This window comes from Saccostrea cucullata, unplaced genomic scaffold (assembly GCF_032062105.1).
Source record: "Saccostrea cucullata isolate Sc308-1 unplaced genomic scaffold, CSIRO_AGI_Scuc_v1 ctg4701, whole genome shotgun sequence".
Lineage (NCBI taxonomy): Eukaryota > Metazoa > Mollusca > Bivalvia > Ostreida > Ostreidae > Saccostrea > Saccostrea cuccullata.
Window position 1 is genome coordinate 40,927 of NW_026938096.1, and position 72,089 is coordinate 113,015.

Here is a 72,089-nt window from a genome sequence, read left to right on the forward strand (position 1 = left end):
ATTAAATAATTAAAAAAGAAATTAAATTAAGCTATATCACTCGTCGGCTTTTTATAAAAGTTCAGACAGAACCTTTTACTTCAAAACTATCTATTAAAATTCAATTTTTATAACGTGCTAGTATTTAAATGAAACGATGTTCAACATTCATGAATGAAATAAACTGCTCAAAAATTCATAAAGATGCAACATATATGAGAGACTTTTTATTGTGGTGGAAGGATATTAAGTAGAATAATTCTGTAAATCTACACATTTATTAAATTTGATATCTTGGAACTTTATCCATAATCCTTACATACTTTTACTAAGAGAACATTTTCCGTTATGATGTGCTAGGAATTTTGAAAGGTCTCAATTTACATTTTGATATCAAATTTAACACCTTCTCTCAACAAACTTTGCCGAGAAATGAAGATATTTTTGCCATAAAATCGCATATTTTGACCAATATTTCAAAAATTAAATCATTCACCCTAACTTTTTCTTTCATTATTTTAAACTATTCGATACTTGTGACTGATCAGCACTTAAGTCGTAAAAAGTTCGATAAAGAAAATATTTTATTGCCTATTTAGATTTTTAATACCCAAGATATGCTCCTTTTTTGGTGCAAAAAGGTCAAACAATAATTTTAGCGCTTAAGTTGCAAAATTTGTTTCATGATAAATATTATTCAACCATTTTACTTAAAATAAGATTATATTTATTGCATGATTACATTAGATAGAGTATGATAAATGTTAAAGTGATTAACCAAAGAGTTAGAAATTTAAGTGCAAAAAAGGTCAACTAATTGTACCGTATCTCAGTAAGATACACACCGACCCCCTCTTTTCTCTGCGATTTTGAGTCATACTACATGAGTACTTATCCAAAGTAATCAGGATATACTTCTCAAAAAATCCTTGATATAACCACGAGTGACATACCATAAGGGATACTGTAAATAAAACATATTTTATAAAGAACTAACAAAACAACATGTAGGCAACTTAAAGAATGCAGGGATGATACAATATACATGCACAGATCAGAATAAAGATCAGCCTAAGAAAAGACTCTACATCTTTATGATAAACTTAAGGAATCACTGTCCAGTTTGTTGGGAATGTCAGGGTATCAATGATAGCTGGAAACTTTGGTAAACTTACATTAATTATATCTACCACGTTTCAAACTGTCGTTAATGTTGCTCGCATGCCCAATAAATAAGAAAGTGATTCCTAATATTTACATTTAAGTGTGAAATAAACTTATAAATATAGAATCTTAATATTTGAATTACGCAAGCCCTCAATGTCAAATTCCCACCCACTTACTTCAGACACAAAGTCAGTCACACGAGATTCACATGATATTAGGCCTCCTTAGCTCTTACCTTTTGCTTGGCAAAATTTACATTCAGGTTATATTATTAAAAAAATCACCTATCTAACTTTCAAAGAGTTTTCAAAGGGAAAACAAGTAGAAATGTAAATATTAAGTATCGTTGAAGTCGCTGGCATATTTAACAAAGTAAACAGTAATTCCTTAAATTTACGAACACATTTACAACACTTTAATTTGTATTGTTATGTGTTTAATTTGTTACATGTAAACGTTCAACCAAGCCTTTTTCTTTACTCCTCACTGAGATATTAACAGTATTGAAGGGGAAACTACAAGAGTACTGTGCAACAATATATTCAAGAAGTGGTGTAAATCCGATATGGATACTAGTTCTTAAAAATTCCAAAGACCGTTTGGACAACTTGAAATCACAAGATTTTACGAAAATCAACAGCTTAAAAACTTACGACTTTTCAACTTTCTACACAACCATTCCCCACGATAAATTAAAGTCTAGGCTTTTCGATGTCATTGACAGCTGCTTTTTCAATAAGAATGAAACTCAAAAATTTACTTATCTTGTCATTGGTCATTTGCAAAAATATTTTGTTAAAAATAATCTGATTATACACACAAGTACTCTGAAGTTGACATCAAAAAGATGCTTTCTGATTGACAATATCTATGCATACCTAATTTTTTATTCATTGAAGTAGAATTTGTGCAAAATCTTACCCCGTTATTAGCAGACCTAATTTTTTATTCATATGAAACAGAATTTGTGCAAAATCTTATGCGTGAAGAGAAGAGAAGAGAATGCTGTGGCAATCAAGTCGATATTTAGATATATCGACGACGTATTGTCAATTAACAATGGTTATTTCCATTCTCATGTCGATATGATATGGTTTTCTGGTGAGTATTGTCAATTAACAATGGTTATTTCCATTCTCATGTCGATATGATAAGTTCTGGTGAGCTTGAGATAAAAGATTTAACTTTTCTATCCACAATTTCCCTTTCTTATGCATCAATATACTTTCATCACCTGCATACGGAGTTTACATATCTGACAGTAGATTAGATACGCAAGAGCATACTCTACGTATGAATAATTTCTAAAACAAGGTAAATTATTGACAAACAGGTTGATGAAACAAGAAATCAGCAGTCTCGTGTAAAATCATAATTTGTAAGTTCTATGGTCGATACAATGACCTTGTCAGCAAATACAATTTATCATTGAGTCAAATGATACTGACGTTTTTTATACTAATTATTGGATCATTATTTTTACACTAAATGGACGACGGATTTTCCGTTATTTCCCGATCATATCAAAGAGCACACGGCGGATGTGACTGGTCGGCTCCTCCATGGAACCTGATCCAACCTCTGATGTTTTAGATGTCCATGTTTGCTGTGCTCCTGTTTTATATTGTTTTATGGACTCTTGATCTGGAATACTGTTCGTTATCTCCATTTGTTTCATTTAAATATTACCCCAAAAATTGATAAATAACATATTTTGAATTGGAGTTGTCTTTCTTACATTGTAAGAAAATACTTCAGCCCTATTTAAAGTGATCTGTTCTTATTCAAAATTCTTAATTAAAATGAATTTTATAAGTGCAATTAAATTACATTTTACCCCCTAAAAGTAAGAAATCGTGGTTTCTGTTCATAAAAACTTCTAGGTCTTTGAACATTTTATTACGCACAATTTAAAAATACTGTAAAAGAGTTATTAATTCTCGATTAATACCTAATAACTAACTTTTGTTCTTAATTCTCATTACATCTAACTTAAACCCTCTCCCTAACATTTTTCAATAGGTGGTAGGCACTCGACTTGAAATTATTTGAGGCTTTTGAGACTTTTTGTAAAATTGTAAGTTAAGCGGTCCGGAACCTCTGCTATAAATTTCACTTTAAAAAATTTAAAATTTATAATATTATTTTCATAAACAACAATAACATTAAAGCCACATGGAAAATAGTTTGAAGTATGAAGCGCTGCTTGTTTTTTTTTTCAGAAATGATTTTTATGTCAGATCATGATATGAAGAAATTGAACACAGAGAACAGAAAGAGTAACGAATTATTGCCACAGCATTAAATTTGAAATCTGAGGTGCATATGACAATAATACTGTATCCTACCTATTAAAGTCATGTTAGAAAACATCATGAAGCGATGCTTCCTAAGTCAGAAAATCACAATGTTGTATGTGGTTGTAAGAAAAAAATATATCTGTGAGGAGGAGTAATCTTTCTTCTAAATATTTCTTCATGTAAAAAGAAATGTCATACTAATAAAAATGCTACTTGAAACATTAAACCATTTTTAGAAAGGTCCTTAAAAAGATACAACTTATTCAATCTATAAGGCTTTCGAAGTTGAATTTAAATGTTTTACTGTTAAATATAATAAAACAATTTCAAAGAAATTGGCAAAAGAAATAGAAAGTAATGTTCTCATCATATGTTAGATTTCACCGAATCGACCACTCAGGGCTCACACTTAGGAAACTCTGATTAAGAAAATTGTAAGTAGTATTCATCTTTTTGTACTTTGAAAGTTATATGTCTTATCAGAGGGTTGGTACCCCTTAATTGAATTTCAGAGTTTGTCAAATTCTGATTAAAGAAGAAAAAAGAAAATTGTTATGTCAACAAACTTAAACTGATTGATCAATGAACGTTGATCATTTTCAAACAACTGATTGCCTTCTGAATTCTGAATTTCAAATCAATATACAATGTAATACGAAACATTATATTAATTCACGATGACTGCACAATTATTTTTTATGAAAGAGAATTTTATCAATACTTACATTAAGAACTTCCTTCTGTAGCGGAACATTTCGGATTTACACGTGGACTTCTGTGAGAATCTAGGTGAGAGATGCGCGTAATGATGTGTAAATCCGACATCACTAATCACTGACCGGGGCAGGTAATCACCTCCAATTGACACAATCCTACATAAAGCTGTCGCACGTGTAGTCATGTAGGTAATGTAGAGCACGTGAATTACAAGGTATGTCAATGGAAACTTTAAAACAACCCTATATTATGTATATAGCACATGACTAGTAAAGAAAGTTCCACGGTATAAATTTTAATGTTTAAGAAATCCAACAAACTACAAGAAAACTGCTATTCAAGTTTCAATTTTGATTTTGTATTTGTAATAAAATATATAAGAAATTGTATATTTAAAAAATCTTAAATTGATACTTATAGTTTCAATGCATCGAAGAGGTAATTTTTTATCTAATGAAATAAAGAACATTCTCTAATTTTAAAATTACCGAGCTAGCTCTTTTCTAAGTAAAGCACGTGTCACAAGCTTTTTAAAAGCAAAAATGAATGTAACGGATGCTTTTTGCATTGTTTTTAAAATTTTTGTTGTAAATTAATGATGAATATAATATCAAATGTATTAAATTTCAAGAAATTGTAGACTTTCTGTGATGCTCAAAATTATGCTTTACTATCACAGAACCTAAAGATATTAAAATTTTAAAGCATATACAAGGCTTATTCGGAAAGTCCGTGGATTACTGTCACAATTTTTTTTTAATAAACGTCAAATCGTATCTAACATTTTGAGATACTTCAAATGATCAATGATAAGTTTTGTGACTTAAATTAGTAGTTGAGTATGAAAGAAAATTATTTTTCTATGATCTAATTAGCACGTCCCGTGAACCTAAAAATGTCATGCTTCATTAACTTTGTCATATACTCAGAATTTTATTTCCGAATAAAAATAAATCTGTCACTTATATACCTTCATGTATATTACAGGAAATCCTTGTTCGCGGAAATATAACGAACATGACCTTAAAATACATGGTCATGACTGAAGGTGTAATAAAATACATATCAAATTCATCTTCACACACTTTTGCTGTTCATATATTATGATTTTTGAATAAACTTATTATAAGCTATCTGTTTATCACCGTTTTCCTGCCCAATGGCATATAACTGGTGTTAAATTGAGACTTATAATCGTATTCGAAATTCGGGAAGGGGATCAAATAGCAAGCAAAAAGGGGGGATGGACCAATATCGAAAAAAGCTAATTCATGGGAATCTGGAGGTGGGGGTGGTTAGGTATAAACTATATATCAGTACCAATTTTTTTTCTGAAACATAAATTACCCTTACTTGACTATACTGCAACAAAAACAGGGGGAAGCGTACTTCCAATAAACATTTCCTGAAATTAAATTAATGTCTGAAAAATTTAAAGTGGTTCGGGATCACTAGTTCTCTCTGATTGTCATTTTTTACATGTTTTTCTATCGTTCATACTTTCTTTGATTTTTTTTCCTTTGAACTATAATTCTAATGACAAATGAGTATTGACCATCCTAAGGTTTATTTTAATCTTTAATGACTTTTATATATGACTTTTACTTTTATATAGAATTTTTCTTTAAATTTTAATAATTCAACAAGAGAAAATCCAAAAGGAAGTTCTAACCCCAATCCCTTCAAAATGTTCCCTTCTTTAACAATACACGTTACAATTACTAGAATAAAAACGTTAACTAAAACGAATTACTACATGACTATAAGTGTTTTTTTATGTCATGGGTTAAAAAAGATTATTTTCGAAACAGGTGCTTGTGCCTGGAGAGTATTTTGTTGTTATATATAATGTATATAATTATATTATGAGCACAAATACTTTTGTCTTAACCCTGCACAATATAATTGCACTAAGAAAGTGGAAATTTAGTGATTGAATGAAGAAACAAAGTATACTGTGTACAATGATGATATGAGTACACTCAAATTCACCACAGCATGAAAACGATTGTAATGGCGATAAGTAAAAAAAAATTGGTTTAAAAGAAGAAGAATTTTTAAGCTATTTATTATACGAGTATCGTGTGTTTTTTTAAGAATGATTGTTTTAGAATGTTTAACAACAATTTGTTTTATTAAACCGGCAAATCAGATGAGTTGTAGTGAAAAATCATATTACTGCACTCTTTTATGCGACGTGATAGACATTAAGAAATTTTTTTTGTGATATGTTTGTTGATAGCATTGTCAGGAATTCATATTTTTTTGGTTTTTGAAAAAACAATAAATAACAAAAACATGTGTACACAATTACACACAAACTCCAGGAAAACCCGAGTTTGTAAGGAAGAGTTTGAAACCTTGGACACAACGCGAATAAACGTTGGTTTACAGTATCTGTTGTTTATGCTGAAATTAAAGTTTTTACCGATTTCGAACTGAATTATCCACACGTTTCTATAGTTAAATTGACTCTAACCTGTATAATATTTAATTACAGAGTCGGTTAATTAAATTTGTTATATCATTGTCCTAAATCTTGGATATCTATGAAACGAGATTGATTTAAATTGTGTTATTTATAAGGAAGCATTCACTTCATATAAAATGACAAAACAAATAAAAAGATTTTTTATTTTTGTTAGTCTGAACTTATCAAAATACGCCATATATGACTTTAAGTATGAAGTAATCACTTTTTCAGAAATGAATATTATGTCTAATCATTATGTGAAGAAAGTTTGATATGGTTAATTGAAAGATCAATTTTTTTTATTTCACAATAAAATTAAAAATATTAGGTACATGTAAAGATTATATTTACCATCATACCCATCTTGTTCACATTAGAAAACATAGTGAAGCGTTGCTTTTAAAATTAGTATATATCAAATTGTTTTCTTTGCTTGTAAAATAAAATGCATTCATTCCTGTCGACAAAGCAAGTAACAACATTGTCTTCGTTTGAAAAGCTCATTATATAAATTGTATTTTAGAAGAAATTAGATATAATTCTACAAGGGGCAATCCTACTTAAATTCATGGTTCCCTTTCCAAGGAATAAAGTCTTCAAAATCATATATCAGTTTTGATTTTTTTAATATTCCAAAGAACCAAAATGAATTTGAACTACCATATATATATATATATATATATATATATATATATATATATATAAGTGAAGAGATATTAATATATATATATCCGCCCCAGACCGGGGTTGAACTCTATAATATATATATATATATATATATATATATATATATATATATATATATATATGAAATATATATATTTATAAAGCACATTTTACAACAACTCTTAAACTAACATAACTGCCCTAAGTGAAGAGATATTAATATAGAAAGCACAAAGAGATTCACTTTTACATGGATACCCACTTCCGCCCCAGACCGGGGTTGAACTCTCGACCTTCGTAATCTGTCTCCTAGCAGCGCAGGAACAGCGCGCTAGACCGCTCGGCTATCTAGGCAAGTCAAAAAAATCTTGCTTTCGATGCCGATGGAATTCTCGCATATATATATATATCCTATATATATATATATCATATATATATATGGAAGTATATACATATATATATATATATATATTGGATTCCGACATTTCATAAGAATCCTTACAAACAAAGATGCACAGCGGGTTCAAGTAAATATTCAACCAAACCTCTTTCTTTACTTCTCACTAAGATTTTAACAGTAATGAAGGAGAACTTCAGTGTAACACTATATATTCAAGAAGTGGTGTAAATCAGATGTGGATACTTAAAAATCCCAAAGAGCTTTTGGACAATTTGAAATCACAAGATTTTACCAAAATTAACAGCTTAAAAAATTACGACTTTTCAAGTTCTACAATGGGTAATCCAACTTATACTTATAGTTACCTTACTAAGGAGGAAATTCTTCAAAATCATATGTCAGTTTTGAATATTTTTGATATCCCGAAGAACTAAAATGAATTTGAATTACCATATACATGTATATATTGGATTCCGAAACCTCATAAGAGTCATTACAAACAAAGATACATTGCGGGTTCCAGTAAATGTTCAACAAAGCCTCCTTTTTTACTCCTCACTAAGATATTGACAGAAGTAAAGAAAAAAATTCAAGAGTACTGTGCAACAATATATTCAAGAAGTGGTGTGAATCAGATGTGGATTCATAATTTTTTTTTGGACTTTTGGACAATTTGAAATCTCAAGATTTTAACAAAATCGACAGCTTAAAAACTTACGACTTTTCAACTTTACACACAACCATTCCCCACGATAAATTAAAGTCCAGGCTTTTTGATATCATTAACAACTGATTTTTCAGTAAAAATGGAACTCGTAAATTCACTTACATGGTCACTGGTCATTTGCAAAATTATTTTGCCAAAACACATTATGATTGCACACACAAGTACTCTGAAGTTGACATCAAAAAGCTGCCTGAGTTTTTGATTGATTCTGATTGACAATATCTATGTGGTTTTTGGAGACCTGGTCTTCCAACAATCTATTAAAATTCCTATGGGTATCAATTGCGCTCCGTTATTAGCAGACCTTTTTTTGTATTCATATGAAACAGAATGTGTGCAAAATCTTATGCGTGAAAAGAAGAAAACACTTGCTGTGGCCTTCAATTCAATATTTATAATTAGATATATCGACGACGTATTGTCAATTAACAATGGTAATTTCCATTCCTATGTCGTTACGATATATCATGGTGAGCTTGAGATGAAAGATACCACAAAGTCTGACACATCTGCTTCTTGCTTGGGTATTTAACTTGAAGAAGACGTCAATGGTAATCTAGCATCCAAGCTCTAAGATAAACATGATGACTTTAAATTTTCCATCGTCAACTTCCCTTACTTATGCAGCAATATGCCTTTGTCACCTGCAACGGACTTTCTATCCCTCATTTGATTCGATGCGCAAAAGCATGATCTACGTATGAACAATTTCTAAAACGAGGTAAATTATTGACAAACAAGTTGATGAAACAAGAATATCAGCAGTCTCGTTAAAGTAAAAATTTCGCAAGTTTTATGATCGATACAATGACCTTGTCAGCAAATTCAATTTATCATTGAGTCAAATACTGACAGACGTTTTTCATACTAATTGCTAGTCATTTCATTACACACTCAATTTCTTGATTATGACAAGGAGCACTCGGAGGGTGTGACTGGTTGGCAGGGGATGCTCACTCCTCCATGGACCTCATCCCACCTCTGATGTTTTGGAGGTCTGTGTTATTAGCTCTGCTCCTATTTTGTTTTGTTTTATGGACTCTGGTATTGAATACTGTACGTTATCTCCATATCCCTCATTACTAGAATTATCTTATTGCCCTTAAAATATTTTTAGTAAAAAATAATAATGAATTATGATAATTCTGCAAATGTAATTTCTTTAATAATAAAAAGGACATTAAGAGATGGAATTATTTTCATTTTAACAGCTTAAATGAAATGATTGTAAATATCTTCCACAAACTATTATACAACACCAATAATTGTTTATTATATGATTCACTGATAAAATGATACAGCTCATTACTTGTTTGCATTAAATTAAGTCCTAGCCAAATACAAGAGAGAAGCAGAATAAAGATGTAAATAAACCTTGCCAGTCGTATCAATTTGAATTGTTTTATTACTATTTTAGTTGCCATGAAAAAAGATATAATGTCAGTCCTATTTATAGTATAGATTTTGAAAGGAAGGAATATTATCAGCCGAGGGAAAACTGACAGCCAAAAAAAATTTGTTGGTATTTAAAAGTGTTGGAGGGGGTCCCTGCATCACCTCTAACCACCCTCGCCCAAAAATATATATTCGCTTATGTTTTGTTCACATGAAAAAAGTCATAGTCGTTTAAGGTACTCCGATGCTCAAAAAAAAAAAACGTTGCTGAAAATTAGGCTTGACTTATTGTAAAAGCTCACAAAAATGTCTCTGAATTCTTCAAACTTTATTTTTAAAGTTAATCATATTATATAGGGAAAACAAGTAAATCTGAAATAAATTTTCATGAAAAGCGAATAAAAACACCTACTATGTATTGTCCAATTCAAATTAATTAACAAACATATTTTATAAATAAAAATGATAGGTATCCAGGCTTTCGAAGAAAGACAATTTTTATACATACAAGGTAATTTAATATCTTTATTTACTTCAATCATTTTACAATGCATAGTATATCAAGGTATCCCTATCATTGCAAAACACCATGAATCGCTTCTTATTTCATATCATGTTAATAGACATTGGTATCAGTGGTTAGATTAAAATGAACCTCAGTTTCTTTATGTAATATGTAATACTAAAATACTTTTATGGGGTGAAAATTTCGAATTTTTATTAGGCCTCTCTGAGAACTTCAAAGAACCTTGAATCACATTGAGAGGTATAAAATGAAAATTGTTGCACAAAAAGATTTAATTTTCAAGCTTCATTTTGAGACTTTTTGAATTAAATTATAATTTAAAGTGTTATTCTTTCTGGCTGAGGATCGGAGTACCTTAAAAAGCTTTCCAAAACAATTTGTATCAATTTGGAATTTCCCGATCTATTTTTAGATCAATGTAGAGGAAATAAATCCTTGTATTCACCTGGAACGTCACATGCAGGTAAATACAACGTAGTATTTCAGAAAAATAGGAATTATTCAATCATATAATAAGTAATTAATGAAAATATAGGCAGAATAAACTAGAAATAAACATTAGTACCATAGATCAAATTTGAATGAGTTGACTTTAAGTGGTCCTCATTATTAAATTCTGACAATTCAAATCAATGAATTGTGAATAATATCTCTTTTATCAGAGGGATTTTACACTTGATGGAATACTTCTTGAAAAACTTGAAAAAAGTTTTTATAATTTTAGAGAACATTAAACATAAATAAAAAAATCTATTAAAATGGATTTCTAGACAAACTGCCTGCAGAATTTTCTTTTCCTTTATTTTTCTTTGGTTTTGTTTAATTCATAAGAATGTCAAAATTCTCCTGTTCAATATATAATTATTAAAAGTTTAAAAAAGAAGGTTTAAGATTGAGGAGCCGAATTTTAAAATATTTTTTTTATTTTTTTTTACGGAGTTAAGGTATGTCACTCGTCAGCTTTTTAGAAAAGTTTACACAGATCCCCTTCCTTCAAAACTATTTATTAAAATTCAATTTTTATAACATATCTAAATTCAACAATGTTAATCTTTTAACATTCAATGAAAAAACTGTTCAAAAAGCTACAAAGCAGCAAGATTTATGAGGGACTATTTCTTGTGGCGGAAGGATATTTAGCAGATAATTCTGCAAATCTGCACATTTATTGCATTTAGTATCTCGGAAATTTAGCCTCACATACTTTTCCTCGAAGAAAATTTTCCGTTATGATATTGCTAGAAATATTTAATATATGCCTTATTTTATATTTTTAGAACAAGTATAACACCTTCCCTCAATAAACTTTGCCAAAAAATGAAATCAAATAAGTCTAGATAAAATTTATACCATTTTTCGCCTGAAAATCACATATTTTGACCAAAATTTTAAAATTAACATCACTGACCCCAACTTTTTCTTTCATGATTTTAAAGTACTCGATACTTGTGACTGATCAGCACTTAAGTCGTATAAAGCTTGATTTAAGAAAATGTTTATTGCCTATTTAGTTTTTTAATACCCAAAATATGTTATTTTTTAGTGCAAAAAGGTCACCCAATAATTTACGCGCATTAATTTGCAAAATTTGTTCAATGATAAATATTATTCAAACTATTGTAAGTAAAATAAAATTATATTTATTGCCATGGTTACTTCTGATAAAATATGATTAAGGTTAAAGTCATTTACCAAACATTTAAAGTTTTAAGTGCAAAAAGGTCAACTTAATAGTACCGTAGATCAGTAAGATGCACACTGACCCCCTATTTTCTCTGCGATTTTGAGTCACACTATATGAGTACTTATCCAAAATATACTTCTCAAAAAATCCTTGATTTAACAAATTTCACGAGTGACATACCTTAAAGTAAATATTTCAATGATTTTCAAATATCCCTCTTACAGAACGTTTTTTTCACCGAAGGATTTAAGATAAAATTTAAAAAAAAGGATCAGTGATATCCAATAAAATTACGTGTTCAATATTATCTCTAAAGGGAAGTTTATATTTAACTTGAATTATGCAATACCTCACTAATACTGTTATCAATTATCTCAGACTACCTCTAGACTTTTAGCTCGCCATATTGAGAGTCTTTACGTCAGACAAATTCATTGAGACTTTCATTAGTTCAATATTCCCTTCCTTTTATTGCTTTTTTCGTGTTCTTTTTCATTCAACTTTATCTTTCAGTATCCCTTGGCACAGAATTGTTTGAATGAATGAAACATTATTGAAATACCTAGTTTTCTTACAAAAAATGATTAATTTGGAGAAAATTTGGAAAATATAAATTGAATTGGCTTTGTTTATCATTTCTTTTTCTGTAAGACAAGTTGGGGTGTGGAAGAACAATCAAAATTTTATTTTTTCTTCAAAAACATGCTATATGTATTTATGCTTCAAAGAAAATGTACAAGAGCCCCAATGCCTTGATTTATCAGTCAGTGGTTCCTCTTGTATTCATCTAGATGTCCTGGTGTAGCGGATAATAACCCTGTCGGCGGGGGATGCTCTTTGCTCCGTGGCACCTGATCCCACCTCTGAGGTTTTGGAGATCCGTGTTTATTCTGCTCCTGTTTTGTATTGTTTTATTGAGATTTGGTCTTGATACTGTTTGTTATCTCCATATGTTTATTCTACTTGTATGTATAGTCGACCGCCTGGCGCAGTGATTAGAGCGTCTGCTCTAGAGTCGTGAAGTAAGGAGTCGATCTTTACGTCGCGGGTTCGAATCCCATTGTGGACGTGGAGACCGGACCTTCGGATGGGACCGTTTTAACCGAGGCCTTTGTCGCAGTAGGTGCTGGCACGAAAAAGATCCCTCCCAACTTAATGGCATTGAGTGCCGAGTATAGAACAAATTTTGCAGCTCTCCACCGGCAAGTTGTGGCGTCTCCATATGAGTAAAAAATTCTCGTGAAGGGCGTTAAACAATATGTAATCAATCAATCAATCAATCAATCAAATATGTATCTTGTATAAATACATATCGGTATTTCTTAGTGTAGCATTTTATGAATCCTCTTATATACATCTATTAATCCTGGTGTAGCATTTAATGGTTCTTTTTGTATGAGCCTAAAAGATCTAGAGTAGCATTTAGTGAATCCTTTTGTAAACATCTAAATATCCGGGTGTATCGGATAATGGTCTCTCTTGTAAAAATCTAACTGTCTGGGTGAAGAGGATAATGGTTCCTTTTATGTATCTGAAATATGGTTGTAAAATGACGTTGAAACCTAATTACCCCTGTCATCTCTCTAACCCCTTAAACAATAGAATTTTCGAGCTTTCAACTATTTTCCTTTCCCATTTTCAAAAAAGATATCACGTGCCTTATTCTGAGCGATTTTCATATGGTTCTCGCGTAACAATATATGCCTTGTATACTTCAATATGAAGTATGCCTATTTGTATACTTCAATATGAATTATTGATGCTTGAAAAGTGGGGGATATTAATTCCTCTTTTGGTCTTGGAAATCTCAGAACCCTTTAAAAGTTAAGAAAGAACCCTATTGATTTTGAGGTCAAAAGGTCAAAGGTCAAGGTCATAATCGCAAATTTGTAATATACAATGAAATTTTACATAATAAGGAAACTATTGATTTTGAGGTCAAAATAGTTACGTAAATTTATAAGATTGAATTAATTATGTTATTTAATTCAAATCTCTTCCTTAATCATTTTACAATCAGCATGAGGAGAGTTATTAGTATAAAACATGTTAAAATTGCAAAAATGCTCCTGATAATATTTCCTCTTTGTAATAAAACACAAAATAGTAGTTAAACGTTTAAAATCATGAAAGTAAAATATAAAAAAATAAAGTATAAATCCAAAGAAGAATAATTATCAAAATAACTCAAGTTATTCCCATTATTAAAATCCTCTTCCAAATTACTCCCAATAAAATCTCTAATAAAATCTAACATGCTTATATATCACCCCTGAACTAAACTAAGGTCAAGCTATCAGATCTAAATGCTATAAATCACTACTATTGTGATCCATATTAACAGCTCCCCATGAACTTAATGATAAACAATCTAGTCTGAATGAAAGTAAAATAATAAAAACATATATCTACTGATTAAGAAAAGTAAATGTAAGAAAATAATATAAAAAAATAATTTTACACTTATATATTAAGAACTGTTTATTAAAGGTTTTAAAATTGTGTAAAATTTTCATGGTAATATATACATGTATGTGACTTCAAGCATTTGAGTTAACGCTAGGTATAAAAGAGAGGGGTTCACCATGGAAATGAGAACCATTTTCTTTTTTTTCGAAATACTTTTTTTTTAAATAAATGATAGCATGTGAAATGAAAAAATTAAGGTCTGGCTTGCACAAACTCATATCATTTAATATATTCCATATAAAAAGATCTTCTTACACATAATAAAGAATAAGCAATCAAATCTTTATATCCATATTGCATATTTTTTTCTTAGTATACATGTATACATTTAATACTTCTACAATGAGCATAATAATGTTAAAGCTCCCCCCGAACTGCGCATGGTTTACTTTTTCCTTAAGCGGGGGACACAAATTCTCTGAATTAGCTTGTTAATTCCTATTTTGGTCTTGGAAATCTCAACAAAATATCTTGCCCTGCTTAGTGGCTAATTCTATCTTGACAGCAATGTACGAAAAGATTAATTATGTTATTTAATTTAAATCTCTTCCTTAATCATTTTACAATCAGCAGTGTTAAAATTGCAAAAATGTCCATAAAATCAGGAGAAAATTTTCATCAAAGATCAAACATACATTTCCATGCTAAAGGGCATATGAACTCCAATAAATAATATATTCAACAAGAACATTATTATTTTAAATATAAATCTTTTTAAAAAGAATGTAAAATAATAGTTAACGCTAGGCATGGGCGTTGCTATGCAAAAGAGCTAATAAGAATGCATAAGTTGTATATTTTAATAGTTCAAATTGAAAATTGCAGCATGTTAAAGCACAAATCTGTCCCATTTAAGGTAATAAAACTCATTAACGAAACAACGTGCAATGGCATATCTTATTTAATTTAAAATATATTAAAAAAAGTTATAATTAAAAAACATCTAAACAATTGCAGTTTCGACATTGTGCAGCAATATCTTGAATCATTCGAATATCCTGCGTCTCCTTTTACCTTGATTCTGTAAAACAAAGTAAAGTATGTCCTTGCACAGATGCGATTTTGCTGATTTCCTTACAAAGTCGATGATGTCATAATATGACGTCATAATGTGCACTGGCTATCACATGCCGTGGATACCAAGAATGTATTAAACCTCCATACGTAGACTGGTTTGCTGCTGACTTTTAATGTCTTAAACTTTTTTTGTCAAGTATATTTTTAGTTTCTCAACATATAGCTGAATTAAAAATCAAATAAAAAAAATGGGGGTCAATATGCTTCTTTTGGCGCTTAAAAAATTTAATATGACCTTTTTGCACTAAAATTTATGTCTTCATAAAAAAAATACATCTTCGACGTTTTCCCTCAAATATTTTTATCCAAAATAAAGCATGGAACAAAATAAACTTCAAGTCTATTTAAAAAAGAAATTTTAAAATCGTGACAAAGAAAAGGTTTAAAATTGCTTCGCGCAATCAATTATTTGACATTTCTGCACTCACATTTCTGGCATTGAAAATTTTATAAGCAAGAAAATTACTTTAAAGTCTTAAAATTTTGCAGAATTTAAGCAGATAGGTCAAAGGTATCATAAATACATTATTAAGAAAGGAACGTCAAAACTGGAGGTGTATGATATAAATTTTAAGATATTACTAAAAATGTGTCAATTTTATGTTAAAATTGGCTCAATTTTTTTCCTGGACTTTCAGAATATATAAACTATTTTTGTAATATTCGTCGACAGAATTCATAAGAAGTAATTTAATATATATTTCAGAACAAGCATAAAAACAGCTTCGTGTGCAACCAACATGGAAAAATAGGAATCTGAAATAAACAGTACCGTATATAGTTCAAAAGAGAAAAATTGATAATTTTCTTATAAAAAACCTTCCGCCACAAAATATAGTTCCTAGCTTAATCCTGATTGAATGGAATTCAATTGAGTTTTTGCGATGGGTTTAGTTTAATTTGGTTTGTAGAATCTAAATTCAATGTTAAAACTTAAGAATGATGCAGAATTTTAGAAATAAAGGTCCAGACCAAGATCGACTCAAAACGATAGGATCAAACGTCCTTAACTCACTTGCAGATTTGTTTAAAATGTTTTATGATCAGTTAACGGTGCGTACGACAGGCCTTTTTGTTATACAACTTTTTATCAGTGTCTGAGTCTCGCTTAAGAAGAAGATCGATTGAAGATAATTCTAAAAACGCATATGCAGTTCAAATTTATGCAGGTGGTGATTTTACTAAAACTAAAAAATATCGTGATTTAAAATGAAGAAACATGACTAAAAGGAGCCTTGGTCACCTTTGTTCATTTTTTAATAACATCGTTTTTGCTGTCGTCTTTTTGTGGGATTTTAATGATTGCAACTATCAGGAAATCCAAAACAGACATGGTCGAAATAACAAGGATTACAGTTTAAACAAGGAAATCAAAAGCCTCGTGCATCTAGCCAAAAGAATGAAATTCTGTTCAAATCAATCATTCATGTCAGCGAAAGGTATATATCCTCTCTCTCTCTCTCTCTGGAAATTTTTAATATCGGTTAATGTAATGGGAACTGTTTTTTTTTTTAATAATTTCACAACCTCCAGTGTTAGCAGTTAAAGTTTTGTACTGCTCAGCATTAATATTTTGTTGTTAAACATTTTTAAAAACATGTAAATATGCGAGAAAATTTCCTTTTCATTGTAAATAAAATAGCTTATAGGGTTTAAAAAAATATATCGATCTAAAATTCGTAGTAAATATACTTTGATTAAATATAGAAAAATTTGATTTACTATTTTTTAATCATTTCATAATCTCAAGTGTTAGTTTAAGTTGGACGCAATAATGAACTGCTCACATTTGATGTATATTTCTAAAAAGATGTATGTACATATGCGAGAAAAATTCTTTTTCGTGTAAAAATTTTTTGAAGAATTTAAAAGAAAAAAAATTAAATGATCTGAAGTTTATAGTACATGTAAATATACTTTGATTTGCTTGAGTAAGTATAGTTTACTTTGATTTTATAAACGTAATTTGTTTCCGAGGATAACTTAACAAAATACTACTGTTAACTATAGTTTACTTAAGTAAACTGAAGTTTCACCATTGTAAATCAAAGTATTTTTACGAAGAATTTTAGATCGATATATTATTTTTTTTTTGGAATTCCTATAGTGATTTTCTGAAATTGATAAGAAATATATCTGGTATATTTACATATTAAAAAAAATTACGGTATGTAATTTTAGAAAATTGTAGGGCTCTAATTCTTTGAAAAAATGAACATCCCCTGACGTCCGACAAACCCTGCCCTGTGCTCCTTGTATTGATTGAGAAATAAAGGGAAAAAACCGTTGACATTTCTGTGTGTAAATAATGGCTTAACAATAAGTTTAAAAATCTAAACTCACAAAACATTTTTATAAACAATATGCTCATATTTCCTAATTAAGAAATTAGAAAACTTTATAAATACAATGTAACATTGTGTTGAACGGTGAAGAGGAGATTCTTAAAAATCATCAAACAGTAAAAACTAAATCAGTTGAAACTAAATCAATAAAATAAATCATGGACTCGGATGTACCGGTAAAACGGAATATTATTTAAATGCTATAATAATTGTTTGCAGTTTACGCCAAGTGAAGAAAATAATGCAATTTGTGTCTAATCATAAGTTAATTCCCATCATTTTTATAAATGTATCTGAATTAAACACGTTGATTAAAGACCGTTTATAAATAATTGAATTCTTTACATTGTTTATGGAGGTTGCTTTAATACAGTGTGCCCTTTCGATCCTTAGAATTAAGAAATTTAAATGGCAAAATAATTTGAAAACATCACTGAAAAACATAGAGCAGATCTTGATTTAGTTTGTTATAAGATAAAAAAATCCAGGTATTCAGTTTTCCCCTCATATTCAGTAATTAATAATTATTTGGATTGGTTGTGTATCGTAAGATGGAGGACTTACAATACCCATCTCCTTTTGACATGACATGTGGGGATTTTGACACGTATACAGTCAACACTTGCCCCCAAAAGCACAAATATATTTTCACATATGTATTAACACAAATAAAAGTAAATATTTGTCCTTGTATATTATAAGAAATAAAATGAAAAAGACTCGAATAAAAAAAACAGGAACTATTTAGGTGATTGATTTTTACAAAATGTTAAATGACTCTTGTTTGACAAGTGAAATTTAAGTAGACTCCAATTTGCCAACAACGCCAATAAATAAAGACAAAAGACTGGGACTAAAGCGTTAAGAAACCTGATAAAATATGTTCATCTGATAAGATGTGTTTAGCTCTCATTGTTTTCTATGCACCTTGCTCATCAAGGTATGAAACTTTTTTTCCACCATTAACATCTAATTTTGATTAAAAAGAAATGTTTTTACAAATTTTACCCCTGACTTTACTTTTTGAATGACGCGTCCAATTTTAACCGAACTACAATGAAAATTTTTAATTAATCAATTTCACCAGAACGATAGATTTTAGAGCAGTATGCTTCTTGTCATGATCGGGGACTGACGGAAAATCAGTAGAAAATTAAGTGTGCAAATAATAGGGGAAGTGTGAATGTGTGTGTGAATGTGTTTAAAAATCTTATTATGTAACTTGACATGTCACTTTTTGAAAAAAAAAGTGTGCAAATAATGACCTGGCATTAAATTAGATAGGCGTCAGTCAGCATTTTACTTAATGATAGATTGTATTTTTCAGATAAGGTCATTGTATCGACAATTGAATATACGTAATGTTAACTATTTTTTAAAAAAACTTCTTCATACGTAGAGTGAGTGTGTATCGAATCAACTGAGAGATATAAACCTCTTATGATTAAGGTATATTGCTGCATTAGTAAACGAAATTGGCGATTGATTGATTGATTGATTGATTGTATGTTGTTTAACGTCCCTCTCGAATTTTTTTTTCCACTCATATGGAAACGCCACCAATTGCCGATGTAGACTACAATTTTGGTCCATTACTAGACACTAAGGCCAATTGAACAGTGAGGGATCCTTTTCGTATCAGTACATACTACAACACGGGACCTTGGTTTATAAGGTCTCATCCGAAGGACCGGACTCCGCGCTCACAGTGGGATTCGAACCTGCGACGTAAGGATCGACTCCTTACTTTGCGACTCTAGAGCAGACAGTCTAACCACTGCGCCACGCGGGCGACAAATTGATGATTAAAGTTTAATTCATCACGATTATCATATAGCTTTGTTGTTAGATTACCATTAACGTCTTTTTCAAATCAAAATATCCAATTATGAAAACAGATTCGTCAGACTCGATTAAATTTTTTATTGCAGACCTCACTGTAATATATCGTGTCGACATATAAATGAAAATAACTATTATTATTACAAAAATTGGGTTTCTAATCATTCACACAAGTAATTGATGTGATTGAAGGTTGATATTTACTATTCTTGTTTCTCTGCTTGACAGTATCTATGAAATACAGTGTATAAGGAGATAACGAACAATATTTAAGCTCCAAAGTCTACAAAATAGAAGAAGAGCACACACCTACCTCCAAAACATCGGAGTTGGGATCAGTTGCCATGGGGGAAGGAGAATCAACTACTGACCAGTCACTCCCGCCGTGTGCTCCTTGTCATGATATGGAAATAACGGAACATCCGTCAATATTTCAGTGTGTATATGATCTAACAATTAATACTACAAACGTCATTCAGCAGTTGACTTATTGATTAATTGTGTTTTCTCACAATAATGGCCAATCTGTTAGATTATGATTAATGTCTTTTTCGAGTAAAATATCTAAAAATGAAACATATGTGTCTTTTGGAAAACATGTCTTCCAACGGTCATTATAATTTCCTTAAATATCCATTGTACCAAGTTATTATCAGTTCTATTTAGTATTCATCTCTAGCAGACTTGCTATGGACCTCAACTCGAAAAATAGATGTATCGACAACGTATTATAAATTAAAGCAATTTATTCATGATTCAAAACTTGAATAATATCCTCCTTTGAAAGACAGTTATGGAATTAAATCCCAGTCCCTCTAATTTACAATTAAAACAATAAGTATGGGACTTGCTTTCCAAAGTACATCCAAATGATAACTTTTTTTTTAACAAGATTAAAAAATACAACTATTAGCTTGATATCGACAATATATTTTTTGTTATTCAAATTACTAGTGAATGGAAATGAATTTTTTTGTGAAAGAAATCCTGCTCCCATTACAGAAGGAATATATAGATATAACGAAGTGTAATTAAGCTCAACGTCAAATAAAACAATATATTTCAGATGGAGGGCAAATAGTAACTCCCAAAAACATCATAAGCGGGAGCAAAAGCTTCAGTTTGTAAATAATTGCCCAACAATTAGATGTTTTGTTTGTTTGTATATTGTTTAACGCCCCTCTCGAGAGTTATTCAATCATATGGAGACGTCATTTGCCGGTGAAGAGCTGGAAATTTTATCCTATACTCTGCACCCAGGGCCATTGAGCAGTGAGGGATCTTTTTTTTCAGTACATATTGCATCATGAGACTTCTGACTTCTGACTTTACCATCTGATCCGAATCCACGACCTACAGTGAGATTTAAAAAAATATATAATTGTTTAAGTTTCCAGTGAATGCATGATTTGGGGGGGGGGGGTGCTACTGCTTGTATATTGCAGTTTTGAATAAAACGGTTGTTACGTAAACTGAACAAAGAGCTAGGTTCACTTTATGCATAGAATGGCTCTATCCCAGTATATCAATTATTAAACTATCACACTCTTTCCCATTTCATACATCAAAATAAAAAAGAGACTTGGTGCTTTCATTTCCAATAGAAAAATTTCTTTTCGAGAATCTGAATGTTGGAAAACAGGCTTTGAGAAAATGCAATGCTCTTGAATATTGCAGAAAACACATGTATTGAACTAAGTAGCTCTTGCTCTTTAACAAAATGAATAGTTAAAAACAGTATAACATTGCACAATGCAGGGGTTGTCTTCTTACATAAATGCAATTTGTAATGCATATTTATAAAAACCCTTTCTGCGGGGTAAAGCGTTAAAGTGTGGTGAAAGAGGACGGTGTATTTAGCACGGAGATTTAAAATTTTAAAATAGGGATTGAAAATGGTGTTTGTAAAAAGACGATTCTCACCAAAATACTATAGTGCTTATAGAATAATGAAGCTAAACAATACTTATATTCTTTCAGTGTTTTTTGTACTACTGATCTTCTGTGGGATATATATGCTTCTGGTTGTGAAAACATTTTTGATGAAATACCATATCACTTCAAGGAACTCTCTTTCATCTGCTTCCACATGGAATCTTAATTTTAAGGATCTAGCTCAACGATTATTGAAATTAAGACCATCAAAGAGGAAAATTATAGAGGAGAATGTAACCAATAAACAGTGTTTGATTTCAACATTAACTTCAGAGATAAGTATGAATCTATCCATCTATCTATTAATCTCTCTCTCAAAATCATTAGATAGGCATCCTCATATACTCACAAAAAGATACTGAATATGTATAGAAGGCAGCACTACGTATAAATTAATTTATACACAAACAATGTGTGCTATTGTATATTTATGTGCTGTGATAAATAAAAAAAGTCATATGCGTTTTCAGAGGGCAACCGGACACTTGACTTAAATCCTTGTGTCATGGCGGAGTGTCAAACATTGAGACTGTACATTGAACATGACGTTATAGAATCGTGTAATATGAGATATTGCAACAAAACAATGTGCGAACATGTCAAATGTCCAAAAGCAATAAACACATCAAATTCAACTGCTTATACAATACAAGATCCTTCGCTTTCCGGTGATATACAGAACTGCACTTCTGTTGTGTTTTCTTCTGCGAGAAAAATGGGAATGGTCGGCGGACATTTGATACCAACAGACTGCAGACCTACACGTCATGTAGCAATTATCATACCGTTTAGAGATAGAAAGGAACATCTTTGCATTCTTCTTAAGAATCTAATCCCCATTCTAATGGTTCAACAAACAGAATTTAGAATTTTTGTGATTGAACAGGTACAAGTAATTTGTTTTTTTTTTAATATCTAAATGGTACCCCATGCAAGTCCTCTTCAATAAAATTCAAGAATTCAAGAATTTCATTAACGCAGTATTATATTTTAGATTGGAAATACTACATTTAATAAAGGAAGACTTATGAATGCAGGTTTTCTCGAAGCAGGAAAAATGTTTGACTTTAATTGTGTTTTCTTCCATGACGTTGACCTAATTCCAGAAAATGATAGAAATTTGTATTATTGTGGTGACCAACCACGCCATCTATCGGTGGCTATCGACGAAGATGGTTACAAGTAAGATTTGATTATTGAGTTTTTTTCATATACATGTATATATATAATAATGATTCTAATGAAATATAACAAGGGATATATCATGAAATGGCATAATTTTATGATAAAAAATTGAAACTGTTTTGTTGACTTTTCGAAAAGAAACAACCGGGTATTTGTAATATTATACTCTCCCGATTCCTCTGACTGTTGGTAATTTAGTTTTGTAGAAATGTAGAAGATATCATATGCATATAGTAAAATGAAGTAATCATTTAGCAAAAAGCTTTCAAAACCAAATTATATAACTATCCGTGTATGATATGATGCTATTAGGAAATGATATTTCCAAGCAATAAATGCTTAACATATCTTTACTTATGAAAACTCAAAACCTAAACTTAAATCCACGTGACCTGGGCATGATTAAATACCAATACAACATCCAAGGCCAAAACATTTGAATAAATAGAAAAAAATACGACGGAATTTTTGAATTGATTTTGGAATGTATAGAGATAACGAACAGTATTCAAAATCCATAAAACGATACAAAATAAGACAGGAGCAAACACGGACCTCCAAAACATCAGAGGTGGAATCAGGTACCATGAAGGAGTGAGCTTCGCCTGCTGACCTGTTACGCGCGCCGTTTGCTCCTTGTCATGATCCGGAAATAACGGAAAATTCCGTCGTCAATTCAGTATATAAATAATGGACTAACAATTTTCATAAAAAACGTCATTCATGATCAGCATTTGACTCAAAGATAAATTGTATTTGCTGACAAGGTCATTATATCGACCATTGAACTAAAAGGCCGAGATTTTAACCTTACCTTTTTCTCAGGTAAAGGGAAGGAATAAATTTTACATGCTTGGCACCCCGAGGCATTGACGGTCGTGCAGACCACGGAGAACGCTAATCCCTATACACAAACAGTATACACATGAAGTCCATGAGTATTACCTGTACAGCCTTTTGCCTACTTTTCATCATAAGAGCAGATCTCGACATCGTAAATAAAAAGAAATCATTAGTAATAAATGATATTTTCAAAATTACATATTTTTCGGACTTGTATCTAATATCAAACAAGCAGAAATCCTTTCGGCCGACTTATGTAAAAAAAAATCTACGTACCTTACGTTGTACGTTGAGTTCAATGTAAAAAAAAATGAATTACAGGTACAATTTTAAATGTAAAATATTCATCCTTGTTTTTCAAATAGTATAGACATAGAACAACAGATGACCAAATATTTGTAATAGGGGCATAAGCCTTTTATACGTTGGACAACACATGGACACAGACTACCAGTTATTTTGCTATACCAATGTAAAGAATATTAAAAATTTTGATTAAAAAATTACATCAGCTTAACTTACCAGAAACTAATGAAAGAGTGAGAAGTTGAGAAAATCTTTTTAAAAGTTACCAAAAGGTCAAACCTTGTGTAAAAGTTTACTAGGTGGTATAAATTTCATTTTATTCAAACGCTAATCGTTCCTAAACAGCATAAAAATCCTTACAAATATACATATCGGGTTCCAGTAAATTTTCAACCAAGCCTCTTTCTTTATTCCTCACTAAGATATTAACAGGAGTGAAGGAAAAAATTCAAGAATATTGTGCAACAATATATTCGAGGAGTGGTTTAATTCAGATGTAGCCAATTAAATATTCCAAGAGACTTTTGGAAAATTTGAAATTACAAGATTTTACCAAAGCCAACAGCTTAAATACTTTCGACTTTTCAACTTTATACACTACCATTTCCCACGATGAATTAAAATCCAGGCTTTTTTATATCATCGACACCTGCTTTTTCAATAACAATGAAACAATTTTCTGATTGACAATATCTATTAGTTTTTTTTGGAGACCAGGTCTTCCAACAATCTATTGCAATTCTAATGGCTACCAATTGTGAGCGTTATTAGCAGACCTTTTTTAGTAATTATATGAAGCAGATATATCGACGATAAATTGTCAATTAATGTTGATTTCCATTCTTATATGTCGATACGATGAAATATGTTGTATGAAATGATACATTCCGGTGAACTGGAAATAAAAGATAACGTACAGTCTGACACATCTGTTTTATATTTGGATATTTTACTTACAACCAAGCTATAAGATAAACGTGATGACTTTAATTTTTCGATCGTCAACTTTCCTCACTTCTACAGCAATATACTTTCATCATCTGTATATGGGATTTCTTATTCGTTTATATTTAATGTATGTTGGACAAATAAATTGTATTGCTCGTAATTATTTTGAATATAGTTGTTATTTAATCGTATGCAATTAGTTTCAAACTTCCTAGTTCAGGAGTATTATTTAATCAAATGTTTCAGATTTCTCTTATTTAAGTTATTACATATTGTAAAAAGGTCTAATGATTTGTGTTTTATGTTGTATGGGTTTTCCGACAGGTTGATGTACAGCTGGTTAGTGGGTGGAGTGTTGGGATTTTATTCCTAAAGTTAACGGATACTCCAACATGTTCTGGGGCTGGGGAGGTGAAGACGATGATATGTACAATAGGTAAAAAATTGTTTTTATTGAACTTAATTGTCCTGATTTGTAGTGATTTTAATTCAGATGTGGCCAATCAGTAAAATTATAAGAAACTGTTTGGAAAATTTGAAATCAAAAGATTTTTCCAAAATCAACAACTTAAATACTTTGCTTTAACCGTGACTTTTCAGACTTTATACACTACCATTTCCCACGATGAATTAAAATCCAAGCTTTTTGATATCATCGACATCTGCTTTTTCAATAAAAATGATACTCATAAATTTACTAACCTTTTCATTGGTCATTTGCAAAATTATTTTGTTAAAACATTCTAAGTGTACCATTGCGCGTACCTTGAAGTTCACACGTCAAAAAGATGCTTGAAATTTCTAACTGTGACATTTTTCTATGTGTTTTATTTAGAATATATAGACATATTATAAATGTAAAAATCATTGTATTGCAATTTTGTGTTCTAATGCGCTACCAACACGTGAAATGACCGATTTTATTGATATAGGCGTAAATTTTTACCTTTTTAATGAAATGCAGATATATATAAGGATATAGTCAATTAATAATGTTGATTTCCACGCGCATGCACGTGCGCTTCGCTCTGATTGGCTGAAACTAAAGTCTCAATATCTTTCTTGTTTTTAGATGAAATCCTTTGAAATTTTGTACATAGCCATGCATTGGAAATAAACATTTATATAACAATTTTCTGAAAACACATCTGTTTTATATTTGGATATTTTACTTACAACCAAGCTGGTTTTGATAAACAGGATGATTTAATTTTTAGATATAATAGACTTTACAAGAAGGTACTTCACCAGCAATCCATACTTACATCAGCTGTATATGGGATTTAAATTATAACTCCCGTTTATATTTAATGATATAATGGACTTCTGGACAAATAAATTATATTGTGCGTAATTATTTTGAAATTTTAATAGCTATTGTTGGTTTTCAACCATGCAATTGGGTTTCAAACTTCCTAGATCAGGATGTATGAATTTAGGTATGCCAAATGTTTGCACGTGAAATTTCTCTTGAATGAGCGTATGTTTTAATACTTTTATTAAATACTTTAAAACTTTAATATTTGTGTATTATGTATATGGGTTGTGTAGACAAGATGATATTTTCATTGCACATGCATTCACATGCGCACGCGTGCAATGCTAAAATTTGAATGAACTTGGTACCCTTCTGGGTAAACGTTGTTAAAGTCTCAAATGCATAAAGTTTGTCTTATTTAATGAAGCTTACAGGGAATATGGCACCAAAAGGGAGCTGGGGAGCGGGAAGACGATGATATGTTACAATTAGAACTAGTTTGTTTTTGCGACTTAAGGCGAACATGTCACTCATATTGAAATGCCCTTTCTTCGTGACTGCACATTTATTTTTTACCTTTATTAGGCGTTAAAGTCTTTTTGAAATGAGAAGATTTTATTATGCCTGTAACATTTGCGACTTATGTTTTCTAATCTGAATGACTTTTTATTACGTCAGGCAGTGAGACTCAAACACGTTAAGTAAAATACAACTTTTTTTGTGTGACTCTTGATCCAGAGTACACACTTTATTTATTGGAATTGTGTCATATACGCGGTAAATAACAATTCACAGATAGAGTAAATCATCTCTGCAGCTATAACTTTACTCATTCTCTGCGATGAATCCCGAAAGAGAAAATTCTTATAAAATACAAATTTTTGTTTTTAAAGGATTTTTTTTAATTTTGTTTATTTGTTTTGTTTGATTTCATTTATCATTTTCATTTTTTGCCTTGCTAAAGAGCCGCGGTACATATGAATAAAATAAAATAAAATAAAATATAATATATTATTATATAGTTTATTTATAGTCTTATATAATCTATACAAACGCAAACTTTTTATTACCGGATTTTAGGCCGTATCCACCGGAGGGTCAATGCACGTGCAACGGCATTGTGACATCACAATCAACATCAAACGACGTTGTAAGCAATGGTTGCAACGGCCGTAGCGAGCTACGTATCTGAGCAGGAAAACAATTATTCAAACCTATTTGATTTTTTGTGTCATATATGCGGTAAGGAAAACAATTACAAACAGTAATCTGGAGATTTTTTTTAATTTTAAATCATCTTTGTCAGTCATACCAGCCTCAATGTCTTATCTATTCAAATCCCGACTATATAAGAGAAAATAATTATAAAAAAAAATCTTTTTTATTTTTAAAGGATTTTTTTAATAACAAACCATATCTCAACACCAAAAGTTTATTTGTTAATATGTATTGATATAATATAATATAATATATTTGTAATATAATATAATATAAGATAATATAATATGATATATATATATATATATATATATATATATATATATATATATATATATATATATATATATATATATATATATAAATGGATATTATGAATAAATTAATGTAAGAATGAAATAGAAGAGACAAAAACGAAAAATGAATGCGTTCAATTATTCTTGATCTGTATCAAAAAATGATGATTACAAATTTTCTTAAAAAAAAACACCTGCATTTGAGAAAAAGAGGATGTATGAGGTATATTAAAATAATAAACGTGACCATTTTATTTCCAGAATATGTCATTCAAGATTCCGCGTGATACGACCTCCAGATTCTATCGCTAGATATACGATGATTCGTCACAAGAAGCGGGAACGATGGCCGAAAAGGTAATTCAAAACCTCACTTTACTAGTCACCTTCTTTAACTTAGACCCAAGCATTATCTTTAGTTTCGCAGTTCATTTGAAATACATAGAGATAACGAACGATATTCAAGCTCAAGAAGTCCAATCACAGTACAGACCAGGAAACATGGTCCTTTAAACATCAGATATGTGGGATCGTGTAGGAATAAGCATGTCTTGCCAACTGGTCGCACTCGCCATGTGGTATTTATTATGATCGAAAAATAATAGAATTATCCATAGACATATTGAAAATATGGGTTTCTTTATAAATGTGTATTCTATTTTTTACAAACTCTTCCGAAAAATCTTCAACTTTCACTATAAAGTGTCAAGCGCTTTCCTTAAGAACAGGTGCGTAGCATCAGCGAGGGGGCAGGGACCAGGAACTTTTTGCAATTAACAGTAGGTATCAAAGAGCTCACGAATTGTATTGAGTTGTGTTGTTTATACATTTCTTAGATTGGTCACTGCTCGATGTGTCCACCTTTTAATACCAATTAATAGAATGTGTGTATATACATCTTAAAAAGTTTTTGTCTTTTTTTTTTAGAGTTGAAGTTCTTAATACGTGGAAATCAAGGTTAAAGACCGATGGACTGGGAAATGTTCCTTACAAACTGATATCTTCTCATATTTACACGTACTATACTAAACTCAGAATCGATGTCGGAAAACCAGATGTTATTAAAAAGAAAGCTAATATAACCTTAACGACACAAAATGTCAGAATTAAAATATAATTTTAAATATAAATTATATATAAAATATATTTAAATATATTTTAAAAGCTGTGTTCAATATCTATCAATAATCATCCCAAAATTACAAAGACAATCAGAAAAATAAAAAGATCAAAAGCAGTGTCGTTATTATTAACAGCTACCTGTAAACAATTGTAAAGACCTTTTTAAAAATTGAATTAAATTTTATTTTAAAACAACCTTGTATGTATGGTAATCCCTGCAGAATATTGAAATATTGTCTTCTTTTTTTTTTCTTTATAATCCCTTTTTTCTTCATAAGGAATTTCATTTGTATCAGAGCTTTTGTTTTATTTTCTTTTTTGCACAAAAGAGCTATTTAAAAGATGCATATTAAGTATCAAATAATTAATAAAATAAGGTCTATAGTAGATGTCACGATCACAGACATATAGTCAATGGTCATTTATTTTTTCTACGGAAGCAAATGAGTGTTTTAAATAAGGAAATCATCTTATCATACTTTAGCTCTACAGCTTGATCAGTTGTTGCAAAGCCTGGAGTTATGATTTTCTTGAAAATGCCTATCTATTTTTGTCGAATATATGCTTACTGTATAATACCGGTACTTAGGTACAACTGGACATTGTAGTCTCGTTGTTTTCAAATATAACTCCAGGACTAAACCTTACTCAAAAGACATTATGCAGGTAAGAATAGCCATTGTCCAGCGTCGTCATTAAAGTCTACTGAATAAAATTCAAATTTGATTTCACAAATAACAATAAAACTGATAAGTTCAATCACAAACTTCGAAAAATTGTTCAAAAGCTTATAGAAGCAAAAACATATTTCGAACAATATGGCAAAAGCAATTTAAAGGCGAATCATGAGACATATGGAGATAAGGAACAGTACTCAAGCTCAAAAGTCCATAAAACAATACAAAACAGGAGCAGAGCAAACACGGACCTTCAAAACATCAGAGGCGGGATCATTTCCCACATGGCCTCGATACGACAATAAATATTGCTTTGCAATTCATAGAAACAATATTATTAAATTATAAGAATTCCTAATTAACCAAAATATTATATCGAATTAAATCAAAACAATACAAAGTAGTTGATATGTCAAAATGGACAAGCAATGGGTGGTGGTTTGCAAATAAATTTCCCAGTTTAGAGGCCTTATATTGCAGACTCTTTTATCATGCTTTGTTATTTATACAAATGTTATCTCGGGAATTAACCAAATGTTCACTAGCGTTGTTGCGGCCATACGCCGTTTGACTGACAAATGCACAGTCTGAACAATGCGTTTATTGGTATTTTTTTCTTCTGGCTCTTATTTCATCAACCCACTGTGATTGCAAACGGTCTGGTTTAAATTTCTTCACAACAATTCGAAACCAACATGTTTTGTTATAGATAACTATTTTCTGGAACGTTATGGAGATATTGTATACAATGCCATAAAATTCTGTTGCCCCTGTCAACCATATGATTGGGCATCTTTTGTTATGCTACCATGCTGAAGGTATCTGTTTTTTTTAATTCCATCTTTCTCCTAATAATGGTGAAAGATAAGGTAATATTTATTTTAAGTCGGGCAAATCAGCAAAAAAGGTTCTTGCTTTACATATATAATCTGGGTAAAACATGCAATAGCTTTGTTTCAAAAATGCAATGAAAAACATTTGTTCTTGGTTCGTGGATAGATATGAACCTCCAATCTCATGCAATTGTTTAGTTTCCATGACTCATTGCTTCAAGTCTTTAACCAAGTTATAATTTTTCAATAACTGTTCAGTAGCTTACTCTCCAAGATGAAACAAGACACCGCCAACAATTTCATTTTAAATGAATTGTTAGTACACGAGTGACAATACATTAAATTAAATTTGGTATCAAACAAAATGACTTGTAAAAAAAAAAATAATGAATTGTATGAAAATAAGATTGATAAAATATGGAGACATATATCGCATTGTATTAGAGTAAAATGTATAGAAATAACGAACAGTATTCAAGATCAATTCAATTAAATAATCTAAAACTGGAGCAGAACAAACTTCCGAACCTTCCGAAACTTTAGAAGTAGGATCAGATACTATAGGAGAGTGACAATCCCCTGCCGACCGGTCACGCCCGCCGTGTGCTCCTTGTCATGATCGGGATTTGACGGAAAAATCCGTCGACAATTCACTGTGTATATAATAATCTGACAGTAAGTATGAAAAAAAGTCAGTCAGCATTTCACTTAATAATAGAAAGTAAGACAACTCCAGCTGATAAACTCAGTTTTATTTCTTTCTTTGAGTACATTTTCAAGTTATAAGTTAATTTTGAAACAAAGAAAAATTCAAATCAAGGAATACTACAGGAGTGCAAACTACAAAATAAATAAAGAAAACAAAATTATTAAGTAAAGAAATCGAAATCATTAAATGAAAAACTGAAACTAAAATACTGATTTCAAAGATATATGGTAAGGGCCTGAACCTATGAATCATTCCATAAAGCGCACCACTTTGTAACTCTATATATTTGATTTTGTTTCGACATGAATCAATATGTACTTACTGCCTAAAATCGCATTTTTAAAGAAAATGATTCATTACTGTGCAATTTTGTTTACGGTATTTTGTTTCTGTGTCGAATTCTCATAACGTTAATGTTGGAATCGGTAAGGCTGGACGTAGTGAGGATGGCTGAATGTCTAGGTGAGAGCTCGGTGTAATGATGTGTAAATCCGACATCACTAATCACTGACCAGGGCAGGTAATCACCTCCAATTGACACAATCCTACATAAAGCTGTCGCACGTGTAGTCATGTAGGTAATGTATAGCATGTGAATTACAAGGTATGTCAACGGAACTTTAATTTAAACAAGCCTATATTATGTGTATAGCACATGAATTGTAAAGAAAATTTCTCAGAAAAACCGTATATTGTGAAACAAATTCTGTGGATAAACGAGGTTCTATTTTCTAGTTTAGGCACGTGCCAGAAGCCAAAGAATGATGCGTTGATTTTTGGGGAATACTTATAATTGTTATCATTGTAAATGATGCTTATAATATGAAATCTATTACTTATTGAACAATATTGTTGTAGACTCTCTTAGTTCTTAAATTTTCCTTTTTTTCTTTCTTTTCTTTCCTTTTTTTGCAATCACTGTTATAGACCATACAATTTTATCTATAAAGCATTATTCTTATGTGACCTAACTAAAGTTATTGTCATTAAAATGTCTATATGATCTTATTAGCACGTCCCGTGAAACTAACAATGTCATCTGTATTTACTTCGTCATTTATTCGGAATTTTATTTCCGAATATAATAAATATGTCACTTATATACCTGCTATATACTATGTATGTTACAGGAAATACGAACATGACCTTATAATACATGGTTATGACTGAAGGTGTCGATATACAATTATATTTCACACATTTTTGCAGTAGATGTTTTATGATTACTTAAACAGCTGGCTTTTAACCTCCTTCCCTGCAGTCACGCATTTTAACATATACCATTTCCTATTTCTTACGCAAAATCACGCATATACCGTTTCCCCGTAATCACGCATTTTCACGCACTTAAAAATGTTCATTTAATCTTAAATTTGATGCCAATTTTCTTCTTTTTTATACTTGCAAAAATCTAATAAAATCATAAAAATTATATTTGGATTAAAATATTTTATTATAATATTATTTACGCCAAACTTTAAAGATACGTGTACCTCGCTATAACGTGCTTGCGGGGAAATGGTAAATTTCTATTTCTATGACGTGAACATTAAGTGTATGTTGCATAACAGTTGAGTAAGTTGTAAAGAGTTAAGGACAGATGCCGATGGAATTCTCGCAGCGCTGCCCTACACTACACTGTCATTGAGAATAGAAGTGAGGTACAGTTATTTGGACATTAGTTTTAACAGAGGATTGTTACCAATACATGTTGTAATGAAATTAATTATTATTTATAAAGCACATTTTACAACAAATCTTAAACTAACATAACTGTCCTAGTTGAAGAAATATTAATATTGAAAGCCCAAAGAAATTCACTTTTACATGGATACCCACTTCCGCCCCAGCCCGAAGTTGAACTCTCAACCTTCGGAATCTGTCTCCTAGCAGTGCAGGAACAGCGCGCTAGACTGCTAGGGCAGTTATGTTAGTTTAAGAGTTGTAGTAAAATTTGCTTTATAAATAATAATTAATTTCATTACAACATGTATTGGTAACAATCCTTTGTTAAAACTAATGTCCAAATAACTGTTTCTCACTTCTATTCTCAATGACCGTGTAGTGTAGGGCAGCGCCGCGAGAATTCCATCGGCATCGAAAGCAAGTTTTTTGACTTGCCTAGATAGCCGAGCGGTCTAGCGCGCTGTTCCTGCACTGCTAGGAGACAAATTCCGAAGGTCGAGAGTTCAACCCCGGGCTGGGGCGGTAGTGGGTATCCATGTAAAAGTGAATTTCTTTGTGCTTTCTATATTAATATTTCTTCAACTAGGGCAGTTATGTTAGTTTAAGAGTTGTTGTAAAATGTGCTTTATATTAAAATAATAAATAATTTCATTACAACATGTATTGGTAACAATCCCCTGTTAAAACTGATGTCCAAATAACTGTATCTCATATCTATTCTCAATGACCGTGTAGTGTAGATCAGCGCCGCGAGAATTCCAACGGCCTCGAAAGCAAGTTTTTTGACTTGCCTAGATAGTCGAGCGGTGTTCCTGCACTGCTAGGAGACAGATTCCGAACGTAGAGAGTTCAACCCCGGGCTGGGGCGAAGTGGTTGTCCATGTAAAAGTGAATTTCTTTGTGCTTTCTATATTGATATTTCTTCAACTAGGGCGGTTATGTTAGTTTAAGAGTTGTAGTAACATGTGCTTTATATATATATATATATATATATATATATATATATATATATATATATATATATATATATATATATATATATATATATATATATATATATTTTAAAAAATGATCTTTTAAACAATGCTACTTTTACATGTCAACTCAAAAAAAAAATTGGTCTTTTAAGTAATGCTACTTTTACATGTCAACTCAAAAAAATTTAGGTACCCTACCAGGCATTTGTGCAAGATAAAAGAGAGTGGTGCTACCCGTAACTTTTCATTTTAATCGGTAAGTACTTACCCTATCTCATCTATTTTTTTTTTCACAAGTCACATATTACATATAAGTGGAAATGTTCTGGGCAACCTTCAACTTTTCCTTAAAAAGATGAAAATTACTACACTTCTTATGTATGAAAGAGTTAATACGGATGTTGAAATACGGCGTCTAGAATCAGAGTGTATTTGGAGTGTAATTGGAGAGGAGATCTATTAAATGTCACACAAATAAAGCAGTAGACGAAAGCTTTGGAATATGTCCACTGTCTGATGTTAGAGTTATTTTCATCAACTTGGTGAAACTAACATAGAGTATACGGGGTTAAAATGTATCTTCGAATATTTGGCCTATCATTGATCCAAAAATGTGAATTTTCACTTGCTAAAATGGCCCCTTCGATTGTATATCGTTCTAAATGCTACATTCAATTTTTTAGAATTAAAAACGTTGATTAACTACACATGCATGTAGTCAACAGTTCGGACGGAAATAGATAAACATTTCATACATAAGATGAATCCCTGTCCTTGAGGAATTAATGTCATCCGTTTTATATAATTTTTCTATCTGTCTAAACCCTCCACATGCACAATATTCCCGGTAGTTGCACCATGCAAGATAACATTACAATGCACATTTAAATTCAGTGTAATTTTCTTTATGAAATCACTTAGAAATCCACAACGATCAAATCACTATAACATGTCTTTAGTTTTAAAGGAAGGTATTTATTATGCGAGTGTTTTCTTTAACTCTTTACAACTTGTGGAACTGTGACGCAACATATATTTAACTATCACGTCATAGAAGTATGACGTTACCTTTTCCCCGCAAGCACTTTATAGCGCGATTCAAGTTTCTCTAAAGTTTAGCGTAAATAATAATAAAAAAAGAAAAAACAACATTACGTATCAAATATATATATTTTTTTGCAACATGTAGTAGTTATTGTTTAAGAACTTCAAAATGTATTTGAAAACAAGAAATGTATATAATTTATATATTAGGTTTTAAGGTTTAAATTTTAATTTTTAAAAAATACAAGTTTTATTTATCAATTTATTTGCATAACCGACAGTGAAACCAACGAATTTTAAAATACCCCACCCCCGAAAATTGATGTATTATTTGAAAGAAATCAGGAAATTGCAGCAATTTATTTTATCAATCAAACAATAACTTTATTCCTCTTGCTGTTGTGGATTCCATGATAATCATTAAAACAGGAATTGCTGCACAAGTGAATATTACAGACGCCACACCCGTAGCAAGTGTCTTTTCTTTTCCTGGGTGTTAACACGAAACACCGCTTGCAGTAGGACCTGGATCTCCCCATCCTTACAAATATATGGCCTGTCATACTTGGAAGTTTGTGACTGGAAATAGGTTCTTTTCTTCCAGAGAATTGTCCAATCAATTGCTCCGCTAACGCCAATCGAAAATCAAGTTGACTGTATCTTTTCTTCCTTGACTGGCCACTTTCTTTACAGATAATAAATGAGTCGATGACGGCCAAGTTAAGGAGGAAATACAATAAGTATTTCCACCATTTTCGACTCTGCCTACCTATAGTGTACTTCGATCTTAACTGATCAAAAATATCCACCCCTCGGAAATAATTCTGGTAATTTGCGATGGACTCGGGACGGCGAACTACCACTGTAGATCCGTCCTTCAGTCTTCGTGAGGCGGGTGCACTTTCATGTAGAGGAGAAGAATTCGTCGCTAGCACAGCCACGGGTCTCGTATCCATCCAGACGGTGGCCGTCAATTGTCCATCCTGTCTATAAATAAAATTTTAATCCATGTACATGTATTTTAAACTCTTTGAATTCACTGGAATGAATTGCATATTTAAATTCATCAGTTGAGTAATTTGACACTGATTTGGAATTTCATATTTCTAAATGTCCACAAAAAATTTATCAGTAACAAATTAGTACCTGATGAGATAATCCCCTTTATTAAGTGTGGGAGGGACTTCAAGTCCGTGGGAAAGTCCTTCCTGGTCCTTACTATAGTTCCACAGGAGAAGATTTTTTTTGATAACAGAACTTTAGCTAAGGTTATCGATGTGAAGAAACTGTCATAAAATACATGAAAGTTCTTGCCAACAAGACTCTCGGTAAGTCTCTCAACCACACCCTGGCCCAGCGGAATACTCTGTCGCTGACCACGTGCTTTCCCCATATACACCTCAAACTAGTGACAAAAGCCAGACACACTATCACAGCGTAACCACACCTTAAGGCCCCAGCGAACAGGTTTTGATGGTATATACTGTTTAGCCTAATATAAATATATTTTTAATATAATCAAGAATAGTGCTAATTAATTGACATTCCATTTTTTTAATTTACATCATTTCGCACAATTTGTCTTTTTATAGATGGGCTTTTAAAAAGTTTCAATTTTTTTGATTGAAGCTGTGGAAGTAAAGCTTGTTTACTTATTAAAAAAAATTAGATTAAAAAAAAAAACAACCGTATGGCGGCCTTCGTAGGCAATCATCCCTTCATCAATTGTTTGGTACTGCCCTGGACTGTATGACTTATTTATGTTCTCTGAAACCATGTCCATTAAGGCACGGATTTTACTAGGGGTGGGACGATACACAGATCTTGCGATACGATACGTATCTCGATATATTGGCACGATACGATACGTATCTCGATATTATGATAAATCATAAAACTATTTTAAAAAATAGTATTTTATTTCATTTTTTTGTCTTGACATTAACACAACATGATAAATTATAAAACTATTCAAAAGGAATTAGTATTTTATTTAATTTTTTTGGTCTTGACATTAATTCAAAAAATTATTCTATATCAAATCATGTGTGCTATGAAATTAATACTTGAAGAAATGAAGTTCATCAACTTCATTGACTAAAACTTTATAAAAACAATAGTACAGGATAATTGTACATATTACCAAATTCCTATTAACAAGTTGTTTACAAATAGTTGTTTAGTTTATCAACGAACACTGACTAAAAATCCATTTTAAAAAATCACATTTACATTATTATTAATTGCTGAAAGTCTGTAGCCAAGTTGAGATTACAAAAAAAAGTATGAATGGAATAACAATTAATAATATCAAATGTTCTGGAAACGATACTTTTCTGTGAATAGCACGCTTTGCACACTGACCTTTTCTTGTCCAATCTACCGAGGCTGCTTAAAAGTGAAAACGTATTACCCCTAATCAACGACTTATCAGTTCTCAAGTGTATTTTCAGTATCAAAACCATCTCTTCGCTTCGTACAGGCCGCCATTTTCAAGTACAGGTACTTTCATTTTCAACTTTTGGATAGGTCGTTCGTGTATCGTTTCGTACCGATATTTGAATGCTTGTATCGTAAACCGTATCTTAGAGGAAAATATCGATATGTATCGGTGTATCGGTATATCGTCCCACCCCTAGATTTTACACAACTGATCATTGTCATCAGTAACTGAACTACAATGTAGATACTGGGTGAGTTTTTCATAGCGTTTTACTGGCATGACATTCTGAAAACCGGCATTTACCAAGAACTTGTTTTTGCTCCAATAAAGTTTATAATCCGGTAGCTTGTTGATGCCCATTAATATCAAAAGTCCAATATATGCTTTCATCTCTTCTGTAGTGCAATTGTACCAATGCGGATCATGACCTGTAACATAGATAGAGTGGGAACTTTTATTATATCATTGTCTGTCCGCCGTGACCAAAGATGAGAATTTTGTATAATCTTTCAAAGGATTTATAAAGAATTTTTTCAATGAATGAAATTTATTCATTTCCTAGAGAGGGGGGGGGGGCTTACAAGGGTTCCGCCCCCCTTTTTATTTCATTTCCTAAAAAGGGTACTGATAAAGAAAATACCAGTACACAATATATACCCCGGTATATTATTTTTTTCTGCAAATAAGAAATGTAAACCATGCATACCAGTCAGATTAATGTTATAGATACTAGACTGGTGTAGAACCCTGATCACAAAACGATGGAAAGAAAAAAGAGAAGAAAGCATAATTTAAAGTGAATTATTCCAAATGATAATTATGTTTAATCAATCTTATACTAATTTTGTAGGAATTAACCTTCAATATTTATTTATTTATCGTAGAATGTTTGTTTGATAAGTACATCTAGGAGTGCTAATTACAGCTTACTGTGAAGTAACCCTGAAAATGAGAGAGAGAGAGAGAGAGAGAGAGAGAGAGAGAGAGAGAGAGAGAGAGAGAGTTTTATTTTATCACTCTGTTTATGTAATAATAGTAGGCTCCTAAACAATATAATACTTGATTTTGAAAATCAGACAGACCTATCTTTCTATTTTAATGAAAAAAATTGCCGTGCAACACATATTCATAATGAAAGTAAAGTGTACCGCAGGTTTGGGGAAGGGGGGGGGGGGGCTGCCGTAAGCCCAAAAGCGGGTCCGGGACGGTGCCCTGATAGGTGCTAAGGGTCAAGTACCTAGAAGTTTTTTGTTTTTTTTCTGACACGAGTATTTATTTCCTTGCAAAAATTTATGCCATGTCGTTTTCCGGTAGAAATGATATCAAACAAAAATTGAACTGGAACAATATGACTCAAAATAATTTTAAACTGTTCATACATTTAAGCACAATATTTTTGTGGATGGTAATGTTTTATTTAACTCCAAATAGCTTTCTATCTTCATTTTTTTTCTTAAATAATTATGCGTATGCAATTACATTTCCACAGCTAGTTATGCGCTTGGTTCCTGCGTTTCTGCTGTTCTGCTCATGCAATCAAGTACAACATTTCTATTGTATTGCAAAGTAATTTTTATAATCAATACTATTTTTCTTAGCATTCTGTCTTTGCTGCATACATGCATATTTGTTTGTTTCTGCTGTTAATATACTCAAGCAATCAACATCGAAAATAAGCTGAAAAAAGTCTTTTTCTTCAGTGTCATTCTCCAGATTATGTGTGGGCCCGGTGGTGCCAAGAAAAGGCGGGAGCGCTATTTCTTCTAAACTTGAAGTCCAATTTGGTGCGATGCCCTCGCTTTCTTCAACATCACTACTGCTGCTTGATTCTGAGTCATAGTCAAATGGACTTTCGTCACTGTCGGTCTCTCCTTCATCTGAACTTTGGTCAGAATTATAAAGACTCCGAAAAATATCAGAATTTGCTATTGGAGACGAATTTGTCATATTTCTATCATATTCACAAAATCAATAATATTGCGTCATCTATACTCAATAATGACGTTTAAAATCGATTATGACGTAATATTTTAATCAGATTAAAACTTTTTTTTATTTTAAAAGATATTAACAAGTATAAAATAAAAGGGAATCGGCATTAAACTGAAGATTAAACGTACTTTTGAAAGTGCATGAAAAGTGCGTGATTGCGGGGAAACGGTAAATGCGTGATTTTGCGTCAGAAATAGGAAACGGTATATGCGTTAAAATGCGTGATTGCGGGGAAGGGGGTTAAAGAATGATTGTTTTGAAATGTTTAAGATCTCTCTGCGGTTAAACGTTGAGAAAAGTGTTAGAAATAGATTAATTTTCATAATACAAGCAAATGTAAGAGTTGTGGTGAAAAGCTCTTTTTACAACGTCATAGACATTCATACAAAAAACTTATGAGCTTATGTCTGTTGATTGCCGTCTCAGGAACTTATAATATTTAATTCGTGAAAAGTACAACACATATTCTTGACCGCTTAACACGTATACATTATTACACACAAACCTAAGGGAAACCTGAATGTGTAGGGAAGAGTTTGGAACCTTGGACAACACGTATACACAATTGCAGACCATAACCAGGAAGACCCAGGATTGCATGCAAGGAAGAGTTTAAACCTTTCTCAAACTAGCCAATATCTGAGTACGAGTCTCTCTATCTCTCTCTCTCTCTCTGACAAGTAAAAAGTTAAACTTACTCATAAACAATATCTAATTTAAATTACTCAGTGTTTTTCATTCACTTTATCCGTACAGTTATTTATCAGTTATTCTCTCACGACTCTTGAAAAGCAGTTTACCGGTATACATATTTAGTGAGTAATTGTTGTTTTTGGTCTTAGACTTCACAACAAAAAATCTTACGGTAACCTTTTACTAGGACTTATTGCATGTTGACAGCAATTTAAGACAAGATTAATTCAATAAACTATAGTATTTACTTAAAATTTCTTTCTTTTATATTTTCAATCAGCAGTGTTAAAATTGAAAAATGACCATGAAAGCATGAGAAAAATTTTATCAAAGATAAATAAATCTTTGTATGAACCTTAAGGTAGGATTCTTCTCTGGTTTCTGAGTAGATGAAACATTCAGAGTATATTTGCTTATATGTTTAATATATTGAGGTGTAAGGAATTTAAAAGACTATATTTTTCTTTCCGCATCACAATTGTACAACTTTGAATAGAAATGGTAAACTGCGTTTGAAAACTAGCAGGGACTATATTTTTGGCGGAATGGTGGCGTATGAAAATATCTTCTTTTCTGCCTCTCAATTTATAATAGAACAATGAATTTAGATATAATTTTTACACAATCGAAGTCTTGGAGAAATTTTCAAATGTAAATTAGATAAATGATGAGGGACTAAACTTTCAAAATATATCAAATAAATATGATTTTTCAAACAAACTAGAACTTTATTAGCTTTTAAACGCTTCCTATCAAAGTGCAGATTTGAGCCAAAAATCCATAAAGAGTATTTTTTCTCTCTTAGTAAACGATCAAAACTTTTTGTTTTTGTATCATTTTGTACATTTATATGTCTACTTTATTATATGTGAAAATAAGAAAAAATGTTAAATATAGGAAGCATATGAAAAAAACTAAAATATCCTAAATAATTAAAAAAAACAGAGAAAATTAGGATCAGCCAATATCCAGTTAAGTTAAACTATTTATGTTAATTTGGTTATATCATTCTATAGACCCGGTGTAGTTATATGTTTTTATGCAAAAAGAACAATCATTAAACTTTTGAAATAGAAGTAGGTATCACATGATTGGCAACAGTTATTTTTTATTCTTAATGTCAAGGAAAAAGATAATGACCTTGACCTGACCTTGCCTCTAATATAAAACGGTCAAATTTAATTTCACTGATATTATCACTTACTGGTATTGTCTTCTTGATTCTGTGAAAATTTCATTAATTTTTAGATATTAGAAATATGAGAAGAATCCTACCTTAACTATCTAAATTCTGACAATGATATCTCCTAAAGTAAATGAATATCTCAATAAATAATATCCTTTTTGAACCAACAGGAACAATTTTATATTGCAAGGTATTTTTTTTTTGCATCATTTTGAAATCTCTAGGAACCCCCACCTAAAACCTTGGTTGAAAAAAGTTCATGGTGAAATATGTTCAGTAAGCACTGTGTCCGACAAGCCTCTTGTTAAATTGCGTTTATCAATACTGAAAATATCGAGTCTCGCTTAAAAAAAAATCAATTGAAGATAATTTTAAAAACGCATATCCAGTACAAACAGCTGTGATTGGTGAATTCAAAACCCAAAAAATCGCACTTTAAACTGTTTGCAACAATGTAATGAAGAAATTTGACTGAAACGAGCGTTCGTGACAAGTGTTTATCTTTAGAAATATTCTGAATATTAGCAATTTAAGAGGCGACATACGAACAACTTTTTTTTGTCGTTGTTTTTGTGGAAAAAAATATGCTTTTAAAATTGATTTCAACTATCAGAAAATCTCAAATGGACTTGGACAAAACAACGCGATTACAATCTAAACAAGGATATAAAAAGCCTCATTTATCTGGTCAAAGACTGAAATCCTGTTCAAATTCATCATTCATTTCAGCGAAAGGTAATGAGTCTCTCTCTCTCACTCTCTTTCTCTCTCTCTCTCTCTAGCAATTTGTAATTATGTTCCCCAAACGAAGTTGGGGAACATATTGTTTTTACTCTGTTTCTTCTTCTTCTTATTATTAAGGTCTTCCGTCTTCACGGAAGATCTTATAGTGATTGAATTGTTTCTTATTATTAAGGTCTTCCGTCTTCACAGAAGACCTTATATTGATTCTACTGTTTCTTATTATTATTCTTTTTTTGACCAAGATTTTGTGCAGGCGCTTTCTCGAGAATTATTCAGCCGTTTTCAATGAAATTTTCAGGAATTATGCGTCATCATATGAATTTTATATAAAATTCCGTTTTTTGGAAAACTCGCTTCCAGTGCCAAGTTATGGACAATTTCCTGATTTTAAAACCCAATTGTGTCTCCCTTTTTATCGAAAATGACTAAATATATGAACTGGAGACTTATTGGAGACGATAGTTCGTTACATTCTGGTTTGCAGAATCACCTTTTCGTGCGTTGTCAATACTTCCGGTCGTTACGAGATGCAAATTTTAAAAAATCGTATTTTCTAACTTTTTTTGCATTTCAATATTTTTCATTTCTTTTTGGTATGTTTATAGAAACCTTTCTCATAATGCTCACTATATAATTTGTTTGAATATTGATAAATCGAAACTCTAGATATTAGCATTTAATAATCTGAAGCGGATCCAAGATGGCGGCTGTCTCTGTCAACTCCGACATTTCGAAATAGGGGTTTACGGAGTCAGCCGAGCGTTTGCTTGAACGAAAGTAACACAAGGAAAAATGAAATGTAAAGGAATACTTGGATTGTCACGTCGTAGTTACGTTGCAATTCTGTGTCAAACTATGTTCTTCTTAAACGTCTTCTAATTTGGTTTAGGCTGGTTCTCAAAGTAGAAAAAGGAAAGACTAAATGTGCAAATGAAATTCGATATATAATAATATATGCTTTGCACCACCGAAAAACAGATCTTAAATCATAGTTATAAGTAATAGTTTTTTATAGAAACAATATCAATGAATATAGTAAGTATAAAAAAAAATTACAAACTGTTTTCCCATGCACACTTGTGTCATATTAGAATAATAGAAAAGACCAAATAAGATAACAATTTTTTAAAAGATCGCTAAATGGAGTTTATATTAACATTCTTGTCTCAAAGATCTGATTCATGTAATTGAGATATGGTATCCGATTCCTTGACCGTCTTCGGGCGACACATGTTTTTCGGCAAAACATTTCAACTTTTTCATGAAAGTGTAACTAATCGGGATAGTTCACTATGGGGATAAACAGGAAATTTAGAAAAGTTAAAAATTCATAGCTGTTTTACTGCTTTAGTGTTACTTGCTTATATACAATATGGAATTTGTAAAATGTGTTAAATATACTTTCTTCACCTTGACATTTTAGCTATAAGAACGTTTTTTTTCTTTCCTTTAAAGCTATCACACCTATTTAATGGAACATTCCAAAGAAAAGGCGTGAAGATTTACTCGTGGCGTTTGACGCAAAATTATGAATAGTGATTCGGCTTTCATTATTCTAAGACAGTTGTACTGTTGCAGAATTATATACATATACATTAAGAGCTGTGGTCCCAATAGCAAAATGGTAAGCGCATTGGATTTTCACGCTGGCGATTCGGGTTTAATCCCCTTTGTTTCCATAAAAATGTTTGATCACTTTTTTCAGCTCGATTTTGCATTTTTTGAATTTTCAGAATCAGACGGAAGACCTCTCGTTGCTCGCAACGAACTTCTTTTCTAGTTAAGGTCTTCCGTCTCCAACGGAAGACCTTATAGTGATTGTACTGTTTCTTATTAAGGTCTTCCGTCTTCACGGAAGACCTTATAGTGATTCTACTGTTTCTTATTATTATTCTTTCTTTTGACCAAAATTTTGTGCAGGCGATTTCTCGAGATCTATTCAGCCGTTTTCATTGAAATTTTCAGGAATAAAAGATCATAATATGAATTTTATATAAAATTCCGTTTTTTTTGAAAATTCGCTTCTGGTGCCAAGTTATGGACAATTTCCTGATTTTAAAATGCAATTTTGTCGCCCCTTTTTATCGAAAATGGCTACGGATATGAACTGGAGACTTATTGGAGATGATAGATCATGACTTTCTGGTTTGCAGAATCGCCTTTTCGTGTGTCGTCAGTACATCCGGTAGCTACCGGAAGCATATTAAAAAGAATGTAATTTTTGAACATTTTTGTTTTTCAATATTTTTCATTCATTTTTGGTATGGTAATAGAAAACCTTCTTATAATACTTACTATATAATTTGTTTGAATATTGATAAATCTAAACTCTAGATATTAGCATTCAAAAATCTGAAGCGGGTTCAAAATGGCGGCTGTCTCCGGGATAGGATTTACGGAGGCAGCCGAGCGTTTGCTTAAACGAAGGTAACATAAGGATAAATGAAATGTAAAGGACTACTTGGATTGTCACGTCGTGGTTACGTTGCAATTCTGTGTCAAACCAAGTTCTTCTCAAACGTCTTCTAAAATTAGATTTGACTGGTTCTCAAAGTAGAAAAAGAAAAGACTAAATGTGCAAATGAAATTCCATACCTAATATTTTCTGATTTGCACCACGGAAAACGGATCTTCAATCATAGTTATAAGTAATAGTTTTTCAAGAAAAAATATCAATAAATAAAAATTCTCCACTGTTTTTTCCATGCACACTTGTGTCGTATTAAACTAATGGGGTTTATATTAACATTATTGCCTCAAAGATCTGATTCAAGCTATTGAACACAAATGTTATCCAAATCCCTGACCGTCGTTAGGCGAGCCATGTTTTTTGCCGAAACAGTTGAACCTTTTCATGAAAGTTTAACTAATTGGGATAGTTTACATTGGGGATGAACAGGAAATTAACAAAAGTTAAAAATCCATAGCCGTTTCATTGCTTTAGTGTTACTTGCTTACATACAATATGGAATTTATAAACAGTGTTGAACATACTTCCTCGAATTTTAGGCTATAAGAACACTTTTTATTTCATTGAAGATATCACACCTATTAAATAGAACATTCCAAAGAAAAGGCGCTAAGATTAACTCGTGGCGTTTGGCGCAAAATTATGAATAGTGACTCGACTTTCATAATTCTAAGACAAAGCATTGTTAAACAGAGGTATGTATATACAAGAAGATTTAGAGCAGAGGTCAAAATTAGCATAATATTTAGCGCGTTGGATTTTCATGCTGGATTTTTATGCTCGCGACTTGGATTCAATCCCCCTTGTGTGCAATTTTTGTTTACTTTTTAAGCTCGATATTACGTTTTTTTTCCGGAATCGGACGGAAGACCTCTCGTTGCTCGCAACGAGATCTCATCTAGTTATTCTTATTCTTTTTTTTGACAAAATTTTGTGCACGCGATTTCTCGAAAACTATTCAGTGGTTTTTCATGAAACTTTCACAAAATATGTGTCATTATATGAAGTTGTTACATCCGAAGAGAAATTTGGAAAATTCGCTTCTGGTGCCAAGTTATGGACAATTTCCTGATTTTAAAATGCGATTTTGTCGCGCACTTTTATCAATTATGGCTAAGGATATGAACTGGAGACTTATTGAAGATGATAGATCATTACTTTGTGGTTTGCAGAATCACCTTTTCGTGCGTCGTCAATACTTCCGGTTGTAACGAGATGTAAATTTAAAAATATCGAATTTTCTAACTTTTTTGTTTTTCAATATTTTTCATTTATTTTTGGTATCTTAATAGAAACTCTCCCTATAATGCTTACTATCTAATTTGTTTGAATATTGGTAAATCTATACTCTAGATATTAGCATTCAAAAATCTGAAGCGGGTCCAAAATGGCGGCTGTCTCTGTCAACGCCGACATTTCGCAATAGGGGTTTACGGAGTCAGCCGAGCGTTTGCTTGAACTAAAATAACATAAGGATAAATGAAATGTGAAAGAATACTTGGATTGTCACGTCGTAGTTACGTTGCAATTCTGTGTCGAACTAACGTCTTCTATAATTGGTTTTGACTGGTTCACAAAGTAGAAAAAGAAGACTAAATGTGCTGATGAGATTCGATACCTAATATCTTTTGCGCACAATGGAAAAACAGATCTTAAATCATATTTATAAGTAATATTTTCTCAACTAAGAATATCGATGAATTGTAATTATTAAACTTAACGACTGTTTTTACCATGCACATTTGTGTTATATTAAACTAATAGAAAAGACAAAAATAAGAACATTTTTTAAAGATCGGTGAATGGAGTTTATATTAGCATTCTTGTCTCAAAGATCTGATTCAAGTTATTGAGCATAAATGGTATCGATTCCTTGACAGTCATAGGGCGAGTCATGTTTTTCGGCGAAACATTTAAACTTTTTCATATAAGCTTAACTAATCGCGATAGATCACTTTGGGGATAAGCAGGAAATTAAAAAAATTAAAAATTCATAGCCGTTTCACTGATTTTGTGTAACTTGCTTATATACAATATGGATTTTGTGAAATGTGTTAAATATACATTCTAAACCTCAATTTTAGGCTATAAGAACGTTTTTTTTATTTCATTGAAGCTAACACACCTATTTTATAGAACATTCCAAAGAAAAGGCGCGAAGATTAACTTGTGGTGTTTGGCACGCCATTTTGAATAGTGACCGGCCTTTCATTATTCTAAGAAAGAGGCGCTGTTGCAGATGTATATACAATTAGATTTAGAGAGGAAGTTCCAATAACGTAGTATTTAGCGCGTTGGATTTTCATGCTGGCGACATGGGTTCAATCTCCCTTGTCTGCAATTTTTATTTACTTACAGCAAAACTCAGTTATAACGAAGTCACGGGGACCTATGAAATTACTTTGCTATATCCGTAATTCGTTATAACCGTATAAGAAATTCATTAAAATTATATACCTGGGGATCCAAGATGACTTCGTTATATCTGTAAATTCGGAATATCCGTGTTCGTACTAAACGAGTTTTACTGTATTCAGTCGACGTTACGTTTTTTTCTTCGGAATCGGACGGAAGACCTCTCGTTGCTCGCAACGAGTCGTTTCTAGTTCTTATTCTTTTTTTTGACAAAATTTTGTGCAGGCGATTTCTCGAACACTATTCAGCGGTTTTTTCATGAAACTTTCACTAAATATGTGTCATTATATGAAGTTGTTACATCCAAACAAAAATTTGGAAAATTCGCTTCTGGTGCCAAGTTATGGACAATTTTCTGATTTTAAAATGCGATTTTGTCGCGCACTTTTTTCGAAAATGGCTGAGAATATGAACTGGAGACTTATTGGAGATGATAGATCATGACTTTGTGGTTTGCAGAATCACCTTTTCGTGCGTCGTCAGCACTTCCGGTAGGTCATTTTGCGCGCATGTGCTTGCAAGAGCAGGCACGTGCAACACGTGAAATGACCAATATAATGTATATTGCCGTAACTTTTCTATTCTTCGATGAAATGTTTTGAAACTCATAATATAAGGATATATTAGAAGCTTAAACAAGAGGACATGGTCAAAATGGCAAGATTTCACGCGCATGCACGTGCGCTTCGCTCTGATTGGCTGAAACTAAAGCCTCAATATCTTTCTTGTTTTACGTCATAATCCTTTGAAATTTTTAACTTAGTCAGACATTATGAAGATCTACAGCATGTTACATAAGAATTTTGAAGAAAGCGCGTACATGCATGTGTGCTGGCAAGAGTGCGCACTTGCAACGTGAAATTGCAGATATAATGGATGAAGCCGTAACTTTTCTATTTCCTGATGGGATTTTTTGAAACTCACAATGCATGGATATATTAGTATAGACAAGATGACATAGTCAAAATAGCAAGATCTTACGCGCATGCACGTTCGCTTCGCTCTGATTGGCTGAAACTTAAGTCTCAATATCTTTCTTGTTTTACGTTATAATCCTTTGAAATTTTGAACATAGTCATATATTATGAAGATCTACAGCATAATATATAAATATAATCATGAAAGCACGTAAATCTACGTGTGCTGCAATCTGCTTGGCTGAAACTTTAAATGCCTATAACTTTGTTTTTTCTCAACAAAACAGGATGAAATTTAGAATATGAATATGTATAATGGATTCCTAAATGATACTACTATCGAATGCAAGGACGTGCTTGCATGCACTTGCGCATGCACAATGCGTAAAATGAACAAAATATTTGAAAAAAGATAACATTTATATTTTTATGACTTTTTATTGATTCTTGGAATATAAAGATATGTTAATGATTAAGACAACATGTCATGATCACCTTGCATGTGTATGCACGTGGGTTTGCATGCAATGCATTAAATGACAAAAAGTTGATATCATTGTAGCTTTTAAAATTCTTTTATGATATCCTGCGATACTGAGCATATTAAGAAACGTTTTAAAGGAAATTGGCACAAAAAGGGAGTTGGGGAACGTTTGGGGAACATCTGTAACGGTCCCCGTTACAATTAGAACTAGTTGATATTAAATTAAAAAATATTCTTCATTTAATGATTGTTGATGTGTATACACATTATAGTATTTTATCTGCTCGGGTAATATCCCATTTAATTCACATGTGTTCTATTTTCTTTTAAAACATAATCATTCCGTAAAATCAAGTGTTTATTCAAGTTGGATGCTATAATGGACCCTAGGTACCTTTTCGAAAGACAGTCATGCAAATTAACAAGTAAAGCTTATTTTCATTGTAAGAGAATTTAAGAATAAACATCTCCTGCCAAACGGTCACATCCGCCTTCTACTCCTTGTCAAGATCAGAAAAATGAAAAAAATTTAATGATACATTGAATTTGCTGACAAGGTCTTTGTATCGTCCATAGAGCTTACGAAATGATACATGTTACTTCAAACGGGACTATTGTTTCATATTATTAGTAGCTTGCCTTGCTTTAGATATTGTTCGTTAACTGTGTATCACATAAAAATAGAGAGAGAAAAAAAAAACAAAATGCACGTAATTACGTTTTGATAATACGAATTTTGCTTAAAAGATTGTGATTTCAAATTTCGAACAGTTTCTTGGAAACCGCATCTAATTTACTTAACTTCTCCAGGCACGAAGCAAGGGGGGGGGGCAGGGGGGCCTGACGCCCCACTTTTTTCTCCAACATTACTTTTACTATTGAAAATGTTCATTGAAATACAGATTGGCTCTCTAGTTAATACTACGGTAAAATAATATAAGGGAAATGCAACATTGTATCCAAAAAAGTGGTACTGAAAGAAGTAGGCATCTGAGAAAAGTTACCCCCCGTCGCCTCCCCCCCTCCCCGCTTTCAAAAACGAAGCTACGCGCCTGTTCTCGAATAAAAGTACTCCTTAGTAGCTGTAAATATATGGTAAAAAGTAAAGAAAGATATTTGGTAAAAAAAAAATTACTGAAACACGCTATGTATTTTAGGTAGGGGCTATGGATATAAGCATGATTACGGCTTGCAGAATTAAATTCCGGTTACTGTGTCTGACACATCAGCCGGTTGCTGGTTTAATCATTATAAAACAATCTAAATGTTTTATTGAAATCTATTGAGATTATGTTTCAATTTTCACCATATAACATATGTCATGTTGATTTTTAGGAGTATTATGAACCTAACAATCTAATTTTAGAATTTAAAAATACTTATTACTTTTTGTCTACCTTTAAAAAAGGAGTAACTCCCCTCCACCCCTTCCCCCGAGGATGTAAAGTTTAAAGAAGTATATAAAACGTTTAAAAGAAATCAGATTCATCGTGAGAATGGTAAATCTACATATACCCGTACTTACGATGCAAAATTTCATGAATGAAGCATATGGAAATAACAAACAGTATTCAAGATCAAAAGTCCATAAAACAATACAAAATAGGAGCAAAGCAAACACGGACCTCCAGCAATCAGAGTTTGGAAGTAGATGAACAGGTCTAACTTTTGAATTGAAATCCTCTTAGGTTCAGAGAGTATACTAAGATATATTTTATGATAATATATAAATGATCTAATTTTCACTCATATTAATTAAGACACCACCATGTACCGGATTTAGACTACAAATTAGATGCACATTCCTGTGTAATACTCAAAACTGAATGGACAAAAGAAGAAAAACATTAAACGACACCAATCTCATTCCCCAGCTCTGAATATTTTTTTTCAAAAATATATAGCACTGGTATCAGATAGTTATTATTGATATTTTCAGGAGAAGGATATGGAGATAACGAACAGTATTCAATATCAAAAGTCCACAAAACAATACAAAACAGGAGCAGAGCAAACACGGAACTCCGAAACATGGAGGAGTGAGTATCCCCTGCTGACCGTTCACACCTGTTGTGTGCTCCTTGTCATGATCGGGAAATAACGGAAATATCAGTCGTCAATTCCGTGTATTAATAATGGACTAACAATAAGTATGAAAAACGTTAGTCAGTATTTGTCTCAATGATAAATTGTATTTGCTGACAAGGTCATTGTATCGAACATAGAACTTACGGAATGATGACTTTCAACGAGACTGTTGATATTCTTGTTTCATCAACTTGCTTATCAATAATTTACCTCGATTTAGAAATTGTTCATACGTAGAGCATGCCCTTGCGTATCGAATCTACTGAGATATATACACTCCGTATGCAGGTGATGAAGGTACATGTATATTGCTGCATAAGTAAGGGAAGTTGACGATAGAAAAGTTAAAGTCGTCACGTTTATCGTATAGTTTGGTTGTTAGATTACTATTAACGTCCTTTTCAAGTAAAGTATCCAAGTACGAAACAGATGTGACAGACTATGTGGTATCCTCAGGTAACACATACAAAGAGAAGTTCGTTGTTAGCAGAATGACCAGTTACAGGTAAACTAGGGATGCACTTCAATTTTCTGAATAACAATTGCATTTCCAGATGTAAATACGACCGGTCTTTGTCTTGTAAAGCAAGGTATGTGGTTTGACAAGTTTGACTTTCAAGAGAGACTCAAATACCGTAATTTGTTTCAATTAAATCAGAATGAAATGTGGAATGTAATTTTTTTAAATGTGAGCCTGTGAAGAATTACAACATTGATTTTATATAAGGCGTTCGCATTCATTCTCCCACGACCACCAGGAAGTTTAAAAGCAAACCAGTCCTTCAAAGGCTTTCCAGATCTATGTGTTGATTTTATTCTTCACTATTGAGACACTTGTGATAACAAGGCGGTCTATCTTTGGATATAGGGAAGATTTTTTTTCCCTAAAGGTACGAATCAAATGGGGATATTTATACCTTCTTCTTGCTATGATAGCTTGTAGAAAACACTTTTAATGTCTGTTAATATTTTATGCTGTTCTTCAATTTGCAGGAATATTTAAACATGTTACATGTACATAAATGATTCATTTCTTTAAACATTAGTTTAATACTATGACTAAAACACAAAAATAACTGTGTATGTCTGGTGTGTCTTATGGTGTGAATGCTAATAAAAAGTTTTCAAAATTATTTAAGAAATAAACAACGCTATACAGTGAACATGGCGTTATGAATAGCAATTAATTTGCTGACATATTCCAGCAGAGGTATTGCTATTCATAATGCCACATTACTGAATAATCGTTGTTTATTACTTATATTTGCATTCTTTGATTTTTTTTCAAATTATCAGAGGAAATCCTGACTTACATAAGGACGCGGCTTCTTGTCTTCAGAAATAAAAAACAAACGGCATTAAAATCAGTTCACCTGATCAATTATCCTTTTCTCTAATAAATCACAAACAATTTATAAAGTAATTCCCTCTCAAACACAGTTATCTGGATACAAGCAGCGCCGTCACCACAATCTCTTAATATTTGTTTTGATGCAGTTGTGACGTCATCGATCAACTTTATTGAAACCTCATAATAATAATGATTATTATTCCAGAATGCATTTCTATGATTTTTTTTTTTAGTTTTTCTATTTATTTTTTATATCTGAAATCATTCTTGAAGTAGATATATTAGTAAAAGAAATTTTCTCTCTCTGAATTGTATACCCAAGTGTGAAGAGTTATTGTTCTTTGTACAAATATGCATGATACGAAAAAATAAAAACATGGCAGTTCTCTACAAATTTCACAAAGTTTTATTATACAATTAATACATTGACCAAAATTGAATTTTTGAAGAATTAAATCAGCAATTTTAAATATTCTGAATTTCTTTTTTTTTTTTTTCAAAGAATATTATTAAAAACTTATCTTTATTCCTTTAACAAAACATATATATATATATATATATATATATATATATATATATATATATATATATATATATATATATATATATATATATATATATATATATATATATATATATATATATATATATATATATATATATATATATATATATATATATATATATATATATATATATATATATATATATATATATATATATATATATATATATATATATATATATATATATATATATATATATATATATATATATATATATATATATATGAAATGTTTATATATATATATATATATATATATATATATATATATATATATATATATATATATATATATATATATATATATATATATATATATATATATATATATATGAAATGTTTTGTTAAAGGAATAAAGATAAGTTTTTAATAATATTCTTTGAAAAAAAAAAAAAAGAAATTCAGAATATTTAGAATTATGTTAGTTTAAGAGTTGTTGTAAAATGTGCTTTATAAATAATAATTAATTTCATTACAACATGTATTGGTAACAATCCTCTGTTAAAACTAATGTCCAAATAACTGTATCTCACTTCTATTCTCAATGACCGTGTAGTGTAGGGCAGCGCCGCGAGAATTCCATCGGCATCGAAAGCAAGTTTTTTGACTTGCCTAGATAGCCGAGCGGTCTAGCGCGCTGTTCCTGCACTGCTAGGAGACAGATTTCGAAGGTCGAGAGTTCAACCCCGGGCTGGGGCGGAAGTGGGTATCCATGTAAAGTGAATTTCTTTGTGCTTTCTATATAATATTTCTTCACTTAGGACAGTTATGTTAGTTTAAGAGTTGTTGTAAAATGTGCTTTATATATATATATATATATATATATATATATATATATATATATATATACATAAAGCACTAAAAAACCAACAACACTATGTATAACACTATATATATATATATATATATATATATATATATATATATATATATATATATATATATATATATATATATATATATATATATATATATATATATATATTTATAAAGCACTAAAAATGACCAACGACACGAACAATAAAAAAAAGTTGGTCATTTTTAGTGCTTTATATAAATTTCCATCCGTGACTTTGCATCTACTTGGTAGATCCGACATTTAGGATATACAGTGTTGTTGGTTTTTTAGTGCTATATATATATATATATATATATATATATATATATATATATATATATATATATATATATATATATATATATATATATATATATATTGTAATGTTATGTTGATAAGAAATTTTTCGGTACGACTTAATCGTTCATGGTACGAACTAATTGAGTTCATGCACTTCCGCCCAAGAGGGCACATGTTGTTTATGCAGTTTTCTAACATTGTTTTCGATTACTTGGAGCCCATCAAAGTGTAAGTTTATTCTTTTATCATTGTAATTGATTGAATCATTACATGTAATTGATAATGTCGGTGATAAATAAGCATCTAGGTCTGTTGTTAATGTCAAACTAGTACTTCGCACATGCGAACTTTTTCGCGCCATATTTCATAATTCATAACGTTGAGATAATTATTGTCCATCAATTTAGGGCTGTTAGCTTATGATTCTTTTCTGTTTTTTGTAGCTTTCACTATATTACGTATGTATGTCTAGATGCCTATATATATACTGTGCAAGACGCACTGAATAAAGCATTGTCAACACAACTGTCAAGTGTACTGACTCGGGCTTTACAGTGAAAGACTTTGTACGCAGCTCACGCATCATGTCGTACGTCTCCGTAAGCGCGGAACTCGCCAAAATCCATCTGAAATATGCAGATGAGGAAACTGCATTGAAGAAAGCTCAAGCTGAAATCATATATAAACAGCAATTAATCAAGATGGACCTTGAACTTTTAGCAGAAAAACGTGCTATTGAAGAAATGTATGCTAAGGACAGCACTACTAGTTCAGAGGATTTAACAGATGTTAGTTCGTGGTGTTCGAGTGAATACATGCCAACATCTGTGAAAGCTGAAGAGGAGAACATTCAGAACATTCAGTCAGTTTATTTATCAGCTGAGACACCAGCATTCGTTCCTAGACACGTGGAGCCAAACGCGCCCAAACGTATTAGAGATGGACTCACCTATCACCCTGCACAGCCATTGGTAACAGACCCATCTGCGAGGGAACTCTTCCCCAATCAACCAAAAGCTGCATCTTCAAACTACGTACCTTTACGAGCTAACACACACGATAACAGATTTATCGACACTCGTGGAACACCTTGTTTACCAGAACAATGATGGAAAGACACTGTTCATTCATGGGATTATTCTCCAGAACCTACCTCAGCGTTTGATAGGAATCTGCTTCCTCCCGAAGTAGATCATACGCAACATACAGGGGCTCGTCATGTAGATCAGTGTTCGGACTTTGCGAAATTCCTTCTCAAAAAGGATCTTGTTCTCACAAGACTTTCTAAGTTTGATGACCGACCTGAAAACTACCTAGCTTGGAAACACAGTTTCAAATCAGTGATGAAGGACCTTGACATTAGCGCATCAGAAGAACTGGACTTGCTTGTGAAATACTTGGGCCCTAGCTCAACCCCTCAGGCGATAAGCGTTAGATCATCGAATCCAACAGATCACCAGAGAGGACGGCTTCGAATATGGAATCGACTAAATGACCGATATGGCAGCCCACAAGTGATAGAGGCTGCACTTAAGCGGAAACTTGAAAACTTTGCTAAAATCGGTGTTAGAGAAAAGGAGAAACTTTACGTACTCTCGGATATTCTCTCAGAGATTGAGTCAGCGATGGAGGACCCCCAGCTTAGAGACTTGTTATCGTACTTTAACACTTCCTCTGGTACAACGCCTATTGTCGCAAAGTTACCGCCATCTCTGCAGTCCAAATGGAGAGACAGAGCCGTGAAATATAAGAACAGACACAAGGTGGCTTTTCCTCCCTTTAGAGAGTTCAGTGAATTCATTCGTGAACAGAGTATTATCTGGAACGACCCTGGATTTGTATTCACATGCAACCCGCAGCCAGTTCAGACAGGAAACAGGGGACTCAGTGTAAATAACAGGAAAACAGCTGTGAGAGACTCTATCAATTCTGTGGGATCAAAGTGCCCTATACATAATGCAGATCATAGCTTACAGGACTGTAAGGGATTTCTAAAGCTCTCTATGACAGAAAGGAAGAAGTTCTTGCGAGACCGCAATCTGTGTTTCAAGTGTTGTGAGTCTACGAATCACCGCGCAAAGGACTGTAATGTGCCGGTTAAGTGTAGAGTGTGCTCGAGTGATAAACATTCCACAGCACTGCATGTCGGTGTTACCCATAGGACTCAAAGCAATCCTGAGCCTTTGGTCAGTGAAGCAGCTGAGCTCCATGGCGGGGAGCCACAAACCTCTTTGTGTACAGAAGTATGCGGACCAGGATTTTCTGGGAAATCCTGTGGGAAAGCGGAACCTGTGCGTGTTTACTCCGCTGACACACCTCAGAACTATTATCATACTTACGCTCTTATTGACGACCAGAGCAATAGGACACTTGCTCGTTCTAAACTCTTTGATGCTCTGTGTAGCCCAAAGACACAGTCAGTGCAGTATACCCTGTCAACTTGTGCTGGACGCTCAATTGTGACTGGAAGAAAGATATCTGGACATAATATAGAATCACTAGATGGAACATTTAGAATGACCATTCCACCAGTTATCGAATGCAATAACATGCAAAAATGATCGTCAAGAGATCCCTACACCAGTGGTGATAACACACTTTGAACACTTAAAAGGTATTCCGATCCCACCTCTTGATGAGAAAGCAAACATTTTACTTCTTATTGGAAGAGACTTACAAGAAGTACACCATGTGCTGGAACAGAAGACGGGGCCAAGGACTGCTCCATTTGCCCAGCGGCTACCACTCGGTTGGGTAGTGATTGGTAACGTTTGTCTAGGAGATACATGTACACCAACAACTGTAGCTAGCGTCAACAAAACTACAATCCTGAGTAGTGGACGACTATCTGCATTTGAACCATGTGATAATCACTTAGCTGTTTCAATAAATACTGGGAAAGGTGACAGAATTGGACAGGATGTGTTTGTTCGGACAAAGGATGACGAGAATGAGGGATACTCTGTCGAGGACCGACGGTTCATGAAAATCATGGATAAGGAGTTTAAGAAAACACCAGATGGTCATTGGGAAGCCCCATTACCGTTTAAGGAGTCACGTTCCGCTTTACCCAATAATAGAGAGGAAGCGCTGAAACGTGCGCGGATCCTACAGAAGAGTCTTCAACGAGACCCTGTGAAACGAGACCATTTTCGCACTTTCATGACAAAGCTGCTACAGAATGGACATGCAGAAGTGGCGCCACCACTTGATGCAGAACAAGAGTGCTGGTATCTACCGTTATTCGGAGTGTACCATCCACGGAAAAGGGACCAGGTTAGAGTGGTTTTCGATTCTTCCGCTAATTACAAGGGAATCTCACTAAACGCTGTTTTGATGTCAGGACCTGTGCTTATGAACAGTCTAGTTGGTGTCCTACATCACTTCCACAAGGAGCCAGTTGCTGTAATGGCAGATATACATGTACAGCAGATGTTTTATGGATTTTTCGTGACAGAGAATCATCGCAATTTCTTGTGTTTCTTTTGGCACCGGGACCATGATCCCCACAAAGAGCTACTTGAGTATAGGATGTGCGTCCACGTTTTTGGAAATTCCTCTTCTCCGGCGGTTGCGACCTATGGTCTCCGTCGTTGTGTGGAACAGTCTGAGGATCCGGAAGTGAAGGAATTTGTTAACAACCAATTCTACGTGGACGATGGTTTGGCATCCTTCCCAACAGAAGAGGAAGCTATAAGTGTATTACAGAAGACACGAGAGACTCTGTTTCAAGAGGGACAACTTAAGCTCCAAAAGATAGCGTCCAACAGTAAGACTGTTATGAACAGCTTTTGCACAGAGGACTTAGCAAGTGACTTAAAAACTTTAGATATTGCTAAGGCTGACTTACCTTTGCAGCACAGTCTTGGGCTGGTCTGGGACCTCAACACAGACACATTCACATATCAAGTGCGGGACGATGAGAAGCCATTTACCAGGAGAGGCGTGCTGTCTGTGGTCAATAGTCTATTTGACCCCCTCGGAATGATCGCACCAGTCGTACTCCAGGGAAGGATCCTGATGCGTGACTTGATAGCTGAGACTATAGATTGGGACGACCCATTACCAGAGTGTCGCATAAAGGACTGGAGGAATTGGAAGGACTCTTTAAAATCTCTGGAACATCTTCAGGTTCCCAGATGTTTACTTCAGCATTCCTACGAGGACAGTGATGTGAAACGTTTGCATGTGTTTTCAGATGCCTCAGAGCAAGCGATTGCTGCTGTCGCATTCCTGCAAGCTATTGACAATAATAGAACCATTCATATAGGCTTCACATATGGGAAATCCAAGATAGCACCAAAACATGGCCACACCATACCGAGGCTCGAACTCTGTGCGGCAGTGTTGGCTGTTGAAGTCGGTGAGATGGTATCTCAACATCTCGGACTGGAATTGAGTGACATTCGGTACTATTCAGATAGTCGAGTGGTATTAGGATATTTACAGAATACAAGTAGACGGTTCTACATTTACGTCAGCAACCGTGTTGCAAGGATCCACAGGTCATCTCAACCTGATCAGTGGAACTACATAAGGACCGAGATAAATCCTGCAGACTCAGGAACAAGAATCATGTTGGCATCTCAACTTCAGGATAGTTCATGGCTGAAAGGTCCGGACTTCTTATACACAGAAACTAAGTCTGATTTGAGTGCAGGTTTTCATCTTGTCAACCCTGAGAGTGATCGAGAGATTCGTCCTGAGGTTACTACATGCAAGACCAACACGGATGGCATGGAAAAAGTAGGATATCTCAGAACATCTCGTTTCAAGCGATTTTCCAGTTGGAAATCTCTCTTATCTGCAATAAGAGTGTTGCTGCGATTTGCAACAAAGTTCAGAAAGAAGAACAAAGAGACTAAAACTAATGACACAGAACTTATCAAGCAGGCAGAGAACCAAATTGTTAGAGCAGTGCAGCTAGATACCTACCCTAGAGAGACTGAAGCTCTAATGGATGGCAGACCCATACCGCGGACAAGCTCCATTCTAAAGCTTGCGCCCTTTATAGATGACGAAGGGATCATAAGAGTGGGAGGTAGACTCCAGGATATCAGACCTACCATATCGTGAGAAACATCCAGTCTTGCTTCCAGGGAAACATCATGTTGCATCATTGATTGTTAGACATTTCCATGAACAGACTGAGCATCAGGGAAGACATCTCACAGAAGGCGCCGTGAGGAAAGCAGGATTCTGGATCACTGGAGGGAAACGCCTTATATCCTCCATACTCTTTCATTGTGTAATCTGTCGGAGATTGCGAGGAAAGTTTGTAGAACAAAAGATGAGTGACTTACCTAGAGAACCGTTTGACGCCTTGTTCACCGTTCACATTTGTTGGTGTTGACGTGTTCGGTCCATGGGATGTGTTGACCAGACGCACACGTGGAGGAAATGCCAACTCGAAACGTTGGGCTGTGATATTTACTTGCTTGTACTGTCGAGCAGTACACTTTGAACTCATTGAGGAAATGAGTACAGGATCATTCATCAATGCTATGAGGAGATTTTATGCTATTCGTGGTGAAGTCAAAGAATTTAGATCCGATCGAGGTACCAATTTTATTGGCGCTGCCGACGCCCTACACATGAAGGTCATCAATGTAGAGGACTCAGAAACGATCTCAATCTTGGAGGACCATAGAACTGTGTGGAAATTCAATCCCCCTCATGCGTCCCATATGGGTGGGGTATGGGAGCGGCTTATCGGAGTTGCGAGACGCATTCTGGATAACATGCTCAGAAACCCAGCCAATCAGAACCTTACTCATGAAGTTTTGTCTACCTTAATGGCAGAAGTCAGCGCAATAATCAACGCGAGGCCTATCGTATCAGTTTCCACTGACCCAAACTCACCGTTTATTCTTACACCATCAGTTCTGTTAACACAGAAGACTGGGACCATGACACAGCATCCTGTGGAGTTGGATACTAAGGAGATGTATCGCTCACAATGGAAATACGTCCAGATCCTGGCGAACACCTTTTGGAAACGTTGGAAATCTGATTACTTGTCAACTTTGCAGTCGAGACAGAAGTGGGAGTCCGTGAATGAGAACTTGAAAGTCGGTGACATCATTCTCTTGCACGACCGAGATGTACCTCGTAATCAGTGGCCATTAGGAGTGGTATTGCGTGTGTTCCCTAGCGACGATGGTTTGGTCCGAAAGGTGGAAGTACAGGTTGTTCGAGGAGATGCAACGATTGTATATGTTCGCCCTGTGTGTGAAATTGTGAAACTCTTGTCTGTGTAAGGTGCAAACTGTGCATTTGGATGTGAATTGATGTTTATATTGATATTATTTTATTCTAGTCACTAGTAGTGATGTTGATTGTATTTGCAATGTATGTTATGATATTAGCATATCAGGCGGGGAGTGTAATGTTATGTTGATAAGAAGTTTTTCGGTACGACTTAATCGTTCATGGTATGAACTAATTGAGTTCATGCACTTCCGCCCAAGAGGGCACATGTTGTTTATGCAGTTTTCTAACATTGTTTTCGATTACTTGGAGCCCATCAAAGTGTAAGTTTATTCTTTTATCATTGTAATTGATTGAATCATTACATGTATTTGATAATGTCGGTGATAAATAAGCATCTAGGTCTGTTGTTAATGTCAAACTAGTACTTCGCACATGCGAACTTTTTCGCGCCATATTTCATAATTCATAACGTTGAGATAATTATTGTCCATCAATTTAGGGCTGTTAGCTTATGATTCTTTTCTGTTTTTTGTAGCTTTCACTATATTACGTATGTATGTCTAGATGCCTATATATATACTGTGCAAGACGCACTGAATAAAGCATTGTCAACACAACTGTCAAGTGTACTGACTCGGGCTTTACATATATATATATATATATATATATATATATATATATATATATATATATATATATATATATATATATATATATATATATATATATATATATATATATATAAAGCACTAAAAATGACCAACGACACGAACAATAAAAATTGTCAAATTTTCGGGACGCCCTGTCCCTTCCTCAGGACAAAGAAAAAGTTAAAAAGTCATAAGAACAAGGGAAAAAGAGTAACAGAAAACAACTGGCACTACTACTAAACTACTAAACATTTACATACTTAGTTACATATTGATTTGGAAATTTTTAAGAACACTATTTAAGAAAGAATCCGGACCGCTATGAAATACGTCCGGTCTATCGGGTATACTCGGGTGAAGTGCGATTTACATAACTGGACGAAGAAAAGTAATAATACAGAAGGGGCATTTTAACATATGAATTATGATATCATAAACTTTAATTTGAAATGTTTAGGACTAATTATTGGTAAAAAATAATTAATAATTAATTAACAAAGGCGTAAGCAATACATAGTTATGTGGGTTGTTCGAGAGTTGGTGACGCAAATTAACTGTAGAGTTTAGACTAAATTGAGATAATAATCTTGTTTGGTGTCATCAGGAATCGGGTCTAGTTTACGTTCATTCTGGTGAAGTCATTCAGTTTGTTAATACCATTGGGGCGGAATGACTTCAATCTGTGCATCCAGAACTTTTCTTTGCTTTTTCTCTGAGCGTCTGTCCATCTTGGGTTATGGTCAATCACCACTACTGTCATGTCCTCCCATTTGTGACCCTCAAGGTTGAAATGTTCCCCAACGGGTTCATTGAGTTTTTTGGTCCTAATGGTCGAACGGTGGTTATTGACTCTCCTGCGGAGATCTCCTGTTTCACCAATATACTGTTTGGAGCAAACTTTGCAACTGATGAGATAAATTTAGTTGTCAGTATGACAGGACAAATTTCCTAGTATTTTGTAGCTGCGGCCTGTAACTGGGCTGTTAAAACTGTCTGTGTCAGTGCTGTGCTTACAAAGAAGACATCTTCTGTCAGAGCAAGTTTTAAAGCCCCCGTCAGGTAATGGGTTGTCCAGTCTGGTTCTTTCTACCATGTCCTTTAGGTTCCTAGGGCGTCTGTATGCAGCCAGTGGGGGTTCCTTAAAGACCTCTGCCATTCGTTTGTTTGAATGGAGAATTGGTAGGTTTTTTTGAAGGATACCGCTCAGGTTCTTAAGGACGGGATGGTATGTGGTTACCAGAGGGACCCTACCGCTATTGTCTTTCTCCTTGTAGCGTAATAGGTTTTGCCTGTCATGTCCCGCCATCTCAACAATAGCTGTTTGTACGTTGCGGGCATTGTAGCCTCTTTTGCATTGGTGGGACTTAAGAAGACCACTTTGCTCCTGATATATGGCAGGGGACGAACAGATGCGTCGAATTCTGGTGGCTAGACCCTTAGGCACTCCCTTATAAGTGTGGGGGATGACAGCTAGTGGGCATAAGATATAGGTGGGAATCTGTGGGTCTGGTGTGGAGACTGAATTCGATTTCACCATCAATCAGGGTAGATGTGGTATCTAGAAATACGTTTTTCGAATTAGATACGTCTACTGTAAAGAACTGTATTCGGTAATAACCAATATCTGCCCCCCAAATCAAACTTTGATGGAGATATATTTAATTAAGTTTTTTAACAGGGGAGTATATGCTGACTTCCGAGCACTAAATATTTTCATAAGTAATGACGTCATATGTACGTAATGACGTCACAAACATGACGTAAATTTCAGTTTTTTTTTAATGAATTTTATTGAAAAATGAACATATTTCGTCAATATTTTGAGTAAAAGTCACCGAGCGCATGTGTGTTCAGTATCAGTATTTTGATATAATGTGTGGAATGAGAATATCAATGAAATATGTCAATATTGTTTCTGAACAAACTTGCGCTCTATAAATTGTAAAGCTAAAATTGTTGAAATTTTGTCAATTTTGTCCTCTTTCTGAAAAAGGATATAAAATCGGACTAGTTTGTGACGTCATAAAAACAACAATTGTAAATACACTGCTTTGAAACTATAATATTTTCTGTTAATTTATATTTCTCATACAATTTTTTGAATTCAGCACATTTCAGGAAGTTTTCAAAATTTGGGCTTTTGCGGGGGCAAATATATGCAATATACCGCATATAGTTCTTTGATCGACTGATGAAAGGTGTTGGCAAACGTAATGAATGCCTCGAGGCTCTTGCGACATTCCACCCACTTCATCTCTATATCGTCAATAAAACGCAACCAGCTATGGGGCCTGAATGGTGCTTGAAGTAACAAGTTGCGTTCCAGTCTGCCCATGAAGACATTGGCATAAGACGGTGCCATTTTCGTACCCATAGCAGTGCCATTTACCTGCAGGTAATGTTCTCCATTAAACATGAAGTCGTTGAACTTGAGAACGTGTTCAAGGAGCTTGGCAAGGGACTCGGTAGAAGGAATTTGTATGGACCTACTATCCCAGACTTCTCTACAGGCTTCGATACCCTCATCGTTCGGAATGTTGGTGTACAAAGATGTGACGTCCATAGTCACGAGGAGGGTATGATCAGGGAGGCCAGTAGAGGGCGTCTTGTTAATGTAGTCCGTGGTGTCCTTGAGATAGGATGGCAAATTCTCTACGTGTGGACGGAGATGTAAATCAATGAATTCAGAAATTTTCTCCGTGGGGTGTCCATTTGCGCTGACTATGGGCTGACCTGGCATGCCTTCTTTGTGTATTTTAGGAAGCAGATAGAATTGTCCTGGTCTACAGTCAATAGGATTAAAGGTCTCATAGACGTTGATACCAATCTCATTTTTCTCAAACATATCGTCAAGAGTTTTGGTAATGGCGGTGGAGAATTCTTTAGTAGGGTCAGAGTCCAGTTTCTTATAGAAACGTTCGTCTGAGAGTTGTCTTTGGGCCTCCGCCATGTAAGTCTCTTTATCCAATACGACAACTGTAGATCCTTTGTCTGCTTTCTTGATTACAATGTCATCCCGATTTTTTAATGATTGTAAGGCAGATCCCTCTTCCTTACTCAAATTGTCGGGAGTCTTGTCTGGCATTGAAAGGAGCTTCTCTATGTCTGACTCAACGGCGTCAATATACGACTCAAGCGCGCCACACTTGCCCGGTGCAGGTTCCCAGTCACACTTGGGCCTATAGAGTTTGTGTTCCTCTAGATCGTGTAAATCTGGCTTGGAAGAGTCGTAAGAATTTACTTCGGAGTCTTTTCTAGAGAAGTGCTCCTTCAAACGAAGTCTCCGGAAGAATGCTCGGGTGTCCTCTCTGACTTGTTTTTCGTCGACCTCATGTGGCGTGGGGCAGAAATTCAGCCCCTTGGAAAGAAGTGAGGTCTCCGACTCGGAGAGAGGAGCACTAGATTTATTGAGCACTGGGCACATGTCAGGAGTTTGTATGGGTCCGTCCCTCGCGATTGTCTTAGTGCGCTTGAAGCGTCTCTAGCGAGGTTTACGTGTTTTGTTAACTCTGACTTCTGACCAGTTGTTCCTAGACTGTGGAACACTGTCGCGGAGAAATTTCTTTTTTTGAGTCTTGTTGACTTTATTTGTTAGGGCCATGTTATAGGTGTCTATAATATTATGGTCTTCATCAAGATCGGAATTGGACATGATATCGTTGAGGGATGATTCTAAGGACTTGATCTTACTCTTCAATTGTCCTAGCTTGTGGATATCCCAAGAAAGACAGAGTGACATCATCTGTTTAGAACATGTCCTTGTTATAACGTCCCAGCGTTCCTGAAAGCGTTTGGAGATTGGCCCTATGTTAGGCGTAACATTTATCTGAAAGCCTTTCGGTATAATGTTACACTCTAAGTAGGTCTGTAAATTGGAGACCCGGTGTTCAGTTTTTATTGATTTTTGGTGTTCTTTCTTCAAAAGTTTGAATGTTGGGTTATCTTTTATGGACATATTTGAAAATAAATAATTGCCAAAATGATAAGACTACTTTAAATATTTTAGTCGTGTGAAGTCGAAAGATTCAACGAACGATTGTTCTGGATTCTTATGTATTTCGTAGATAATTCGTGCAAGAATTCAAAAAATTAAAAACAAATGTTACATGAGTAAAAATCGAAAGGGAAAAGTGGAAAGAACTAATTTGCAATGGTTGGATACCAAAAAAAAATAATAAAAAAAGTCAAATAATGAAAGAGATAACCAGAAATAAATGATAGGAACAGAAAATTGGATAAAGAAATGATGGATATACGGGTTGATCTGTGAAGATACAGTTGGCGAAAAACGATATAAAAGGCACTTAAAAACAACAACACTATATATCCTAAATGTCGGATCTACCAAGTAGATACAAGGTCACGGATGGAAATTTATATAAAGCACTAAAAATGACCAACGACACGAACAATAAAAATTGTCAAATTTTCGGGACGCCCTGTCCCTTCCTCAGGACAAAGAAAAAAGTTAAAAAGTCATAAGAACAAAGGAAAAAGAGAAACACTACTAATAAACTATTAAACACTATATACTTACATACTTAGTTACATGTTGATTTGGAAATTTTTAAGAACACTATTTAAGAAAGAATCCGGGCCGCTATGAAATACGTCCGGTCTATCGAGTACACTCGGGTGAAGTGCGATTTACATAACTGAACGAACTAATTATGCTAATTAATTACGACAATCAGTAAATCGTACATTGTTTCATTCTCTCAAAATGGCGTAACTATACTTGATAAAGAATAATCAAAGAAAAATAATAATATAGAAGGGGCATTTTAAGATATGAATTATGATCTATCATAAATTTTAATTTGAATGTTTAGGACTAATTATCGGTAAAAAATAAATAATGATTAATTAACAAAGGCGTAAGCAATACATAGTTATGTGGGTTGTTCGAGAGTTGGTGATGCAAATTAACTGTAGAGTTTACACTAAATTGAGAGAATAATCTTGTTTGGTATCATCAGGAATCGGGTCTAGTTTACGTTCATTCTGGCGTCCCGAAAATTTGACAATTTATATTGTTCGTGTCGTTGGTCATTTTTAGTGCTTTATATATATATATATATATATATATATATATATATATATATAAATTAGGGATGTCAACGAGTATCCGGTTAACCGGGTACTCGATCGAATGTCCGAGTATCGAATACTAAAATCGGTACTCGGTTACTCGGATGTATATTTTTAAATATTTCTAAGCTTACTTATTAATGCATTAAAATATCGGTTTTAAACGTAAAATGTTCATTGCACTTGTACATAAAGTAATTAAGGTTTTCTGAGCCTCTAAATGACCGTTATCGCCTGTGGCAGTGTTTATACAGTTACTGTAATTACCGTGACCAAGCACCTGCTACCTACCTGGCTTTTCTCACCTTCGGCTGTCTTCTACCCTTATGTTTAGTTTGCTCGAATTATTTGTTTTCATTGAACATCGTTTAAGGTCTATTATGTTCAAATAAATTAGATAATTTTTTCAATTCTCCAGAAGCCGTAGATTCTCGGGGAAAGAGACAGACGATATTGCACGTGCGATTGTTGTAATGGATGCGTTTGATTACGTGCCAATTAAAGCAAATTTTGAATGCAAAGGTTTTAAAAATCTTATGTCCATCGTTGCACCAAACTACAACTACCTTCTCGTAATTTTAATGAAATCAATGATCGAAAAGTTTACGAAGATCGTAAATCCCATGTTAGAACTTGATCAAATTGATACTGTACATGTAGCTCTGACGACTTATCACTTGGACGTCAAACGCATTGATAGAGTTACATTACAAATTAGGGAACAGATTATTTTTTAAAAAAACCACTGTGAGCCATTTATGATTTTATTTCTCGTATTTATCTGATACATAAATTGGACTTAAAAAAATGTTAGATTAAATTTCGTCGGACACAAAGTTATCATAATTGTTACAACACATTTACAGGTAAACCTCCCATCAGACCATGTGGTTTTATTTCAATGTTTTACAGTTATCAATTAAATTGTTCATATTTATTTAGACTTTTACCGAGTACCCGGGTACTCGATCGGATATATATATATATCGTATATATATATATATATATATATATATATATATATATATATATATATATATATATATATATATATATATATATATATATATATATAATTATTTTGTTAAACAGGGGGATACCTGCAGACTTCAAAGCACTGAATGTTTTCATAATCAATGACGTCTTTGATATGACTCCAGAAAAAACACACTAATTTTAAATCTCCATGATCATGATGATCTCTACAGAAAATGTGTATTTTGTGTTTATATTTTGATCAATAATGATCGAGTGCAGGTCTGCTCTTGCTCAATATTTTGGTATTATGTGTAAAATGATGAAATAAATGGAATATCTGAAGCAGGCCTGTGCTGTATAAATTTTGCAGTAAAAAGTGAGCAAATTTTGTTCATTTTTTCCTCTTTCTGAAAAATAATACGAAATCCGAATAGTTTGTGACATCACAAAACATTTTTCATACAAAATATACAATTCAGCAAGTTTCAAGACATTTTCAGTATTTGACTTTTGTGGGGCAAAAATATTCAATATACCTCATATAATTCTTTGTAATAAGTATGAAATGGATAAACATGCAAAAAATGCAAAATTACTAAATACAAATGTTAATACTAAATTAAGCCCATTATTTGCAAACTAAATTGTCTACGGATTTTTTTCGCTATTTCCAATCATGACAAGGAACACATGGTAGATTTAACCAGTCAAAAAAGTATGCATATTACTATTGATAAGTATATCCTGACAGTATTTGGTAAACATATTGTTTGTTATAACAATTGAAGAACAATACAAAAGTCTAATTTTTCACTTTCACAAGATTCCACCAAAAAACCATACGCGTTAAATTTATAATTTACAATATGCTCATATTTCATAATTGAATACTTAGAAAACTTTAATGCAGTAATGCAGTTTATGTTTAAACAAAAGGTCATTTCAAACTTTTATTATCAATGTAAATGGATTTAACACGTCGATAAAAGAAATATCATAATAAATATCTGATTTTTGATATTGGTCAATGGGGTAGATGGGTTTAGGGATTTTATTTCAATTTTCAGAATTTATTTTTTAATTTAACACAATTTATATGCCTAGTGTATGTCATTTTAAGCCGGAATACTTATTTCAATTTTATAAAATCGGAAAAGACATGGTCATGGTTAACTATATTATCTATGTGACAGGCTATCTTAAAATGTTTGACGAATCTCTTTTGATATGATATTAAGGATATATATAGACTGCCAACATATGTCATCAAAGCACACATATTGTAATGTTATTGGAAAATTGGAAATAATATGCATTAATATGGGTCTCTGCATTTTTGCGGTAAGAAAATAGATACCTGTTTATTAAGTAATGTCTCAACTAAGGCTTCGTAAACTACCTGCATGTTATATAATGATCGAGCTGTCCAAGGTTTTTGGGATATTGCGGTGTTACAGTGTGATCAGCTGATCTTTATCAATGTTATATTCTTAAGCTGCAGGTGTCTGTGAAGCCTGTGGAAAACATACGTCTCTAAGTTTTGAGAGATCCAGATCCAGATGTGTATACAAATTATACAGAAACATAGGATCTCTCATTCACAATTTTCAAGTCTCACCTTTGTGTCACTCTTAAATGACATATTCATGCGTATTTACGTATTCTGGCTGAAAATTAACAAAGCTGCCGGAAATAATATGTTTAATATTTTTATTCTGAGAATGGATTGCATGCATTTTCATATTTGTACTTAACACATAAGTAGATTTTTAAAAGTCCATTCTTAGTAACTGGGACGGGATTTTTATAGAAAAAGAATTCTATGCAAGAAAGATTCAGGCGATTGATTTTTCACAAAGTGTTATATAATAATGGTCTGTCTAGAGAAATTTAAGTAGACTGCTTTTTGCAAAAAACTGAAATAAATTACGAAGATTAAGCGTTAAGAAACCTGATAAGTTATGTTTAGTTGCCTCATTCACATGCGCATGCCCATCCATGCATGAAGTATGTTTTTGACCATTAACCTTTAATTTAGATGCAAAACGGTCTTAACAAAGTTAACCCAAAACATCACTATTTAAATTACAAGTCCACCTAGCAGACTTCTATGACAGATTTAATTTGGATCAACGTCATATCAATGGAAATGACATGCTGAATTTTTGGTAAACTTAAGGTATACCTTTACTCAGATGACTAAAAATTCCACTGATAAGAACGAAAAACCACCTATTGCACATTGTACACCTATGATTCTTGTGTTAAATTTCAATTACAAATAACTAGGTCAATGACCTCGTTTTCATGCTAGTGGCCCCTGAGTATTTCTCGGGAAATACCTCATTTTTTCACACTATGACCATTTTTCCCTTCACTCATAAAATATTACAAGCAAGAAAACTCTTTAAATGATGAAGTATTATAGCAATGGAACAGAGTTGCTCCATATGAAGAAATGAGTAGAGTTTCATCCATAAACGTGAAAATTATTACAGTCCGAATTTCCTCTGTCATTTTTATATTTTTTCCCTATTTTTAGCCATATATTACAAAAATCTGAATGATAAGAAATCTAAATTATGTATAGCCCTAAGTTACTTTTGTTACCCTTATTCTCATCGTATTAAATATTATATGGGGTCAATGATCAAACTATTTAGAAATGTTGTCTGGAGTGGTTTTTGTACATATTTTTGAATGTCTTTATTTCATAGCATTCATTTATTTGAAATAATTTATGAGCTTAAACACATATAATATTTGCAAAATGATGTCTTAAAATACATGCAACCTTTACTTTGTGATTAGTATTGCATGAAAAAAAATTTTGACAAAAATGAAAAATTAAAAATTTAGTCCGAATTTCCTCTGCATAGCCATACATTGAGTTTTGTTCCTGTATATTTTCTTCAAGTACTAACATATTAAATTTTTAAATTGATATTGAGATAAAACTTAGTTATTTTATCCATTTAGAACAATTTTTGATTTAATATCTTATACTTTATAAAATTTCCTTTCTGTTTTCTGAAATCTGAGTAAACGTCATCCTTAAGTTGGAGAGTTTTAAGCTTTACACAAAGATTTTTTTACTACATGGTGAGTACGCAATGCATTGATTTTTACGAATTGAATAAATGAGAAAGAACCAAATCATATATTTATACGTAGCAAACTATATTCCAAATTAAAAATATCAGAATCAAGGGATCCAAGTTGTTGAGAGACATGGGCTATTGTGAATTGACCTTTAAAAGGTATTAACATACCTTCAACTTGTCAGCAAAGTACTTAAACAGAAGCCTGATACAATAAAGAAATTTAGAATTTCAGATGCAGAAACAAAGAAGAGATAAAATACAAAAATTCTTAAGCTAAGTCAGGCCTTAATTCCCATACAAACAAGAATAAAAAAACGAGTTCATCAAATTCACAGTATTTATCAATTGTCTGAAAAACGAATGATTCTTGTTTAGTTAAAAACAATTCTGGATTATATCATTTGTAAAGATGAATATATTTACAAAATCATATTCGCTTTTAAAAAGCTCACCCTTTGAAAACGGTAGAAATGACAGTGAGTGATCTAAGAAAAATTATTATCAATAAAATCGGAGATGATAATATTGACAAGGGTATTAATTGTATTAACAACAGAATTAACGAAGCGATTTCTTTTAACAAAACGAGGCATCTAAGTGTATTCTTTAAGAGATTTCTTCCCAAATATCAGATTTTAAATAAATTCTGCTTCATTTGAATACAAAATTAGGTATGTTAAAACGTTTACAAGGTATATCCAATATATTTTTGGGAAGTCCAAAAGCAAATAGGAATTGTCAATCAGAAACTCAAATATCTTCTTTATATCAACTTCAGGGTTTGCTTGACCTTGTGTAAACAATTAGAAAGTTTTTTGACAAAATAATTTTGAAGTTGGATTATAAGTTGTAGAATGAATTCCAAATTCCTCTAAAATACAATTTAAATAACGAGCCTTACTAACAAAGACGATGCTGTTACATTGTTATCAGCAGGGATCAGTAAATACTAATAGTGTATTCTATTATCAAATAGAATCAAAGCCAACAATAGCATAACATCATTAAGTATTTGGGATCCGGGTCAGAGTAGGTCCTCAGTACCCCCTTGCTTGTCGTAAAAGGCGACTAAATGGGGCGGTCCTTCGGATGAGACCGTATAAACCGAGGCCCCGTGTCACAGCAGGTGTGGCACGATAAAGATCCCTCCCTGCTCAAAGGCCTAAATGCCGAGCATAGGCCTAAATTTGCAGCCCTTCACCGGCAATGGTGACGTCTCCATATCAGTGAAATATTCTGAAGAGAGACGTTAAACAGTATACAATCAAACAATCATCATTAAGTATTTATATTTTCAACATAAGATTGGAGGATATTAATTTAACTGGAGCATTTGAATAGATTTTAAGATTAATTTTTTTAGATAAGCAGGGCTTAAACTAACCATATTCATCGAATGTAATTTTACATGCATGCTCCGTAAAATAACAGTTTGATACCGGTAAGAAAATTTTATCTTCAAAATGATTTATTGCAAACATTATATAATATTTGCACAAATTCTAAAGTATGCCTTCGTGACAAGTCTGTGTAACTCACACACCAACAACTCACACAAAACTTAAAAACATTCCTTATATAAATCATTTAATTTGATGCAAAACTGAATTTTGAAATGCTTAAATAATAAAGAAATGCAGTTTTTTTTTCAGTTTAATTCAAAGTTTTATTATTAATGTAAATGGATTAAACACGTTGATAAAAGAAATATCATTCTAATAAATATTTGATTTTTATATTGGTAAATGAGGTAGCTGGAATTAGGTATTTTATTTCAGTTTTCATGGTTTTTTTTTATTTAACACAACTTATATCTCCTATGTATGAAACCTAATGACAGAATTATTTTTAAAATTATTTAATTTAAAAAATCCGAAAAAAGAGATGATCATGGTTACCTCCAATTATCGATGTGACAAGCTATCTTAAATGTTTGACGTATATCTTTTCATATGATATTAAGAACATGTATAGACTGTCAACTCATGCCACCAAAGCACACCTATTGTAATATTGATGGAAAAAATTGAAATGATATGTTTTATGCATTCATGCAATTGTTTATTTGAATTTTTATGGTGAGAATACAGTTATATGATTATTATGTAAAGTGTTAACTAAGACTTCGTAACCACATGTACCTGCATGTTATGTTATGTTCGAATTGTCTCGGAGGGGGGGGGGTTACAGTGTGATCAGATTGTCATATGATTCTTTGTTTTGACAGAACCAAATTCAGATATTTATACAAATATTAGAAAAACGTAGGATCTCTCAATTTTTAAGTCTCACCTTTGTGGCATTCTTAAATGACACATTCATTCTTAGCTTTGTATTTTCGCTGAAAATTTACAAAGGTGCCAGAAATAATGTTTAATAAATTCATTCCTAGCATAGGGATTGCATACATTTCCATATTTGTATAAGACACATTTAGTAGATTTTTACACGTGCTCATTGGTCATAGAGCAAGAGCCGGCTTTTGTTACGGTGTTCAACCGGAACTGCTGCTTCGTCACCGACAATTCAAATTTACGAGTTAGAAAATAGTACATTTGTACAATCATCTTTGAGGTGATACATACACTGAATTTTACTTTCAAGGTTTCTGAAATTGTCAAAAAAAATATAATAATATACTTTCTTCCCTCTTTTTCGATAATTTTTTTGTTTCATCGGGTATCCCCGTCTGCGATATATTCTATAAATAAAGGTCGTACTATCAGGCTAACACTAATGCAGGGAACATATGACCTGATCTAC

At 32.7% G+C, this 72,089-nt stretch overlaps 3 protein-coding genes and 1 pseudogene across 3 annotated transcripts in view; 3 read left to right on the top strand and 1 right to left on the bottom strand.

Moving 5' to 3' along the window:
* LOC134249429 (uncharacterized) overlaps window positions 1–4,374 on the bottom strand; it is a 40,059-nt gene extending 35,685 nt beyond the window's left edge. Inside the window, exon 1 of the mRNA XM_062731782.1 lies at window positions 4,172–4,374. Coding sequence (XP_062587766.1) covers window positions 4,172–4,347 — 176 coding nt within the window. The 5' untranslated portion in view covers window positions 4,348–4,374. The remainder of the gene's footprint in view (window positions 1–4,171) is intronic.
* Window positions 4,375–16,791: 12,417 nt separating this feature from the next.
* Window positions 16,792–29,214, top strand: LOC134249428 (beta-1,4-galactosyltransferase 4-like; annotated as a pseudogene).
* A 25,419-nt stretch (window positions 29,215–54,633) lies between these two features.
* On the top strand, window positions 54,634–58,366 carry LOC134249430 (uncharacterized). Its single transcript, XM_062731783.1, has 2 exons — window positions 54,634–55,706; window positions 55,960–58,366. The coding sequence occupies exons 1-2, from the start codon at window positions 54,634–54,636 to the stop codon at window positions 58,364–58,366; spliced, it is 3,480 nt and encodes a 1,159-aa protein (XP_062587767.1).
* Window positions 58,367–58,767: 401 nt separating this feature from the next.
* LOC134249431 (uncharacterized) lies at window positions 58,768–59,550 on the top strand. Its single transcript, XM_062731784.1, has one exon. The coding sequence runs from the start codon at window positions 58,768–58,770 to the stop codon at window positions 59,548–59,550; it is 783 nt and encodes a 260-aa protein (XP_062587768.1).
* The last annotated feature ends 12,539 nt before the right edge of the window (window positions 59,551–72,089 follow it).

What these genes read in the sequence shown, in the direction of transcription:
- LOC134249430 (XM_062731783.1), top strand. Translation starts at nt 54,634, where the DNA reads ATGAAGGACCTTGACATTAGCGCATCAGAAGAACTGGACTTGCTTGTG. An exon ending in CTGTGTAGCCCAAAGACACA is followed by an intron (nt 55,707 to 55,959) that starts GTCAGTGCAGTA and finishes TCTTATTGGAAG; the next exon opens with AGACTTACAAGAAGTACACC.
- LOC134249431 (XM_062731784.1), top strand. Translation starts at nt 58,768, where the DNA reads ATGAGTACAGGATCATTCATCAATGCTATGAGGAGATTTTATGCTATT.